General features: G+C 34.6%; 1 protein-coding gene across 4 annotated transcripts; it reads right to left on the reverse strand.

The window, feature by feature from the left end:
* Nucleotides 1-3,776: 3,776 nt before the first annotated feature.
* Nucleotides 3,777-50,807, reverse strand: Flo1 (flotillin-1). 4 transcript variants are annotated; one of them, XM_081764652.1, is made up of 11 exons: nt 50,613-50,807; nt 44,005-44,080; nt 40,686-40,776; nt 28,964-29,107; nt 25,735-25,854; nt 17,016-17,146; nt 16,570-16,654; nt 14,029-14,216; nt 11,004-11,214; nt 9,786-9,950; nt 3,777-7,894 (listed from the first exon to the last, which is right to left on the reverse strand). In XM_081764652.1, exons 1-11 carry the CDS (start codon nt 50,659-50,661, stop codon nt 7,829-7,831), a joined length of 1,326 nt encoding a protein of 441 aa, XP_081620778.1. In that variant the 5' UTR covers nt 50,662-50,807; the 3' UTR covers nt 3,777-7,828. The 4 variants fall into 4 exon arrangements, with proteins under 4 accessions (XP_081620778.1, XP_081620779.1, XP_081620782.1 ...); XM_081764653.1 differs by having other exon boundaries at nt 3,777-8,285; XM_081764656.1 differs by having other exon boundaries at nt 3,777-7,898; nt 50,613-50,806.
* Between the last annotated feature and the right edge of the window lie 3,074 nt (nt 50,808-53,881).

Genomic DNA, 53,881 nt, shown 5'->3' on the forward strand with positions numbered 1-53,881 from the left:
AGCGGAACCATTCCTTTATCACATGCAGCAACCTCTAGATTGCAGCAAGTTAAAGCTTTTGTCAACTTAAATTTCAGTGGTAATCATTCCTTCATTTTTATAACCATTTTCTGCAATATTCTTCGACAATTGTTGTAGAATCTATATCCTTGCTAGTTCTATATTTTCCTGACACCTCTTTATTTACTTTTTTGTGGCAAATCCTACATCAACATTTCGTGAATTCAACAAGTTTTCTTCTTTCTGCACATCAATCTTAAAAGTTTTAACGTGTTCTCGTTTCACAGATCTTTGTATAACTGCACACACACACACACACACACTCCTGTGCAGCTCTGGGTATAGCAAGGGAGCTAAAGGTCATTCACTCTGAAAATCTGTGAGAAATTTTTCAATGTCACTAGCTATGGTTTTACAGAAAGCTAGTTTGGGGCCTAACACTGGGTTTTCAAGACAGTGTTTTACTACTTCACAACTGTTACAAGACTGTTTGCTACCATCTTTCAAAGATGGCACCTGTTTCACAAATTCTCTAAGGCAGGGAAGCATATCAAGAGCTCGCTGTGCCACTTTTCCATTTAATAACCAATGGACAGGGCAATATTTGTATGAAAACATATCAGAACTTGTTAACTCATTATATATGCCTCTACTTGCAGGACAAATTGTACAAAGCCACAAAAACTTCGCAATATCCCAATCTACTGCTAGCATACCAACTTTAAAAACATTATTTAATGTATGCAAGCCACAACTGCCTAAATTTAAAGGACAAGTGTCACATTTTTCTGATTTCAGAAATGTATTAGACTCCTGAAGGAACTTTAAATTCACCGTGGGTTCATCCACAGAAACCTGTACGATATTTCTGACATCAAGGGATTTCATCAAGTCCATGAATGCTCCTAGGAGATCTGACGCTCTACTTCGTCCAAGGAAAGCAGAAGTCAGGTAACGAGTACAAACCTCTCCTCTCCCTTAGTAGTGTCCCAAATTCTGACATTGACGTCCATTTCATTTTTCTGAGATACTTTGCTAAGTGACTCATCGAACCCAATAACAAATTGGCTGTTACCATGCACTGTATGTATTGTGTTAAGAAGTTCCCTTTTAAAATGTGGTGCTAATCCAAATAAAATTATGTAACCTATCTTACTATGTCCCAGTTGCATTTTTGCTACTATTTCACTGACTGGAAATAAGTAGGGAAATAACTGTACAACTTTCTCCGCAGAACGGAAGGATTTGTGTGTGTCAATTACTTAAAACACACTATTTAATTTTTGCACTGGTAACATCACTGTCTAAAAAGTACTTCTTGAAGGCACTTGAGTGAAGATCAGAAGATCCAATATTATTACTATTGCTGTAGATTTATCACAGAAAACGCCTGACGAGAAAGCTGAACACGAAACAGCTGTTTGTTTCTTGGCTTTTCACTCCTGATGAAGAGGCTGAACTTGGTGTTTATGGTCTTCTTATAAATGTGTAAAGGTTGGACGAATCACAGGTTTTCTTCTTTTCTATGTGTTTCTTTCCCTGCACATGGCTAATTAATGCTTGGCGTTCCATAATGGCAACAGAAATAATAGCCTGAGGACAAAATCGGCAAACTGCACTATAAACATTTCTTTCACGTTTGATTAATCAATCCCGAAGAAGCGGGCCCTGGAACAACTTTCTTGAAACCAAATCTTACCATGGCACTGGGAACCCTTAGATGTTCTTCCTGACATAATGAACCTGGATACAGTACAATAATAAGTTCTTGTAATACATACCTACTACAAAATCAATTTACAGACCAATAAAGATATTTTTTTTTTTTCGTCGAAAATAGGAGACGATTTTAAATATTTGCCCTTGTACCTAACAAGGGAATTTACCTCAACCGGAAATGCAGTGTTTGTAAAATATTCTAAAATATTAATAAATGATAATAAAGCCTCAAATTTGTAACTTAACTTATTTTTTAAAAATTCAAGGATGTATAGACAAATTCACGCACTTTTCCAGGTATTTCCAAGGCCTTAAAAATTCTCACACAATTCCAGCTTTTCCCGAAATTCCCGACGCGTGTACACGCTGTTAACTGTTGCTTACTTCAGACCCACCTGGAAGGTAGAGCATATCTGTAAAGTCTCTGTTGGTAGTAAATGTGGGAATTATGTCCTGTAGGGAATCTTTTGCACACATTACATTCCTGAAATCTTTATTTTTTAGATGGCATACTTGTCACTTACTTTACGCTGATAAGGATCACCACTCCACGGTTTCTCGTTTTTGAAATAACGCGTGTAGCAAAGTAGCTCTCCCATGCTTTTGGACAGTGGAGACTACGCACTTTTCTCCATATGTCATATTGACTATTATTATCTTGGTGTCAGGAATCATCTCTCAATCGTTGTCGGTGATGTATGTATAAAATTACACCATAAAACATTCAGAGGTGGATATTTATTGTGATTTCGTATCAATTTTGAGTTAGAAATGTTCTTATTTTATTTCAAAAAGAAACGCACAATATCAATTGGAACTGTATAATAAAAATACTTAATTTATCTCAAAGAAATATTTTTAATTATTCATATCGCCAAGAAAATAATGAATATAGTAAGCAGCGGACAATGTTGCCTCACTGGTAAAGTGCCTGTGTCTCTAGTCAATGGTAAAGGGTCTCTGGTAGGTGGAGTCTCTGGTTCGATTCCAGCTTGCGCCAAGTGAGTTTCGTGGTGAACCATGACTGTGTGTGTGTTGGTTTTCTCGGGGCTCTTCCGTTTCCTCCCACTTTCTTAATTTCATTCATTAAATGTGGAAGAAACTTGACAGAAGTCAATATACTGAAACCGAAATGTTAAACTCTCCACAGTTAACGTAATATTGTAGATTCGTGAGTATTCGCAAAATTTGCAGACCACAACACAGAGCAAAATATACAATAAATACTTATAAATCCAATGCCGATTATCATAAGATAAAACGCAAATTTTACGTTGTGTTGACGCAAAACGGTGCGAAATGAGGCCCTAGATATATAAGGAAATAAATTTTGAATTGTTGGCGTTCCACGACCTATTTTTTTTTCTTTCTTTCTTTAATAATTCAGAAACCAAGTTTCATTTGATATTGTCAAACTACGAAAGAATTCAAAACTGTAAGAACGCGCAATTGAAACCAGGGTTAAACCCACTACTTCCCCTTTTACTACAGAAATAAGAGAGAGGGAAGTCACCCCAGAAACACTGAATCCATATAAATATATATTCTCGCTCGCGCTCACCGTTATTTTATGGGGTCTAATATTGAAACAGAACTGGTTACATCTAACACTTTGGTTTTGACAGAGCAATAAGGGCGAAAATTGAATTTATTCTTCAATATTTTGAATCCATAAAAATATCTCTGAAACGAAAAAAATGAAATCTTTGAGTTTTACGTCCCACGGTTATGCCGGTTAGGCTAAAGGAGACGGTGATGATGAGTAATGAATGAAATGGTGGAATGAAGAAAGTGGAAGAACCCCGAGAAAACCCACGCACACGGTGTTTGTCCACCACAAAGTTCACTTGGCGGAGGCTGGGATCGAACCCGGAACCCCAAGCACCAGAGGTTTGCTCTATTGTGTTCAATGCTGAAATTACCACTTCCGATTTTTTAACAGAAGGATAGGGGCGGGGATGAAACTACAGCGCAGAAAAACTTTCCTTTGGACTCAGTTCGTGATACTCACTCTAATGAAACAACGAAAACAGTAATCGAAATACAGAATACGCTAATTGTAAAAGCAAGTACTTTAATTACAATACAATATACTATCTACAATACATATTGCTAATATACACCAAAATAAGTCGATGCTAACATCATACAAATATATATGTACTTTTAAAAAATGTCAACCAGCGGAAAGTTGTTACCAAACAGCCACTTTAGGTACTTCCACAGTCCGTCTTTTACTTCTCAGCAATAGATGATGAGACTACTGTAATATAAAATCCATAGAATTTATATTCTTTTCCTGAACATTTCAGTGTTTTGTATCTCAGAAAACGGTACACTCATACACTCTCCGTGAAATTTTCTACCTGTAACTTAATTTCTAGTTGAATTAAACCGAAAAATATTCTAAATGACAAGGGCTACATTCTGTAAAATAATGACAGTTGAGCTTATAAAAAAAGAAAAAAACTACCCAACAGACTAAATCGCTGGCGACGAAGGCACAATGAAGAAACACGGACAAACACACACACACACACACCAAGGTTTTGAACAGTACACAATCAATCCATTGTAAGTGGATAAAATAGAAAACAATACTTGGTGAAAAAAAAATAAAACTTGAACTTCATGACTACTATTACAAGTTCTATTTCATGTCCTTCGTTTTCAGCGATTCCACTTTATTTCATTCGGAAAGCATTTTAACTTTTTTCTTTCTCGCCCTTTCGTATAGCCTCCAATAATGGCTGTATGTCCAACACACACCACTAGAGCGTTCACCTTTAGTGCGACGGTCCCTGGTTCGATTTCAGGTATGTGAGTTTGTGGTGGACAACAGCATTTCATAAGTTTTCTCCTACATTTTCATTCCACCATTTCTGCCATAATCATTTACTTTCAGTAATTATCGATCTACTTTAGCCTACAGAATATAAGCTTGAAACGTAGAACTAAAAATGTTATTGAATTCACCAAAAAAGAAAAAAAGTTCATATAATTAGAACATCGTCCGTGCATAACATCATTTTTGAATTTCAAATATTTCAAAGGACAAAAATGACAGTACTGTCCTTATTACAAATATCTAAATTTAAAACGTGTGTTACAACATTAGGAAAATTTTTGTTGGCCGGAATGGATTTACTTCCAGATTTTGTCTTCTGTCACACTAGTTTATAAAAAAAGGTTTTCAGGGAGACACTATATTCTATAAAACCTCTCACAACTACTTGTGTATCTAGGAATGAGAAAGTCAAGTACGTGCTTTCGGCATTATATATTTTTAAAGTTGAGGGCATTTTCCACACAACAGAACAAAAGTACGATTTCTTTTTAAAGAAAAGCAAGGCAGACGACTCTTTTTAACACAAAAATTTCCTCACCATCTAGCAAATAAATGTCAGTTTCTGTTAAAAAGAACAAAGTGATGAAAGAGTATTATACTTAATATATCATTACAGTACAGCTTCATGATAATGAAACACAAATTCTGTTATCCTTTAATATCAATTATCCTTCCTTATGTATGTTTTCAACACTCATCTCCACGTTCTCTGAGGACAGATATTACGCAGATCTGATAGAAGATACACACTAGCAATGAATAAAATATCTAAAATGAAATTTAAATATGTAAAAATTTGCAATCTGTAGCTGACAGAACATGACATGACATTATTTGATATATTGCAGATGATTATTCACATATACATATCTGTTCTCAAGAAACATGGAGACAACATTCAAACAAACAAAATTTAACATGAAACGCGGACTATATTCACACCATAAACTAGGGTCCCAACAGAGAACGCACACTTTATACTCAATAAAGAATGAAATTCATTCCTGTTAAAATTTCACTTCATTACGTATGGAAATGTTCATAAGTAATGCTTTTTTAAAAATAATTACATTGAATATTTTCAGTAATTACAACATTTGAAGAAAGAATAAATGATATTACATTCGACATAAAATATCCTATGTCACTACATGTCAGAGATTTCTTACATTATAGCTTCATTGCATTTGTCCAATATTTCATTAGAAACTTTTTGCTGGTAAATAAAATCACACTAGTCACAATTACGCAACCGACAAAATAATTAACGATAGAATAATATATGATTTGATTTTTTAACAAATACATTTATTTAGGAGTCAAATATATTTTTGAGAGATCATTGTGGGGAAAATATCATACGAGTATCTACCATCGTTTATGATATATCAAAACACTTTCAACAAACTTAAAAAGAACTAAATTCTGTGTTTAAGTTACAGCTGAATTTTATAATAATAATAATTTTTGAATTGGTGAGAAGACTAAGTAAACATTTTTGTAATTGTAGTGTATCGTACAATGTGCCAAGCTAAAGAAAGAACACACTAAACATTACAGAAACATAATATAAGTGACACCAAGTGAACTTCCATCTTCTCAACTTTGGCTTTATACTTCTGAGTTCTCTACTTGAGAATATATACAGACGCTGGAAGCCTGTGCTAAAACATTGTGAAAATTCAATACTTTAGGCAAAATTTTGAAAACAGTGTTTACGTTACTACATTTTTACCAATGTGTATCGAATGATATGGAAATATCAATTGTGTATATAAAGAATGAATATATATATATATTTAAGTTCAATCCAATCGTTTCTAAAGTTACTTTCAGGGCTTCAATTACCCAATACTCTATAGAAAAATCCATACTGATAGAGACCATAGCATCTTGTTAATATTTTATTGTGCTTTTTAAAGTATTCTATAAGTACTCTTTTATATATTCTACTTAATGCTGGTTCACTGCTGTAACATTGTTATCATACAATAAACGCCTTTGTAATACGTCAAACAGAAGAACAGATACAACAGAGATTCAAAGCTTTGGCATATGATCAAGTTACATGGGGAAAAAATTGTCAACATATAAGAATAAAATCAATGCAATATAAAGGAACAAACATATATGAAAACACATTTATATACTATTACAATACATACATTACTTCTTTGTATTTTACGAAAGGAAAAAAAAAAGTAAGTGTAGCTATCTTTGGAAACATTAACAAAACTACGCTATTCTATTACACAGTCATACAAAAATATATTTATAAACACTTGTAAAATAAAACACTGAACAGTATTAAATGGCAGTAGTCACCGGAAAAAACTAGAAATCCCGGTTCATAAGTAGAAATCTAGCTAAGAGGAAGGTACAAGATACAGTTTACATTGGAGTTAAAGGATACTTTAAGGCATAGCATCGCAGCTTTACATGTTATAAGTTTTGTCTTTGCTTTAAGCAAATATCATTATGTACTAAATAAATACATATAAGATTTCCCTAGCTCGAACAATAATCCTTACATTATCTACATACATACATTTTTTTACCCTCTGATCTGACATTTTACACAAAATACTTGTGTTCTAAAATAAATGACCCACGTATAGTTATGATATACATCATTAAAAAAAAATATACAGTCAAGCACAGTTTAACGGAATGCACTGCAAGTTAATTCTCATTGCTTTTATTGTTTTAAATAAAATAAATTAATTTTTGACATATGAAAAATTAATATGCTGAAGATATTGAAGTCTCGCTAATACAACAGATTAAGTAACGCGAGGCAAAGTTTCGTATCACTTATACTATGTAGAGAGATTCCGTGTCCAATGGAAGATGGAGCAGATGATTACGTTAAAACAAGTTTGACTGTATACGTTAAGCCTGACACTGACAGCCACTTCTTTTTTAACTCATCAAATTAGACTTTTTTTTTAAAAAAAAATGCAACGTAACATTAATTAATGACATCATGGCACATTAAAATTTACAATAAAAATTACATTAACAGTGCACTTAGCTCTACGCAACACTGAGTTTCATGTATGTAACAAAACGAAATATTTTTGTTAGGCTGTATGAATCAAAGTACGTCTTTTCATATTACTTACTTCCCTGATATTACTAACAATTAATAGTATTAGTAGTACTATTACTAATACAAAGGGAGAAAATTGTTTGTACTGATTTAAAAAAGAATCAGAGGATACAAGGCAACCTTAGCTGAACCAGAACAAGTCATTGCAATTAAAAAACAACAGCATGCGTGATGGATGATAGTGGTCGAGCTGTAACTTTCTTACACTGCATGGACTGACTGAAAAAATAAACGAATAAAAGTAATTTCAGCAGGACACGTTGCTATAAATTATAATTAAACTTAAACGTAAGACGAAAATGTATGTATAAAAATTTAAAAATATATGTACAAATCATTAATACTAAGAAGTTCCTATCTTAGATATCTTCAGTTTTAACGCTGGCAATAACCGCTTAAGAATTTGGAATGATTTTCCAGTCTATTATAAAATTTCTTACGTACAATTGAGTGAGAGCTTCAGGTACCACTACGAAGTCAAAACTGGAACTTGTCAACTTCCTAATATTCTCATGGAGTAGATTCTTCATTATTACTACTCAAAATGCTAGATATTCAATTTTTTGCAGCAAGTTGGGTCCCATGGTTGCATGAGAGTGCCGTTGACTGTAAATAGTAAAGCCCATTGTTATATTCCCCCAAGAATATGACTACAGTCAACAGTCATGATCACAAGAAATATTTTATCAAATACAACAGCACGATGCTCAAGAATGGAAAACTGCAAAAAGTGTAGGTAGACGACTTAAACAGAAATACAAGACTGTTAATAATTTAAGTCCATTCTATTGCTACAGTATCCCATGTCCAAATTACTCGGATTGAACTTGATTCAATATTATTTTTAAGCAAAGAAAAATCGACAACGGAGGGGAAACGTCTTTATATGCGGTGTAAGTTTAATTACAAGTAAAATACAGACAGCTATAGACAACTACTAACTGAAAAGGTTTACTGAAAGCAGGTCTGGGGTAAGGAAGGGGTCAATGATACAATACCACGAGTTTGTAAGATATCATTCACACTGTGAGAAAATATGCTATCACTATGAGTATATCCGTATGATTTTCCTTAACATCCAAAGTATTTGTTAACAATTTTCTGATTTATTTTACTGCTTCAGTGTACAAAACACCTCTACAATATGCAATACTCTTAGACCTTCCTTCCGTTTAATTTGCATACATTCAATAAAAAGAACACACACGTTCTAGGACCATTTAAATACAAGTACAGGAAAACCTTAATTTTTTCGAATTTGTATTCTAAAATAGTACACTGTTCAAAATATCGGACTTAACATAATTTAGTTCCATGATAACATTCGTCTATACTATCATACGTACATACACTTTTTAATAATTATTAACACAGAGCAGTCGCACATTCCTTTGAGATTTAGTGCGTGTGATGAGACATAAAAAAGGCTGATTTTTTTTTTTTTAAATTATACAACCGCAAATAATAAACTTTGGATAGGACACATCATTCTTGAATTAAGGTGAAAGATAATGAGTTCAAGAACCAAATATAATGTAGATTGGAAAGATTAAGGATGAAAATGTATCCAAAATAGTATTACGCTTTCCGCGAATTAACAAAATAATATAAATTACGATTTTCCTGTATACATATAGTAATAAACCACATTATACTAAAGCAGCAGGATAACACGGAGTTCTTACAAAAATTATTTGTACAGTTGCGACAAAACTTGTTTCCTTTCAACCAAAATTACATTCTTAATTTATGATCACTCGAACAACTGCTATATTCCAGAGAATCTCTTTGAATATCATTTCTTGAATTGCAGCAAAAAGAACTGAATTTTATTTAAGTTTGTTTTCAGGATCTCAACTTTTGGCGCTGACTGTACAATAGTAATGGATGAATGAAGTTGAAACAGTGGTTCACTTTTCTCGTTATCAATCATCATAATAGACCCTTATTCATTGTTTTTAAATACAGTGACCATCTAAAAATGTAGGGAAAGACATCGATAGAACTAACCAATTTATTTCTACAAACGAGTAAAGAATCGTATAACGTATAAATTCACGAAAAATAAACTTATCGAGATTTGCTGTTCAAACCAATCCTACTTGCCTTTACAATATCCACTCCAGTCAAAGTTTTGACCACTTCAGGCACTTTGGTAACTATATCCAGAACTTCCGAAGTCAACTTAGCTGCTCCAACCTCTCCATGGCCACTAGAAACCATTGTGATCTTCTTTGCTTGTGACAAAGGTGCTGCTACCTCAGCTGCAATCTGTGAGTAAAACACAGTGAAGGAAATGTCAAATAATGGAAAAGAAAGACATTCGCGCAATTTAAAACAGGACTTGATCACTTGATCATTTTAATTTTTAATATTCTCCACATACATTCGAATGCAAGTGAAGGATACAATTCAACCACAATTGAAGTTATCACTTAAATGTTATTTCTGATTTGTGTTTAACAGTGATTTTCCCTTATCTGAGAATGTCTAAGAAATAATAATAAAAATTTAATCATTTTTTTGTATCAGTAGTTTTTTAAACCACCTATGTGACTGAATGTTATACTTATCTAAGGAGTTTTTCGAATTAAAACCTTTTGAAGAAAATCAGTCAAAAGCTCTTTTCCTGAAACCCTTTATCCGATACGAAGTGAAAGAAAGAAAGAAAAAAAAAAGAAATTAAGAACATTGCAGCAGTTGTGAAGTGTTCAGGTAGGCGCTATGCTGAATCATACAATATTAGTGGTTGAAAATAGATAGTTTAATGCAAAAGGACAAAACTAATGGAGTAAGTATGTAGGTAAAAATGTTAAGACAGCGAAGGAATAATACAGGAAAAGACAGAAACATAAAAATAAAAAAAATAAAAACTGACAAAAATAAAAAAAATAATGAAAAGTTGTCGGAGAAATAACTGTAAATAATAATAATAATAATAGAAATTGGGGAAAACACAACAACAAAAAAGTAAATAGAAATAGAGGGAGTTAGGTAGGGTAGTAGTACAGCAAAGGGGTATACCGACGATATTATGTCTTCTCAGCTGCTGGAGTTATAACTGAAAGAAGGAAATCCCGAAGCGAAAAGAGAAAATGTATTAACTTACAAGGAAACATTGGAACATAATCGTACATACTAAACAAAATACACTTTTAATCGCTTTCGCAAAGTGTAAATAGTTAAAAACTAGAATCTAATTTCTTTTCTCAATAATAAAAATTTTTTCTCCACTCCTCCTGTCCTTGAATAAAGATAGAGAATTCATATTTTCTAAAACAGCATTAAAAATAACTATATACAATTACATAAAAGGCAAAATACCTTTGGCAGTGTTTCAAGAAGCATATCCACCATAGCAGCCTCCTTATACTCTTTCCAAGCGTCTGCTTTCTTAGCCATTTGTTCAGCTTCTGCGCGTGCCTTTGCCTCAATGGCAAAAGCCTCTGCTTCCCCTCGTACTCTCAAGGCTTCTGATTCCGCCTCAGCCTCCAGAATTACGCGGTTCCTGTTAGCTTCTGCCAGTTTCTCCAATCTACAAACAACAGAACATTACATCTTCGAGGGGCATACACTATTATACATGTCTTGTATTTTCCGTTTTATAATTTCCACTTATAATGTACTAACTGAAATGCTCGTTCTTCGCACGGGAAAAATAGTTTATGGACAATGTTTGGGAAGTATATTTGTACCCCTTTACGATGCATATTTGGATCAAAGTGCATTAAAAATCCAGTTTGACCCAAGTACTATGTTCAAAAATTTATTTTAAACGATTCAAACTTTTCCACCCTTTGGCCATTTTAGGAATACAAAATAGGAAATTAAGTGTTCAGAAATCTCCCTATCCTTAGAAAATTTCCGAAAATGCAGAGTCATGTCAATTTCTATTTAGTAATGAATTTATATACCTAATTACATTTTCTTAACTTTAGGAGTTCGTGTAAACTATATTTTTGGCATAAATTTTAAATCCCCTTCTTTAAGGCACACATTTTAATGAAAGTGTCATGACAAGAATTCGGCTTGAGCCAAGTGCTAACTTATGTTCAGAAGAAAGAATATATGTATAAAATTTCAAATGGTTCAGCCGTTTCTCCATGATGAGATGACAGATAACATTGATATTTTTAAAAAGTGAGAAAAAATATGAAAAAACTAGCGCTCAAGCCATGGGCAAAAAGTCTTCATGCTTAGATAAATTTCTAATTGCGCTTTTTTTCACTAATATGAGAATGTTGAATCCAATGAAACTATTTAACAGTATACCCACCCATAGGGTCACGAGAAAAATGACCTCAGAGTTGGGATATTTAAACTACCGCTTCTGCCAATGGTAAAAGTGTTCACGCTTGGAAACATTTCTAATTGTCCTTTTCATACTAATTTGAAAATGAAATGAAATCTTTTGAGTTTTACGTCCTACGGTTATGCCGGTTAGGCTAAAGGAGACGGCGATGATGAGTAATGAATGAAATGGTGGAATGAAGAAAGTGGGAGGAAACGGGATAATCCCGAGGAAACCCACGAACACGGTGTTTGTCCACAAAGTTCACTTGGCGGGGGCTGGGATCGAACCCGGGACCCCAAGATCCAAAGATGAACGCTCTACCACTGAGCCACCGCGGCCCCCCATACTAATTTGAGGAGGATGAATCCAACAGAAATATTTGTAAACATATGCATCCATACCTACAATGGCGTGCAATATACCGAACACAGCGTACTCAGCATAGCAAGAACTTACAACAGAAATTAATAATTATTAATTAATATATTAATAAGATAATACTAGCTGAACCTGCGCTGTCTGCTCAGCGCATCGTTCTGTTATGACCATGAATCTCCTTCCCACTGTGCAAGTCTCCTTACTCACACAAGTAAAGGATAGGAGACTCACAAAGAAAGTAAATTGCTATGTATAGATGCTGGGGTGAGTTTGTAGCAAATTTGTAGAAGTAACACGATATCAAGTGGAAATATATATATTTTTTCTAATTAATCCATATTAGTTTGAGTACGCCTCATTGTGTCTCTTGAGGTCTTTGAAGCTGCCAGCATGCTATAGGTTTTGCCAATCAGATTTAAGCAAAGCGCCCGCAATATAAATCAACCCACCATACGTAACTTCTTTATTGGTTGCCTAACACCGTAGTTTCAGCCTGCAACAATGTTAATCTTATGGGCTCAAAACAGCCCCTAAAATGTTGAATAGAACAATAACGACACGGTTTTTGAAAATTTGAATGAGAACTGGACAATCTAAACAAAATGTTTCTAGCAGTTGTGGTTTCCGAGATTTTATTGTCGAAAGGATTGGAGACAAACATATAAACCTAGTATTATAATACATAGATATTAATAAGATATGCACATTCCTTGATTATAATCTCCTCGAAAGCCAGCAGAAAAGAAGAGACATCGAGTTGACAAATAAGAATATTAAAGCTAAAGTGAAAACCAACAACACAGATAGGTAGAAGTTTGCTCTTGGTTTCTGAGGAGGTAAATTTGGTTGATCCATCAACTCAGATGGATTCATCATTCAAGAACCTTCCAATGAACGTTAAGTGCTATGATTAAAATTTACATATTTAAGACGCCCATATCAATACACATTCTGGACATGAAAAGTGTATAAGCATTCGGGACTTGTGCACATGTTACACCATCTTTACAATTCCAAGTTTATATAACTTCTTGAACAGATACTTGATTAATCACTTTAATATTATCTTTGTCGGAAAAATACTGAGTTACTAGTTATTTAAATGAGTATGTCTCCTTGCGCGCACGTCAACATATGGATAGCGCCATGTAGTAGCACGAATTTTAGTTAACTTTTTTTTTTTTTTTTTTTATGTCATACGTAACTAATTAAATCAATTCTAACCGCACTAGACGAGTATTTCCATTCTGTAAACTACTGTTTCTTCTCAGCTTGATGTGCATATCGTTTAAGTTGCTCGAATCGCCCACTGCTCCCTTGGGTATTACTCTAAATTTAAGTAATTGAAGTACCTTTTTTTTTTTTTTTTTTTTTTAACTGAATATTTACTGTACCGCTAGCACAAGACTGTGATCTGAGAAGACGTCGGCCCTACAGAGAACCTCCATGTTCTTGAACTAATCCGAAACCTAACCCGTGTACTATCATAAACAAAAAAGAAATGCCCTTTTTAAAACTGTTTTGAGTTCACTTTTAGTATTTTTTCTATGTACAATATAATGCCACAGTAGCAAAATAATTCAATTCCAGTAATAATGCCACGGTATAATTCAACTAATGAAATAGAAGACAAAATGTCTTTTTTTAAATCCTATCTGGTAATTCTTTACAACTCACCTATATTTTTCCGCTTCTGCTGGTCGTCGTACGGTGGCCTCCAATTCTCTTTCCCTACGTTGAATTTCCTGATCTTGTACTGAGATTTCCTGGCTTCTTTCTATAACAAGGATCTGCATCTGCTCCTCTTTTATGCGCTGTTTCGTCTTCGCAGCCTGCAGTTCGTAAGCAAGTTCGGCTTCGGCTTTCTGAAACAAAATGATATTCGTATCCATGGTTAAGAATTCGTATATCTCATTTTAACAGACAAAAAGGGGGCAATAGCGATCCGATGTTGCTAATTGTCTGTACGTTCCGATACTAAGTCTGCAGTGGATAACATCCATAATTACATTACGAAGGGAAGAAGAGTAATACAGTACTGTACTTTTACTCAAGCATACTATCCGAGCTGACAATGTAAAATACCTATTATATACGAGGGCCATTGCAAAAGTCATGGCAACTATTTTTTTCTCGAAAATGGTAACGAATAAAACATTTCTGAAATATGCAAATGGAAGGTTAGTTCATATGTAAACTTACATCGAGGGTGATGGATGAACACACACACAATCATAAAGATACAGCACGAGAAAAATGACGGAAAAAAAAAATTGTCGTTTCAAACGTGTTTTACTGTTAATTGCAATAGAACACAATAGTACAGGGCAGGAATAGTAATCTGTGACATCTTAGAGCATCCACCGTATTTGCCAGACTTATCACCTTGCGATTATGACCTCATACCAAAGCTGAAAGAGCCATTGCGTGGAACACGCTTTCGAACCTGTGAAGACTGTCACAGCAGTCACGCGTGAGACCCGAAGTTTCGCTCAAGGTGAGGTCATAGGTAGCCCTATTCGGCGTCTTCCACAGCGTTGGTAGTGTAGGATAGATTCTTTGGGAGACTACTTCGAGGGACTCTCTCCCTCCATGTAGTGTTTAGATATGAACTAATCTTCCATTTGCATATTTCAGAATTTTTTTATTCGTTACCATTTTCGAGAAAAAAAATAATTGTCATGACTTTTGCAATGCCCCTCGTATATATATATATATATTATAATACAGTAAATTCAACATTTTTAGTTTAAAATCAGGTCTTTGAAACTGAATCGGCTGCTCCGGATTTTATCTGTTGCTTCCGATATCCGTTAAAAGGAAGTCCGCCAAACTGATGTATAAGTGTATTTTCTGTTTGATTTATTATGGTTAAAAGATAATCTTTAATCTTAGCTAAGAAAATGTGAATGTTCCTTGTCATATTTCCATTACTAATATTTTATGATAATGAAATCTTTAAATTAGTGGGAAGTTTATGTCGTTTAGGATATGAAAATAATCCTAAATTGCAATCAATTGATGGTAAATTATCAGATTGATATTAATCTGACAGTGTTTTCAAAGAAAGTCTACAGACGCGATATTTCTCATTTGGGAAAGTATTTCAACTGAAAAGATAACACCGAGGAGGAATGTGAAGAGCATAGAATTAGTCAAGAGCTAAGAACGGTAAATTAAGCCACTCAATAATTAAATTAAAACTAAATACAAACAATAATACCAAATGAATGAGGAAAATTCACTGGTAACTCAACTGGTGTAACATCTACTCGGCAAGCAGTATATTAGCGTTCTAGTTTCTCTCAGTTCACCAATCAGACTTTTATGCTATTTCCAATATCATATTTTAAGTTTCATACTTGGTGTTTGTGTTCTGCTACTCACGATTATATCAGGTTGTCCTATATGAAATTACTGTTTTAGCATGCAGGTTCAATTATACTATAAACACACAATTTTTGAAAATATTTAATCAAAGTATGCTCCATCCGTATCAATACACTTCTAATGACTGCAAAGTATTCTTATGCCAGTTTTAAAGAACAGCACCAGCATCTTTCGTTGGAACGCCAATTGGACTAAACACATCTTACGAAGAAACTGTCTTCTTCATACCGCCATAGAAGGAAAGATGGGGGGAAAGCGAGGACTAGAAAAAAGAACACAACTGATCGAAAATTTGAAAAATAAAAGATAATATTGGGGGTTAAAAGAGGAAGCTGAAGATCGAGAAACTTGGAAAAAACATTTCCAGGCCGGGACCTAAGAGGAGGAGGGAAGAAAAATATTGCCCTGCATCATAATAATATAATAATAATAATAATAATAATAATAATAATAATAATAATAATAATAATAATAATAATAATAATAATAATCCTACCTTTTCTTTTTCATTTCGATTACTGAAGAAAAATACTTACAATACATGAAATACTAAAACGATAGTTTGCCCCCCCCCCTCCCATTCCAAAAAATAAAAATATTCTGCTACCTTTACATACAGTACAATCTGCAACGAAAGTTACGCTTCATTGTATACCCCAGTGTCTGTGTGGTTTCTCTTAGTTTATGTATGAAATTTAAGACAGTGGAAACAAAAATTATCTCAATGCTTTCAACATTAAAAAGTTTTCACAAGCAGAACAGAACTTTTGGTCCATACTGTACACTTCAATATGCAACAGAATATTCTCTCTCCCCCTGAAAACTTACCTTCGTCTGTACTTCCACATCGTAAGCTGCTTTTTTCAACTCAAAGTCTCTTTGAGCTTTGGCAATCTCTGTGTCGTTCAAGAATCTAAAATGCAAAGCAAAAAAATATATATAAAATTAATTCGCACTGCAGTTATCCAATGTTTGTTTTTACTAAATTACAAGTTTCCTGTTAATTCGGTTAAAAGCGTGTCTATCTTACTACAGTTTTTCTTTTCTTGTAAAATGCGAGAGACTGCTGTACCTTGAACTTTGTTATTTAAATGAAAATTCCATTTATCATTACTTTTCGATGTACCCTAATTTTAAATATCCCTGCACCTTTGGCAAGAAACATTCAACTATGCTCATCTCTGAATTGCTTTGAAAAACATCTTATGTAACTTTTGTATGGTTTTGTTACTGGTTACGTATTCTCCAATTAAAGTGAAACTTGAAATCATTACCTTGCAGCCATTCTTTCCTCTTCGGCTATAGCTTCTTTGATCTGTGCATCGCGTCGTGCTTCCGCTTCGCCAATTCTGGCGTCTCGTTTTACTTCAGCTGTTCGTGCCATTCCCAGGCTTTTCAGGTAACCCTAAGCAACAAGAAATTACTTGAAAATACATAAAATCTACCACATAATAATTTCTAAAGCTAACAAGACTTAAGAATCGTGGTTAATGTGAATACAAGAATGTAAGAGAAATATATATATACATACTGTATATAGGAAAGAAAAAAAAAAGACAGTAACTAAATGAAAGTTCAGCTGCATTTTTACTCCCGATATTTATTCACAAAATTCGGTGATCTAGTAACTATCACATTCTTTTTGTCGGTGTAAGAAAAAGAAAAAAAAACTGGTTAAAATCTTACAGTAGAAAACAGTAATATTATGTATTATTAATGTTATTTTTCCAGTAGAAAAAAAACAGTAATATTAACGTCTGTGTAAGTTTTGCAATGTTTCTTCTGTACATATCTCTTAGCTACTGTGATACGCTATTGGGTTGTTACATCAACATAACAGAATCTGGCAAAAAAAAGTGACTACATCAACTTTTCTGAAGTGTATGTATTTAGGTTATGTTTGAATGCATACAAAATAAAACGTCTATATTGTTTAGCTTTTTAAATCTCACCTTTTTAAATTGATCAAAGTCAGAGATCTAATCGAAAATCCGTGGTATTCAGGCTGCTCAAGGTGAAACGGTAAAGTATATATATATATGTGCGAATTTCAACTTGTCTTCGCACTCTATAATAAACATTTTTGCAATATGTAACATTGCTGTTCAAGTATTCCTATTTTTGTTTTATAATCGATAACGACTGCTCGATATAACTGTTATCAAGAGAAAAACTTTTCCTCATTCTGCGAAATTTATTTTTTAATTTAAATTTGGATTATGCCTTTCACTGGCACCTTTTCACATGAAGTGTACCTTTTCAGAAATTACCATTCATTGTTTCTATGTACGTAAAAATAAATCTTAGATCCTTATGTAAAATATAATATTATATTTCACTGTGTTATCAATTAAAACAATTTTTACGAATATCTACACTGCTACGATCCAACAATTACAAAAGACTATGTATTTACCATGCACATAAATAATTACGCATCTACATGCTGCTAACACTAGCAGTGCAACGCTATGCTCATTGTTTAATAATATAAATATGCAGCAAAATGGTATGCGTGATATATATATATGTCCTTATTTCTATCCATAGAAAAAAATCATGTGCAAACAAAAGAAAAAATAGCATTCACATAAAATTACTACAACAGCAACAACACAAAGTACCAACTTCAAAACACGGATAAATAACCATTACATTAGAAATCCAGAAAGTTCTTTAAGAGTATTTTAATGCATTTTTATTTAAGCGTAATCAAGTACTAGAAATATGTCCAAAACAGACATTATTTTAACAGCTTTTGTTCACCACATAAGAATGTCACCACCAAGATTGTATTTACAAAGCATTACAGATTAGTTAAAATATCATTACGGTCTAATTTAAATTACTAGTCTTAAGAAAGTTGAGTTTACGTAAGAAATCCTCTGAAACCTCATTCATAATGGATGACTGACGAATTATGTATCATCTGGAATTCCCAATATTAGATATGCACACAAATTCTACGCCAGAGGTTTTTAACCTCATTACTTGGCCCAACAAACTTTCATCGGGTGAATCACACTTTTTACATATTTGAAATGCTCTTCATGTATCTAAAGTACGGTGACCAGACGTACTGATTTTTCGCACTACAGTACTGTTTTTCAGAGATGTCCTGTGTGTTGCGAAGACGCCTAGAAAATAGAGAAATGTCTTTCTTTTTTAAAATGTCCTGCGAAATGTTCTGAGTTAACATATTTGCAACTTTCATTCTTTATTCACAACATTTTAAATCACAGGCACTCTTTTCCTGAATGATGAGCCGCTGTGTTTTTTAACACTCGTCAAAAGATTAGGGAACGGGAACAATCGACAAACCATTGTTTTGTAATACATTGTTTTTATTGAGAAGGGCTTGTTGAGATATTGTAAGATAGGAAAGGTTTCCTTTCCAATTTATGAGAGTCATGTTAACCAAGTTAAGTAGAAGTTCCCTCGTGCCGATCTACATTTTTTCTCATTCCTTAAAATAATATCACGCTCCGAAAATCGATTTTAAAAAAAATCTTTATCCAGCAAGAAGTTTCACTGTACGTTCATAAAACCACTTTGACATTCATCGAAACATATGGAGTTGTGTTGAATTTCTTCAATACTTTTGTTCAGTATTTTTCTTTTTAGCAAAAATGAATGATTAACTTAAGGTTAACGTTAAATGAACTAAGAACATGCACATTGCGAACACAGTAAACTACCATATACTATTATACGTATTTGTGTCCTACTTTTCGCTGGTCAGAATCTGGTCACCCTAATTTAAAGGTACAATATAATGTGATAATACCGGAAAATCACCACAACTAACTGGCGTGATTCAAGCAGTAATTTTTCATTTGCCTACCGGTTGTTCTATATCTATTTAGCTACCAACAACTATCTTTGCTTTGGCGCTTTATTCCTTCAAACTCTAGTATTGACGAATCATTGGTATTTCATTAGCACTGCGTTGGTCACGCCCTCCACCTTTACGTGAGTGGTCGCGCGTTCTACTATTGTAGAACATAAGTATTTTTCTACAGCGATATGATTTTTAGCGATATTCGGTCTTGGGTATGTTAGTTATAGTATTATACACGTTTTAAAATATTTTAAAATTATTTTATTTGATTAATACAAGAACATTGACAGAAATAAACATTTGGTATATCGTATTTAATATATAACAATGTTGAACTGAAAATCGAACAAGTCTTTCGGTATAAGTGTCCATATAACAGCATAAATATTTTTCTAGTATACATTGTACAGGTAGAATTATTTGATGTACTCTTTTTGAATGACTGCCTACTCCAAGCAATCGTCACACATGCTTTTCTGCTGGTCTGGCCACACCCATCTCTGGTATTTTCCAAAAGTTTTTACTTGTTGACTTGTTGCGAGAATGACATTTTCGAAACCCAGAATCTCCATCTCGTGGTAATGGAACACCTTCACTGAAAGCAAACTGAAGTTTTTCTCTGCGTCGAAGCTCGTTTGGCAAGGATTCCACGGCTAAACGTTGGCTTATTGCTGGTTCTATCAACCTAGATCATGGAGGAAATTCTTTCGTGTGATATTCTCATTATTCTTATTTGCTCTAAATATATTAAGAGCATTAACACCAGCTACGTGTTTTCATCAATTCAACATCAATTAGGCATAAAAAAGATGCCTTGTAAGCCAAGCCTATGAAAAGGCTGGTATTATATTCAAATTGCGAGTTCGTGAGTTTCTTGGCATTATGGGATCTACATACCAGCGAGAAGGTTCTACTTTCTTCTCTCTGCTGATATAAAACACACGTGTATCGAGAGAAGGTGGTGCAGCAAGATTCAGAACTTCAACACTGGCTTGTACTGGTATGTTTTCTTCTATTTATTCTTCCGGTATATTGCCTCGTACATCTTCGGTATCACTGCACTCAACTTTTTCTTCAAAATCTTCCTCGAGCTCCTATATGTCTTCAATCCCAAATGCACTTTCACAGTTACTTTCTGCCTCTTCTAACTAAAGACGCACTTGTTCTCTGTCCTGCACTGACATTTCATATATTACAAACACATATTCCACCAAAGAACGTGAATATGTAAAACGAAATAAATCACTAATACGAAACGAACTTGTACGCCAATAGTCGCGCGATCTACAATAGTAGAACACTAATGAAATCATGTAACAAATCGGAGCAGGTGCAAGAATAAGGACTGAAAATTGACTCGAATGTACAGAAGGTTTTCGGAGAAAGGTACATAACCGCTTAAGGTCGAGCATGTTCCCAATTACTCAGGATTCTAAGAATAAAACACCTGTTCTACAATAGTAGAACGCGCAACCACTGCAGTGTTAAGATTTAGAAAGAAGTTTGAGCTCCTTCCACTTCTGTATCTACATTTTTTGCTGATTATACTGTCTATCTATGAGATGAAATTTTCTGTAACTACTGAACAAAAAGTGTCTGCTTATTTTTACAACTGCGTTCACGATCACTTTAAGATTCTGAGCGTAAAGATATATAGTTTAACACCAGCCTTATATATACAAGGATCGGAACTTAAATAGTGGCAACACTGCTGTGGAGACACTATGCAATGAAATGTACTAGTGGCACTGATAGCGCACGTTGTTGACATACCTACCTAACCTCCGAGCAAATAGACTCGCCCGTCACTGGCAGGCGCACAAGCAAGGGAAGCACAGTCACTTGTGAGCGAGTGGTCTAACGTAAAGGAACCCATCGTGATGCAATTTTGCGCATGCCCAGGCGTTCCTTCAGGATGAGAAGCACAGTCGTATGCGCTAATCCGGTTTCGTGGACGAGCTCACGAATCGTCAGGCGTCAATCACTGTCCATTAACGCGGCAAAACAGCTTGCACTTCTTCTTCAGAGACGTTAGGACGACCTGCCCGATGCATGTCTGCCACATAAAGTTTGCCGACCTTTGTTGAAGGCTTTTACCCACCGTGCCACTGTTCTTACGGCAATGCCGATTCCTCACACGCCTCTTGAAGCCCTTGATGACACTGTCGTGTTGTACGACCTCTGGCACATTCAATCTTGATATAACTCCGTTGTTCCTGTTTCGAAAACATAGTGACACCTTTATGTTAGACCGCTTGCTCACAAGTGACTGTGCTTCCTTCGCCTCTGCGCCTGCCGGTGACGGGCGAGTCTATTTGCTCGGAGGTTAGGTAGGTATGTCAATAACGTGCGCTATCAGCGCCACTCGTACATTTCATTGCATAGTGTCTTCACAGCAGTGTTGCCACTATTTAAGTTCCAACCCTTGTACAAAAATATTTTAAATTAATATTTACGTAATGACATTATCTAGTTTATAGAATATTAAAATCATTCAATTTACTTAGATTCCGTACATATATAGACGCAGTGCACGATGTATAAGCAGCTTGAAAACTAAAGTTATCAATAAACTCAAACTACGTAACAGGATAAAGAGCAAGGCGACACTATAAAAGGTATTATACAGGTTGTGGTGCTTTATACATATATTTTGTAAACATACAAATTAGAAATGTTCCTCATCAATACAGAATTATAATATGAAATAGTAACTGGATAATACTCATTTAAAACTGGAGTAGAAATTTAGAAGTTTAATAAAAACGTTAAGCAGTCCAGTGACTGAACCATTACCTATTGAAGGAAAGTATTCCATTATATTTAAAAATTACTAACAAATCCTACTATTCTACTTGCTTACTTAAATTTAATAAAAATTAACTCATATTTACTAGATTTTACTACTTTGAAAGCAAACAACAAAATATATTTCAAAAAAAGGTCTTTCTGGTCAAGTCACGAGTTCAAGCGATCTCTTTTCTGTTAATCATCGCTACAAATTTAATTTTCATCCTTCAATTCAAAGCACTCACAAGCTTATATAGGCTGATCACGAGCTCAATTTCATATAGGATAACAAACTTCTAACTGAACATACTAGCTGAAGACAATCACAAGTGTGCTAAATTGGGTGAATCTACTGTAAAAATTTGCTTTTAAAAGCCTATTACAAAAAGATGAATGTGTTGATTAAATATCTATGTTGTGTAGACAACTGTGCATACATTTTTACGAAGTTCTCACAATATCTAACTTCTGACAACTTGAAACTGAATGCAAATGAATAATTACATGCTTAATTGGTTGTTGTTCCATTAAAGAAAGAAAGAAAAAAAAATTGTCACTATACATAAACAACAAAATAATGCGGTTGTTAAAAACATGCCTAATTAGGTGTATAAAAATAATTCTGACATACCTTGGCCCCCTTTGATGCACAACATAAAGCCTCTAATTAAAAACTCAATCACAAGAAATGTAATTAAAAGTACACTAACTTATTTATAATTTTATGTAAAGAAAATTAAAATAGAAAATAAAACCACATATGAATAATCTGTCATTACAAATAATTCTCATGCATACTATCATGTAACCTGCTTCTAATTAAACATCTGATCAGATTATGCAACATATTTGTTAGTTGAACTCCTTACTATGAACACTTGCTAACTCTTTCCATGAACATTCGCACACATATGATCTATCACACAAATATGGGAACTCAATTATGTTCTTTTACGTAATTAAATTAATAAAATATAATAATTAATAATTAAATTAATAATAATGAAACTCGAAAGAAAGAAGACGGTCCATGTAAATTTAAAACAGTTTCAAGCAGAAACAATGAAGCAAGTATCGAGGAAATAAGTATATTTGGTTTTTAAATTTCTATTTAGCTGATCTTGTGAATAAAGAGTAGAAATCAAGATAGACTGATGTCATCAATCAATATTCAAAAAGTAACATTTTAGCATTACTGTACTCTAAATCACCCTTCATGAAATAAAGATAGATTACATACTTTTTATGTGTCATAAGTAAGAAGAGTTTAAACGATTTTAAATTATTTATATTTCCGAAGCAAATATTTCTCCCTATAACATTCATTTCACTATGGAAGAGGGATGAAAATTCAACTTTGTTAAATTACCTTCTAAATATATATTTCTATGTGCTTCTAATATAGTGTGAAATAGTATATCAGAATGACTAAGAATTGGAGAATTTGCCTAAGTGGGGAAAAAAAAAAAAGCCACTTGTGAATCAATTGTTAGAGCAGTTAACAACTTAGCATTTGGTCTGAGAGGCATGATATCTGAAGTTCGCACACGTTTGTAAGTATATGAGCTGTATGATTCTTTAATTCTGGAAATATTTCCGCACAAGAATATGGATATCCATATTATATGACATTTTGCGCAAGTTCAGTATAAATGTTGATCGAATCTAAATTTTCAGAGGATTCAAGTAGAATTATTTTCCATCGTGATAAGGGTTAAGAATACAGATAGAAAATGGCATGAGATATACTACTACAGAAGTAAATTCTCACTAATGCTGGATAGCTATTTTCTATTCTTAAACAGATTGAGAATAAATTCTGCCTGCATCCTCCCCCCCCCCCAAAAAAAAAAAAAAAAAAAAAAAAGCGAATGGAACTGAAAATCATTAAATAAATAACTTTATGAATCTTTCATCTTGAATTTCCTGGGGGTGATCCGTACATAAGCCATTGAGCAAAATGTGAACGAAGCAAATTTCCAATTCTTATATTCCAAATAGGGTAAAATCATTACAAATATAACGGAATATCAACTGAAGCTGTACTTACTAAAAGCACCCAGATGGAAGATTTCATCCTGCATGTTTCAGCAAAGAATTATTGCTTTCTTTAGCAAGTATCATTTCAGAAGCTTAAGTTACTAGACGAACCACATTACTGCTGACTATTCTGAACCACATTACTGCTGACTGCTGAAAGTAACTTATGCACTTCCTGAAGTAAAGTTTTCTTATTGCTATTATTATCTATACTTTATTTATAAAAAAATCTTAGTGTGACTACTGCGATCTCCTATATTCTGTGAACGAACCTATTTCCTGTAAAACTGGCAATTAATAATTAAAGAATCATTGATCTGAAGTCTCACTTGTTTTACCCGTCGGTAATTGAACTTACATTAAAACTGACATTTAAAAAAATAAGGCACATATTTAAAATTTGTCCGTTTTCTTAATCCACGTTCAGTTACCAGAGTAACAAAACTGGGGTAGGGTAAAACAAGTAACATTTTAAATTAATATTTCATATTAATCGCTGGTTTTACACAAACATGTTTGTTTGCAGGCTAGACATGGCCACAGTTACACGGGGAATTAAAAAAAATCTGGACGTGTATAATTATTTTTTACATTTAAGGATAATGAACACTGATGTAGTCCATTTAGCAACGTTGTTTGAAAGGATGTGTGCTGAAGCAAGGCAGGAAGGCAATAAATCTGCTGAAGCATCTATGGTGAAATTCGACATCTGGGTGCTTTGGTAAGTACAGTTTAATTTGCATCCTAACAAATCATTACACATCTTTGGATTATTTTCTGATTAATGCACGTGCTTTCTAAATTTTGACTAATTCCCCTTACTATATGGATGACTCACTATCACTAAATTTTGATATATTGAAATAAACGTGTCTTTATTGCACGAAAGTCAATTCATTACGGGCCTACTTTATTTTTATGATTTCCATCTGAATGACTACTGTATGTACTGCTCGATTAATTCTAATAGTTTAAATAAACGTGGGACACAGCAGAGAAAAAGAAAGAATGATGGTTTCTGGTTTATTTCCCTAAGTATCACTTTTATAAAGAGTATCAAAACATACGTTATCTATTTTCTAATGTATCTATACTCTATATATTTGGCATTTCATACATTTCTATCTGCGATAACAAGAAACAAACACACACTCATACAACTAGTCCTAGTCGTCAAATATGCACACACAACGAGCGACCACTTATAATTGAAGTTATTCTCAGCTCTACATTATGCATTACATTCTAATAAAATACACTAAATACATGGGGTTTATCACATATACGATAGGTACTCAGTCCTTATCAAATGCTGCTCTTACCTCTTCATCTCGTATGTCCTTCAATGTATATGATACAACAGTAATACCCATATTGACTAGATCAGATGACGCAACTTCGAAAACTTGCTTGCTAAATTTCTTTCTGTCCTTGTAGATTTCCTGTAAGAATAAGTGCAACGATCACACGTTAGAAAATCTGTTCGGTTGAGTTGATTTTAGTTTATTGTCCCTTTCAGCAGCGAGGCTATATGAGACGTGGACCTACTGATTAACGTGGAATCCGAACCACATGAGCTCCCGCCGGGAATCGAACTCGGGTCTCCCACGCCAAAGGCGCTACGCTATCCACATAGCCACGAAGGAGCTCGAAAATCTGTTCAGTTTCCACTACTGTGCAATATGAAATATTTCTAAACGCAGTTAACTCTATGGTTCACAGAAACACCGAGGTTCATGGAATTATCAAAACAACGCCATTTTCGATACATTCAAAGATCACACTCATACAGGTTCCCAACTAAATTCCAAAATTAAGCAGTATGAGACTAGTGTTTTGAATTATGAGGTCCGTACCAAAAATACTGGTGATGTAGGTCCGAAAACACGTGAGACAATTTAATGAAACTGCAGATGATTGAACTTCAGACTTTAAAGTCAGAACTGTGCCAAATTGCAAATTTCTAATCGCAGTATTTTTTTTTCTTTCTTCAGATGCGTCACTAAGGAAAAGTTCTTTTGAACATAGCATAGACGTTTTCCATGAAAGGGCAACGAGTTGTCATAAAGTTTTTGTCTGCACGAGGTGAAAAGGTTATGGATGTTTACAGGTTGCTGAATTATGTGTATGGGAACAGTACTTGAAGATAATACTGTTCGGAAGTGGGTGCGTGGATTTACGGGGAGAGAGGATCAACGGATGATATGCCACGGATTGGACACCCAAATTGTGTGACAATTCCTTAAAACACTGTCCGTGTTGAGAATCTGATAACAGAGGATAGATGGTAGTTGCAGAAATCTGTAACCTAACAAGGTTCTCACATGGCACAGTGGAAGGCATACTGGCTGACCACCTGAAGCGGAGAAATGTCAGTTCACATTGGGTCCTTAGAGTTGGATGAGTTGAAGAAAGTGTGCAGCTGTCAATAGATAATGCTTTGACTTCGTGATCACTATGGAAGACTGGTTTGCTGTAAGGACTTGTGACACAACACTGATGATGGTAAGGTTAAAGTCATGCTCATAATAAAATGCGTAGAATTTGTGTCTTCATTACAATACACATTAACGCCCTTTCTTAGGGTAGAAGAATTAGCATTATTTATGCGTTATATTGTTATTTTAAGAAAAAAAAAATATACGGATATAGTAAAGATTTGTTCCGATTTACAGATTGTGGTTGAACGGATATATGGAACATATTGGAAATGGCGATTTGCTTAAACATATTATTTCTAGTAGTAGTAGTAGTAGAAGAAGAATCGAAGTTAGAAACAATTCCACAGTTGCTAGGAAACAGTAACGTTTGTTCTTGACCAGTCATATTTATGACCCATACTAAGGATGTGCCTTACGTAATTGTTTGCTAAACACGTCACGTTCCCAGACAGTACGAATAAAGGTTGATACGGCTGACGTCATTTTATAAACATGTAGTTGGCATTTCATCTTTCTGTAGCGTGTGCTGTGAAGAAAGTCATCTCAACTCTAAGACCGAGAGAAAATGAATATTTTTAATGTTATACATCGAAGTATCAATATTGCAAAGGATAAAAAGTTTCTTAATTTACTTAGCCGGAATTGAACCCAGTACCTAAAACTTCTGAAAAATGAAATGAAATCTTTGAGTTTTACGTCCCACGATTATGCCGGCTAGATTAAAGGAGAAGGTGATAATGAGAAATGAATGAAATGGTGAAATGAAGAAAGTGAGAGGAAGCGGGAGAATCCCGAGGAAACCGACACACACGGTGTTTGTCCCCGAAACCGACACACACGGTGTTTGTCCCCCGCGAGTTCACTTGGCGGGGGCTGGGATCGAAACCGGAACCCCACATTAAACTTATGAAACCGACGCTTAAGCCACTACTCGAAGACATTACTCTAAAAGGAAAGAAGACTAAGTGAAACATATTTAGCAAATTGCACACTTTTATGATTTTAATGTTGTAATAACGATGAAAGGCAACAGAAATGATATAAAATAAAAAATGTCAAGGGAAAGCTCTATATATATATATATATATATATATATATATATGTCGATGACTGCTTTGAAATATGGAAAAGTACTAAGAGAACTTACGAAATTCGTGAGAGAAATAGAGGAAGTGGAAAAAGACACTGAGTTGGAATTGGAAAAGTATGCCATTGGATTCCTGGATATGGAGATAAACAGGCAAAAGGCAAGTTGATTACAGAATGGTACCAGAAGAGCTTTTTATGAGGAAACTATTGTGATCAAATGAGTGATGTGACTCGTGCAACGAAGAACTTAGAGGAAAGACTACGCTACCTAACAGTTATAAAAGCAGACAAAAATATATAAGAATTTCACAAGCAACTAGGGATGAATGAATATGACATACAGAAGCTGACGATGGAAAGGAGAAAAGCGGAAGAATAAGGATAAGAGCAAGGAAAGGGAAAGAGAAAGGCATAGTGGGGTATAGAGAGTATGAGAAAGAATGCTGAAATAATAAAGGAAGTACTTACAGAAAATGGGTAATGCCTCAACATATTTGTAAGAGACTTAACAGACGTAATATATGAAAGGAGAAAAAGAGAGCCAAGAGAAGTTGATGGAGAGAAAAGGAATGATTTACATGATACAGTGTAAAGAATGTGACAGTTATATAGGCAAAACACAAAGAAAGCTAAAAGAGCATGTAAAGCAGCATAAGGACGATATGAGGTTAGGAGGAAAAATGAATGCCATTTCTAAACATGTAAGGGATACGAGGCATTACATAAATTGGTTTGAAGACAAAGTATTAGGCCGACAAAGTAAATTAGTAAGGAAATGGAAGGAGGCCATATTATAAGTGTTGGTGAAATTGTTATACATCGCTATTTTAATAAAAACATTACGTTTTGGTTAGAGGCTGTGTGTTATTTCTGTTTTGAATTACTAAAGAAAAGTTAACATGAACCAGATATAAAAATAGTAACCAATGTTTCTAGCCATTATCGTTTTTATTTATCATAGTTACATTTTTCAAAGCACATTGACGACGTATAAATAGCTACCAAAAATATGAATACTTACTTCCACAGTCATGCTACCCATAATAGCTCTCTGATGGCCTTCCAACGTGACGAGGGCAACCTGCTGAATTTCATGTTCATTCTTGCCTAAAAATTGTTCACACGCTGCAATTAACATTTCTTCATTCTGGCCCTGGATTTTAACCTATTTTTGACAAGTAATTAAAAAGAAAATTATTTTACCATCAAAGAAAGTTCACGCAAAGAATAATAGAAAACCACTCTTTTGGAGACGACATTATCAAGCAATTAGTTAATAATACATATATATCGCCCAACTTTTGTGTGTACAAATATATTACAATTACACACATTTTATATTTCCCCCCCTGGTAATCCAGTAGTTTGTAACGGATCGTTCTGATCACGTGGCACTGATTCTTACAGTTTTGAATCGTGCGCATTGTTTAATATTGCACGATGAAAAAAAAAAAAAAAGCTTTTGTTTGTATACATTATTAGTATTTACTATTTCACAGTGTACAACTATATTCTACTGTAACTGCTGTATCTGGTACTCACCCGTTCGTATATTTTGTTGGATTGTATTTCTCAGTTAAATCTTGTAAGCAAGTTAGTACGATGCCTTTTATTGATGTACTTACTGCTACAGATTGATAAGCTATGCATGCAAATGGCGGCATCCAAATAACGAGATCTCAGACAATTTGACTATAAATAAGGGAAATTGTGAGAAAATTTAAAATATTATATATATATATATATATATATATATATATATATATATATATATATATATATATTGCTTTTCAAGGACTATGAATGACTAGACGTTTTTCTTTTCTTCAATATCTATGGAATTTTAATCAGAATTTAGGTACTGTTAAGAATATTACTCTATTAGTATAGCAAATGGTGTCGAACAGTGCATGAGCGTTGATGGCTATAATTGTTTTTTGTTTTTTAATTGGTGCTTGTCGTTTATAAGTATGGGCAGCGGAAATTAATACCAACAAACAACTGACGAGCGAAATCCGGAAGATGAAGCAAAGAAATAGTGATGTGTAAAATAAATATTTTATAAACTTTGGGATTAAATAACTTGGTATCAATATTTATTTAGGAATTACAGGAGTAAATTTTGAATGTTAAATATGACTCAGAGAAATAATATTCTTACAGAGATGAAAATTCTAGTTTGTTGATAGTGCGGCATTAGTTGTTAGGTGTGACGTAGGTGTAAACATTTTGAAAAATATCTCTGACGTGTTGGGACGAATCCTGCTATTATTTGATTTGAGCTAAAATTATATTGGGGTTATTTAATCTATGCAAAATTATTGATTGGAAATCTTGATAATGACAATAGAAAAAATAAAATAATCTGAGTGGTAGTGTTGGCTGGTTTAAATCAAGATGGTTTAAACAAACAAACAAACAAACAAACAAAAAAAAATGTTCATAAAAGTGTAAGTTTTCGTAAAATCTTGATGAACACACATTTGTGGGTTATCACGTTTCACTCCCGCATATTATTCGTATTATATTCAGACCTAAATTTCCCATTCATTACTCGAAGAGATTATACACAAAAGCAACTTTTGTTTTTTTAATAAGTTTATAAATATTCCTTTTGTAATTTTTTGTAGTTTGTTATTTGTTATACAATTGCAATCAAAGAAATTCTAAATATTGTTTCGTTTTAATAATGTTTACTATTGATGCAATACATAGAAATGCCGTACCTTTTTTTGGGGAGGGGGAGGGAGATGATCATTCAGACCCCACGAGAGGTATTTATTGAAATCAGAAGTATCTTTTGTAACTATTTATGTATATATGGTTCAGAGCCAGTGGCGGAGCCAAGAGAGGGTTTGGGGGGCACGCTCCTTTGCTCAAATTCTTGCCCCCCCATACAGAGTGATACTGTTATAGGTCGACAAACGGTGAGTTGACAGTGTCCACAAGTGAAACTACTACCGAAACATCTCTCGACAATAGAGTTACCAACTGCAGAATACCATATGTTGCAATAGTCTCCGAGTAAAAAGCTGAAGGATCGTTTTTTGTTTGTAGTATAGCAAGATCTAATTCATCGAAATCTGTAATGTGTATGCATTGACCTCACTATCTGAACGTTCCTTTTAACCTCTGTCCCTTATCTGGTTATTATCTTTGTTTTCGACAAAGATTCAATAAATAAATAAATAAATAAATAAAAAGCAAAATCAGTCGGCATTCTCATTCGCTTGCTTACTTACAAATAGCATGCACTGCAGTAAAACACTGCACTTATGTTGGACGAAAGAAGTTTTCGTACACTAAGTAATCAACTTCCATTGATTATGGCGACATAGAGCAAATGCATAACATCCATTAAATAATTTGGTAATATTATTATTATCAAATAATATCGAGCTGTCTTGTTTATGATACAGTAAAAAAAATAGAGCAGAAGTTTTTTATTATTATTTCTGTAATTCTTTCTGTTCGTATCCCAATCGTTCGAAAAAAATAAGCTACTGAATACTACCAACACTTCCTAGCCCTATTTGCTACTGATACTGGTTCTTCTTCTTGACTACCTTCTGGTCTTGTCTCTAGTACGTCTAATTTCCTAACGCTCATGGCCGTTGGCAACTCTATAGAAACTTTCTGCTGCAATGTTAACAAGCGATACTAGCGATCTTCAAGGAAAACGGAGTCAGCGCTTGGTGAACCTATACTACTAACTAAAGCCTGGGGAAATGGGGTTAACAAAAATCGGTGATTCTTTATAAATAAATCGTTCAGAACTATTTTCTTTTAAACGGTTTTAACTAGCTTAATCCCAAAACTGTTACTACTAGAGAAATTCCAAATTTTATCACAGAGCCAATGCTACAATCTCCTGATTACTAACCATCAGGTAAGATACCGAGATGATACAACTTGGTCGCGGCAATAATGCTATTTTGTGTAAAAGTGGTAGTTACTCCCGTGACCAGGTTGTATCATCCCGTTATATGATGTTTAGTAATCAGAGATATATCAGGAGTTTGTGGAACTGGTCCCCAGATATTCCTTCAGTAAGTTCAGCCGGTGAATACCCATTTTTATCACAGATTTATATTTGTTCATCATCAAAATATGCATTTCTGAGAAAATTAAGCATTAAGCATTTCTGAGAAAATTACATTGTAGGAATTATGCAGAACAGTAAATCAATGACATGAATTTTCAACAGGATATACTAATTAATTCCCCTCCTTCAAATCTAATCTCAGAACTAGAGATGAAAAAAAGCAGGCTTTTTTGAATTGATGTTTTTTTGCACATAAAAAGCCGCTTTTTTTGGAGGGGGGGGGGCGAGAATTTTGGAAATTTTGACTTTTTTCATGATTTTTCTATTTGAATAGCTTTCTTATAGTATACTCTAAAGTTAAATAAAATTTCATGACGTAAATACCATATTTCGCTCTGGAATTCACCATCATGATGGATGGAACACATGTTTTATGAATTAAAGCAAACATACAGTACGTAGTGTTTGAGGGCAATTGCAGAGGATATTTAACTTTATTTTAACTTCTGAGTTATCGACATTTTTTTCTTCTCTACCTCATTTCCTTTTCTGTCATCCGTGTTTCATTTTTTAGAGATTAGCAGGCCTATTCTAGCTTCTAGTACGTAAGTTAAACTTATGTTTTTCAATATATCCGTCAGAGCGTACGTTTGTCAGTATATCTGTCAGAGCGTACTTCCACATTTTTGTTATACTGTAGCTGTGCAATGATTTAGCAATAATATTCCGGATACAACCTTGAATACAGTTTTATAGAAATAATCAGCAGCGGATTCAGAAAAGTATTTTGGGAGGGTTTTTTCCATATTAACTACGATCATACGACGACACGTTCGACATCTGTACTTGTTCGTGTTATGACAAAGGTATTAGTAGAATGAATTGCAGATGTGAGATCAGAATTCCTGTTCTAGAGTGGGATTCATTCGTCGGACAGAAAGGAAGAATAAATCAGCTAAGCTCTGTTGATAAATGCGCAACTGCCGCACGAAGGAGAACAGCAGATAGGAAAGAGGCACTTGAAAGAAGACAGAGATGTTTAATTGCAGCCTCAAGTACTGACAGTGATACGATATGAAGCAATATTGTTGAGCCTGAAATGTGCAATGACAGTGACTATGTTCCTAATAATGAACCCATGGAAAATCAGCAGATCCGATTCCCTTACGAAAATTTGGCAATTACAACAGACAGATATCGAGTCAGTTCCAGGGCTGCGGCTGCTATTGTAAATGTTGCTTTGAAAGACATGGGAATCCTAGATCAGTCTAACATGTTAGATAAGAAGAAAGTGGAAAGGGAAAGAAAACGAATTGGAGAACAGCATACTTTACAATTAAATCAAAAAATGCTCAACTTGAATGTATTGGATTTGACGGGAGAAAGAATGAAACGAAAACTGCAAATGGGATGGAGCATGAAGAGCATTATGTTATAGTAAAGAAACCTGGAGATGTTTACATGGACCACGTAACTCCAGACAACGGAACTGCTCACTGCATTTCTGAAGAAATCATCACTTTCCTAGCAGATTCTGAGAGCAAAGAAACAAAGCGATATTATGTGATGGTACTCCGGTAAATACAGGGCGACGTGCAGGTGGAGTTATCCAGTTGATTAAACTACATCTCAACAAAGCACTTCAATGGATCATTTGCCTTTTACACACAAATAAGCTTCCCTTTATGCATGTTTTTGAAGTAATAGATGGTAAAAGCTCAGGGTCGCACACTTTTAAAGAGAAAATCGGGCAACAAATTAGCAAGGATTTGACTCAGTTGACAATAGTCAAGTTTGACGTAATAGAAAGCAGTGTTCAAGAAATTCCAGCAGAGGTTGTTGTCACTTTAAGCTCAGATCAAAAATACCTTTATAAAATGTGTTACAGTACTCATCGCGGCAATGTTTCAGACCAGTTAGCTAAGAGATCGCCAGGGAAAATGCATCATGCAAGATGGCTTACAAAGGCCAATAGAATACTTCGACTATATGTTTCTCTAAGTGAACCATCAGAAAACGTAAAATACCTAGTGACATTAATTATGAGAGTGTATGCGCCTGGTTGGTTTCGGATTAAATCGCATCCAAATGTATAGGAAGGAGCAAGAAACTTCTAGTATATTAGCAAATTATTAAGAGATGCTGATGATATAAAAGAACAACACAAGGAAGTTATGAAAAAGGTACTGAAAAATAATTGTTATTTTGCTCATCCAGAAAATATTCTTCTTTCAATGTTGACTGACCCAAAGAAGTATTGTAGAGAAAAGGCAATTCAGCAAATCACTGAAGCAAGACAACCTCTGGCGAACGAACAGACTTCCAGTTGCCAAAAACTTAAATTTAGAAGGAGACGATTACTTAAATATGATTAATGGGAATGTGGACCGATTATACCTCCTCCAATTCTGGGAAATGTAACCAATGAGGATCTTCAAGCTCTTGATGGACCACCTCTAATGGAGCCTATACCGTGCCATAGTCAAGGCATGGAACATGCTGTGAATTTGGTGACCCAAGCTGCTCAATTGAGAATAGGTTATATTAATAGACACAAATACATCTTAAATGTTCAAGAATCAAGAAAAACACTTCCTACATTTGACTGGAAAGGCCAGTGGTGTTAATGCATGAAGTGTTTCTGTACGTATGTTTCTTGTGTTTGGTTTGTTCTGTTGCCAAGGTGCCTCGTAAACACCGAAACGAAAAAATATAGAAATGTTTAGTTTAACATCACATTCCACTACCCTAAGCTGTATTCTATATTTTCTTACAATTAAGACTGCGGTTGTCCATTGTAACCCTCACAATCTAACTCGTAATTATGTGCTATTAAATATGAAAGAATTCTATTTTATATAATTGTATTATAGGCAATAAAATTTAACACAATACAGCCGGGTTTAAATCCATATGTCAATTAAGCTACATTTTTGGAGAGTTGTCAATTTGGTAACACTGTAATTTCTACGGATGGCAATTCTGACAATGCTTCTGTCATCTCTTCCGGTATAGAACATGGTTGTGGTAATTAGTTACAATTCATTATCTGCTTTCATTTACGAAAGACGGGTAAACGGGGAATGATCACTTTGGTAAGACATTTGGTATCCTTGAGTCCTAGGGGAATATGCTGTGCGAGGGGTAGGGGGCGTCGCACAGCTGTTCTTTTGCATTCCCTCATTCAGGGTAGCATTATTAAGTCCAGGCAATATGTGGAATACAAATGTAGAATTTCGACCCCCCCCCCCCCCTAATGTGTGTGTGAATAAGATAACTGAATGGGCATGCTGTACTATCGTATTCCAGAAATGCGATCTGGACATTTGATTGGCCAATAATAACGGGAGTTGTAGTACACTCCATGTGGTCTAAGTTGTTGAATACATGTGGTCTAAGTTGTTGAATACTGACCTCAGGAGTGACGGAGACGGAATATATGGCTATTTAGGAAGTGTTGTACTAAACACATCGGCACGATAAGATGTAGATCCAAGATTGATTCTCGGTCCAGTCGTGCATCTGGTTTCATATATACTTGAGACATATGTTACGAGGATTTGGTTGGTAATCAAGATTTTAGCCCTCTAATCAGTGCGTTTCTAAATTAATTCATTGTTAGTAGTATTTTACCCTCTTTCGGTTTCGGAAGGGGAAACACTTCTTTCTCTATCTTTGTCCATTTGTGATTTCCTAATACAGTATGCAAAACTGGATCTATCAACTTTTATTCCCATATACATATTGTCCAATGATTTTTTTTTTATCTCCCTCGCTATTTTGCTTTATTGGAAAATTTACAAATAGTAATACGAGTTGTTAACACTTGAAAGGTTTCTCATAAGTGAACTTATATGCACGTGTTTTCTGTTGTCAAATTTTCTCAAATATCAATTCGATTACACCAAACTTTATTCCTGACAGTAACTTGTTGTAGCGGATATACAATACGTAAATATAATATGGGAATTACTGTGAGTAATTAGGATGAATAATGACATTTAGTGGAATAATTAGCTATTTAATTAAAGGGGATGTACGTCTTTGTGGTCAAAATTTTCGATTTTTTGATTTATATTTTCTTAATATATGATACCTCTAGAATATTTTCCGTAAGTTTGAAGTGTATGTCTCCGGTAACCTTCTCAAAACCTACTTTAAAGGCAGATATGTGTTAAAATTTATCTGTCTCTTTTTGATATACGTCATATATTTCAATCCAATTTACTTAGAGCTTGAATGTTTTTTATCTACATTACCCAACTGTGTGCGTCATTTTTCATTGTTTATTATAGCCACGATTTGCCTCCGAAAGTTTTCATCATTAGTATATCTTTCTGCCGTTAGGAATAATTAATATTATGTACGGTAATACATAAAGTTGCACATTGAGTTCACTAACAAACAAGGAAATTAATTCTTTACAAGTATATTATGTCAAGGCAATAAGAGAATGTAAATGACTCACAAAGTACGAAAAAGGCAGTGTGGGCTATATTTTTCCATAAGTCTTCAACTGACGAAAATTGGACAAGAAATTGGAGAAGTGTATAGTCACAGACACTCTCTAGCAGCTGCAGTGATGAATACGATAAAGACTACTTTTAAAGCACTTGCAGACCCAAAATTTCCTGAAAAATTTCTACATGGCAAAACACAAATCCAAACGAAAGCTTTAATTCCTTGATCTGGCAACACTGTTTCCAAACAGCTTTAGCAGGTTCAAACGTTCTATAAACAGCGGTGTACGATGCTGCTTTATGTTTCAACAGTGGTTATTCATTGCGAATTAATGTACTGGAACAATTAGGGATAACGCCGGGAAAATTCACAATGCAAACTTTAAAGGATAGCTAAGAAACTAGCCAAAGCTGAGATGTCAATGAATGAGCTCTTAAAGGAAGCAAGAATTGAGGAAAGGAGACTTAAAAGAGCAGAAGGGGATACACAAGATGACGAAGAGTAAGGATATGGAGCATTGAGAAACATAGAAATGTTCCTGAATGCAGACCGCGTTGTGAATTTTCGTTTTGAATTTTCTCAAAATTACATTTTCCAACTTTGATGTACCTTTTTCTGAAAAAACTATTCTATTTGTTCTAGGAATTAATTCGTGCGGTTTTACAAAAGATGGCGTAACTAGCTTATTGTCCCATAGTTTCGTTGATCCAAACATGCGTTGAAAACTACTGTCATTGAGCATCTTGTTGAGTATATGTCAGTTGCTTGAAGCGGAAACAACATTTTTTCTTCAACTGAAAATGGCGCATTTTGTGCCTGATAAAGTGTTTTTGCGGGGAGTTATTCTTCATTGCTTTAACATGAAGAAAAGTGCTACCGCAAGTCATCATATTTTAGTGGAAGTGTTTGGTGACCATGCTCTAGCTGAGCGAACGTGTCAGAAGTGGTTTGCACGGTTTAAAGGTGGTGATTTCAGCTTGGAAGACCAAAAGCAATTTGGACAGCCAAAAGAATTTGAAGATGAAGAATTGAGAGCATTGCTTGATCAGGATTCGTGTCAAACGCAGGACGAACTTGCAGAAGCATTTGGAGTTGAGCAAACAACAGTTTCCAAACGTCTCAAAGCCATAGGAATGATTCAAAAGATGTCTTATTGGGTTTCACATGAATTGAAAAGAAAGACGTTGAAAGAAGAAAAACCGTTTGCGAATTGCTGCTTCAAAGACAGAAAAGGAAGGGATTTTTGCATCGAATTGTAACTGGTGATGAGAAGTGGATTCATTACGAGAATCCTAAACGAAAAAAGGCCTGGGTGAAGCAAGGTGAACCAGGTCCTTCACAACCGAAACGAGATATTCATTGTGCAAAGGTTATGCTGTATATATGGTGGGATTTGAAACGTGTGGTGTACTATGAACTTCTGAAACTTGGTGAAACTATTAATGGACACCGCTATCGACAACAATTAATGCGTTTGAAGCAAGCTCTGGCCTGAAAACGACCAGAATGGAATAACAGGCATAATAAACTTATTTATCAAGATGATAACGCTCGACCACATGTCGCAAAACCGGTCAAAACCTATTTGGAAAATGTCGGATGGAAAGTGTTACTCCACCCGCCATATTCACCAGACACTGCTCCGTCTGACTACTACTTGATCGATTGCATGAATAACGATTTGATTGGACAGCGGTTCACTTCTTCAGAAAATATCGAAAAATGGATCTTTGATTAGATTGCGTCAAAAGATGAGGAATTCTTTCGACACGGAATCCGTAAATTGCCTGAAAGATGGGAGAAAGTAGTGGCTAGCGATGGACAATATTTTTGTTAACGTATTCATTTACTTTGTTTTTGAAATAAAGCTTCAATTTTTATTAAAAACCGCACGAATTAATTCCTAGACCAAATATGTAATACAACGAAACTTGGCCCAAATGTTGCTTATATTTAGTTGTATTTTGTGAACCAGAATTATTATATTACTCCTGTAATTGTTTATTATAGAGTCGGATCTACCATAAATAAAAGATGTAGGAAAAACAACAAAATTTCATAAATCTGTCACAAGCAAACTATTTAAAGTAAATTAATAATTTTGGTTCACAACAATCACATTAGCAACTAAAATAAGTGGTCCAAATTTCCAGAAAATACAATCTATAGTTTCCGAGAAAAAGGTGCATACATACTTTTCCGTTGTCGCAATTTAACTAGCCTGTCATACGCACAGTAGGGAAGCATATGATCAAAAAACGTGTACAGATGTAGTATATCCCACTATGTATGTATACACTACAATTTGGATGCGTAACGTGAAACCAATGCAGAATATGGCTACTAGAGTGCGACAATACCAACAGCCGTACATCCCTCCTTAAAATGACGCGATATGATAAAAGAACGAATAAAATATACGTATATCAATGCTGTAAATAAAGTATAAATAATTAATTACCTTCGCTATAACACTCTTTTCATGAAAGTAGGTTATATGTTAATGTACGTTACACAGAGTATAATTATGACGGAACTTATACGGCTCAATTATTATATAGATGTAATTGTGTCACTATGAGAACAGTGATAAAGTGACAAAACTGTATTCGAGATTATGATCTGATGCTCGTGCTATTGTTAACCCTTTTAAGATATATCGTAGTTTTTACTACCAAATGATAGTGTCTTCAAAATTCAATTAAAAGAGAACTAAGAAAGCTATTTAGTTCGGTTGTTTTAATTTTACAAGAGAGGAGGCTTTAAAGAAAGCCTTGGAAGGGTCTATACGCTTCCGAGCGTCGGAACATAGGGGTGTATGACGTCATAATTTTACAAATTCCCTTTTCTTAGTGAGGTTTAACTTCAACATTGTTTAGTGAGCTTCTCTTTAATCCTAGATTTCTGACGTTTTACACAAACAATCAGTGGACCTTTAGCTTTTATCTGAATTTTTTCGGATCTCTTTGTCAACACAGAAGGCGGGTTCAGGGGGGTTAAAATGGTAAAAAAAAAAGGGACCAAAAATCCCACTTTCTTGACCAAAAATCCCACTTTCGATATTATTGCTCCGCTCGGGTTCATGATAGGGACATCCGAGTAGTACTTTCTGAAAGCCTACTCGATTCTGAACAAAACGACGTATGAATCATCATCCTACAATAATTAGGGACGAGTCAGGAAATTTTTAAAGTTTCTATAGGATCTTTAGGAAATTCTGGGGATATTCACAGAAGAGGGAAATATTTTTTCCCGCCCTTAGTGTTGAAGATAGGAGATTGGTACTTGTCACAAGTAATTAGTATCACAAGTACTATTTTTGCAAGTGATTTCCAGATCTGTATGTTTATCCAGGGCCGCGCCAGAGACTCAAATTGGGGAAAAAGAGATTTTTCACAAAACTCCCTATTTTCCTCAACTTTTCCCTCCTTAGGAACGTCCGAGGGACATGTGAGTGGTACTGTCTGAAAGCCTACACTATTCTGAAGAGAACGGCGTATGAGTCGTGATCCTACAATAATTAGGGACGTGTCAAGAAATTTTTAAATTTTGTATGGTGCATTTTAGGGAAATTTTGGGCATTTTTTGATGCTCTCCCAACATAAGTAAAAATTTTTCCCGCCCTTACTATTGAAGACAGGAAATTCTAATTTGTCACAAGTAATTAGTACACTACGTAGTATATTTCAAGATTGTTTTCAGGTTTGTGCGCAGACCCGGGGGTCTCAAGGGGCCCCAAACTTTGAAGGTTTTTTTTTTTTTTTTTTTTGTAAAAAAAATCCCGATTTTCTTTCAAAAAAGTCGCCTCAGGGACATGTGAGTGGTACTGTCTGAAAGCCTACTCTATTCTGAACAAAACGACGTATGATCCATAATCCTACGATAATTAGGGATGATGCTGTACCTTCTTGACTGAAAGTCAACAAAACACACACACACATAAAAAAAACATATCTTAAAAGGGTTAACCAAAGACTGTACAAACTTTATAAACGAAAAATAAAACTACTGATAATATTGAATTTCACATTTCATCCTAAACCTCTGCATATTTAATTAGTGAGTTTAATAAATCATGCTATTATGGAATATCGTTTCAACTTACGTAGTTGTATTCTCATTCTGGGAAATGTCTGTTTTATGAGATTGTATTTAATTTTACAATCAATAATTCCTTGTATTATTACTATTGTTAGCTTTATTCTATCCATTACAATATATGAAACAAAGTAGATACCTGTGCAATTCCTGTTACCGATATAGGAACACCCTGGCTTGTATAGACGGTAGGACTTTCAACCTGGAGAGTCATTGTATTCAACGATATTCTGCAAACATAAAAGTAGAAAAATGAACTAAGAAAATATATCTGAATTAAAAAGTATAAAAGAATGATTGTAAAAAAGAACGTCTACAATAAATTCCCGTACTACAGTCTACAATATTGTAAAGAGAATATAAATATGAGAAAATTATAGTACTATAACCAATTCGGAGTTTAATTATATGTCAACAAAAAAGACTGTGGCAACTAGGACTCAGGAACATATAAGAGACTGAAAAGACTACGATCCTGCTGTATCAGGCCTATCCATACATCTATTCATATCAAAGCATATTATCAAACAACTTCAAAAGAAATAAAGAACCTAACTTAATCAGGATAGTGTTTCACTTCGCAAAAATTGGGATATATTAACGAGCTTAGGAACACATGGATAAATTACTAATCAATAATTTGGATCTGAAAATAACCGTACAAACACATTCTTCATACCGAACTTGTAAAAACGTTTTTACAGCAATTTTTGATACTAGTCAAAATTTACGAACATAGATGGTTGGAAACGGTTTCGTTATGAAAATTACATTTTTGTTCTTTTATTTTAATTACTGCATTATTACTTGCGTTATTCTCAGAAATTTAATTAGTAAACTTCAATGTTTGGGCAGATTTGGAAGTTTTTCACTTTTGGCAGAATTTTTCAAAACTTTGGAGAAAGTGTAAAATTAATACGTAAATACATAGCAATTTGATTTCATAGGTAGTTTGACCTGGACGGAGATGTCAGCAAACAAGTACAGACGTTGAAATTAATCGGTGTATAATTAAACTCCAAATATGCTACGGTAAAGCACTACAATTTTCTCATAATTATATACACAAGTCTGCATGTAAACCTTAACATTTGTTGTAAAGACTCTTTCGTATCAATTTTACTCTATTGAAGAATGTAATTTGTTTCTCATTTCTTACTATATACAAGCATTATTTGTATGAAAAAATTTACGATTACTGACTTGATAAATGTAAATAATTAAAAACAAACGTCAGGAAATTAATAAAAAGTACATTTTTCCAGTAATACTCACTTGACTACTTAACTCTCTTGTAATATACAAATATTTCTCAATTTAATGAAAATATTCCACGTCTCAGTTGGCAAAGCTTAGGCGGTGACTGCAACGGAAGCCTGCTGCGATGGTGTGTTAGGACAAACTCCGTACTGCATGAGGATCAGTACAACGGCACTATACAGTGGACTGAACACACGGTGATAATGTAACATGGGCGAAATCCCTTATTACCAAAGAGGGCAACGTGTTGTCACTCGTTTATGTGGTGAGAGAATGACGAAAGTGACAAACGTATTAGGTGCGCCGCGAGGGATACTGTCCAGGGTGATGACTTACAAAACTCACCGTAAAACTACATCGGCGAAAAGGAACAGTCGTTAAAGAAAACCCTCAATAACGATTTCGCCGAGCAATAAAGCGGATTATCATTCAGAACCGTCGTGTGACTATGGTGCAAGTGACAGGAACCCAAGCAGCACCTCTCTGAGCCTGTGTCAACAATCACAGTCTACCGCGAATTCTACGACATGGACATAGGGATCGGGTAATACGAGCGAAACCGCTGATAAAGGACCATAACGTTTTCCCACGACGCGAACTTGCAGCATGGACCGTTGTTGACTGGAAACGTGAGATATAATAGGGTGAGTTAAGGCGGTTCTGTTATGCTATGGGTCACAATATTCTAGTTTTCACTGCGCCCTGTGCTGATGCTGATCGGTCAGGTCACTGCCCGTGATTATGTCGCCATTTTAAAGGAATTGTACATTCTACGGTTGAGATATTTCCGGGCAAAGACACCATATTCCATTTGACAATACGCCCATTTATTCAGCTGGAAAAACGTGGTTTGAGGAACACTAGGATGAAATTTAACATCTCCCCTGACCCACTCAATTCCAGGATCTGAACATAATTGAACTCTTTTGGATACAAACCCAGTGTAGATTTTCGCCTCCATCCTCTCACTCAGAAGCGAGTAATACACTGCACGCAGAATGGTGCAATATTTCACTTGCTGCCACTGCGACCTCTTTGACTCGATTCTACATCGCATCACAGCTGTACTTTGGGCGCAAGGTGGTCCAATGCCATATAAATCTGTTAAGATGCACATTTGTGTGTGTGGGGGGGGGGGGGGAACATTAAATTGTCAAGTATCGTCTCCATTATATGAATACAATTTCAAAGTCAAAACCAGTTTTTCGTAACACATACAGACTCAAGGTTTCTCAGTATATATATATATATTGTTCGTATATATGAGTTAGGTGCTCAAAAGGAGTTAGGCTGATGAGGTTTTCAAACAGGAAAGATATGTCAATGAAGAAGTTACCGGCCACAAATATTGGACGAGAAGTACAGATAAGTTATTTACGAAGACCCAAGGAAAGTGTTAGGAGTTAATTGCCTCTCCGGGGACTCAGGTTTCTTGCTAGCATTCATTTTGAATTGTACACACACACAGTATTTCAACATGCAGTTTTCGTTGTATATGTTTTTTATTATTATTATTATTTTAATTTTGTATATTTTAAGTAAACATTCCTTTTTTTTCAGTTCCAGTTCCAGTTTTTCGGGTAACATTCCTTTTTCATTCCAATTTGATTTAAATATTCTTTACTTGTTTAAAATTTTATTTAACATTTTTTGCTGAATTTTAAAGTAATATTGAAATAAAAAATATGATATGAAATGAAATTAAATCTTACGTTGCATGGTTATGCCGGCTGGGCTAAAGGAGATAGTGATGAGAAATGAATAAAATGAAAATGGGAGGAAACACGAGGACCCCGAGAAAACCCACCCACACGCTGTTGAAAAAAATATGTCTATCAAAATAAGATATTCGAAACATTTCTAAAAATATCTTTCCATTATTAGGTTCTAATTATTTTTTTCCACCTGCTTTCGAGACCCCATGTAGGGGACCCGACCCCAGGTTGAGAAAACCCGCACTACACTATTTACAGTTCTAAGGTTTCAGACGACCGTTTACCTTATGTCTAAAAATATATTTTCTTCGGAAATCGTTTTTTCCTAGTCTTGAACAAGTTTAGCACATTCGTGTTAAAACAGTTCGATTATATTATTAGTAACCTAATTACAAAATCAGTGAAGGTTGACCTTTTTCTAATCGGAATTCACATGCCCAAATATTTAATCGTTTACAATAAATATATCTAAACAAGTTTTACCTCTGAACACTTTGAATCATAGGCCAAACAAACGCTCTTCCACCAGGCACTAAAAGTGGCTTGTTGTAGCAACATCCTGAAAAACAAATTGCACTAAAATTAGATAAAACAGTATAAATAATATTACTCCATGATATTAAAAAGTTTATTCGATACAACTAAATTAATATAGCCTTTAATCTTATCATACACCTCTGACAAATGCTTTAATCATGCCTTCTAAAAGTCTTTCCTTTCAAAGTTGTTTTATTATTATTTAGTTTAACGTTTCAATGTTTATGCTTCTAGTTTAAGGAAGACGCTGATGATGATGATAACCGAAGTAATGGAATGAAGAAAGAGAGAGGAAACGGGAGAACCCGAGTAATACCTTCTACATGCAAAGGAAACTTGGCAGGAACTGAGAACGAATCAGGAATCATGCACCAGGGGTGATCGCTCTAGCACTGACCTACCGCGACCTCCCCATAACTGACTTGACTTATTTATTCTTCCCCTTCCCCTTAAATAAATGATTCAAGCCCGACGCCTGGTCAAATGGCCAGGGCTTTCTTTTTCCTGGGGAACACAAGGAAATCTTCCTGATTAGCAACATTTTCTCTTCCTCATATAGAAGATTAGTTCTTAAGGAAGGACATGATACTGCGGGAGGAGAGGCTTGTCTAGTTTCTCAAAATGGGCGATTAACACCTGCTACTGGGTTTGGAAGTGAATGTGGTACCTCAGCTCCGAATTTTAAAGTAACTGAGAAGGCAAGGCTGAGATTTAGCCTCTCCTTCCTTCCAGAAGTTCCTAGAAATGGGTTGGACTCTGCCGACTTATGATCATACTATGGAACTAGCTACTTTGTGATGTATCACAAAACGGAAGAGGTAAGCTTGCCTTAATGTTTCAGTGCCGAAACTGGAGAAGCCGGTAAACTTCTACTAGGCCAGCTTTCACCATCAGTAGGGTTTGACTGGAAGATAAACTTTGGCTAATCGCGCTAGTACGTGTCTTCCAAAATGAAATGAAATGAAATTTTTGAGTTTTACGTCCCACGGTTATGCCGGTTAAGCTAAAGGAGACGGTGATTATGGGAAATGAAGGAAATGGTGGAATGAAAAAAGTGGGAGGAAACGGGAGAACCCCGAGAAAACCCACGCACACGGTGTTTGTCCACCACAAAGTTCACTTGGCGGGGGCTGGGATCAAACACGGAACCCCGAGCACCAGAGGTGAACGCTCTACCACTGAGCCACCGCGGCCCCAGTACGTGTCTTCCAATTCAATTACCTTTCCTCAGAAGGGTTTCTTGTGCGAAGCAAGTTAGCACTATTATAACTCACATAGTATGCATGATTTTGGTTTTCTTACAAGTTAGCTGTTCTTGTTGAAGCTATTAAATACGCTCCTTATAGAGTTCCAGATCTGGATCCAATTCCCGGTGAAAACCCATGTTAACCTGTAGGTGCATGTTCCATATAACCTCGATGCTGAAAGGACGTTTCAGTTTAACCCAAGCAAATCAATCAAATATTCCTCATAAGTTATTAGAGAATTTGCTTCCTGTAACTTGCACAAATACTGGAAAACAGTTGATATTTGTTACAGTAGTATGTTATTCCTCCTTTTCCCAATAAATGTAAAACAATTTGGTCCAGGTAATAATATAGAAATATCAACCATTTTTTTTTTTTTTTTTTTTTTTTTTTTTAATTTTCGAGACAAAATGTCATTTGGTACTATTTCTATGTTCGTTTAAAGTTCCTTTAAATTTTATTCTTTCTTGCATATCTAAAAAAGTGTTACAAAATCATTATCTGCTGAAAGTCTAAAAATCATTAAAATCATCAATGAAAATATCTACGATGTTTAGAAACAAATTGATAGTTAGTGAAGGGAATTTATCAAATCATGATAAATTGTATTCCTGTTAATACAAAGAAATTTCAAGTGGACTTCTATTTTAATCAGGGTGGGAAAAAATCATGATTTTTTTCAAAAAAATCACTTTTGTTGATTTTTTTGATTTAAATCGATTTTTTTGATTTAAATCAAATCTTTTTCTTCGTATTATACAAGTCGCGAACTGAAGAAAAAACATTAGGAATTAGTGTTAAATGTTAATTATGCCATTTAAGTGAAAGTATTGGGTTTTAATTTTGAGTTAATTCCCAATCGTTAACCTATTTCAATCCCAAACAATGTTTCTTAAGCATTAAGGAAAAAGTACAGCAATGTATATCAACATGACACTTTTCTTTTCACGAAAGTTACTGATATTTGGCAGGGGCATATTTTTAAACAATTGGAACTAGCTAGCGGCACGAAATACATATAAAGTACATAAATTTTGCCTGAAATTAACTAACTAACTCTATGACCTATGGAACCCGGAGGTTCAATGCCATGTTCACAAAAGCTTCCTGACTTGTATCCTTAGTCAACTGAATCCAGTTTCTATTTTGTACTCTTATATCTGCGAGATCCATCTTAATATTTTCCTCTCATCTGTGCCTACGTCTTCCTAATGGTCGTTTTCCGATTGGACTTCCAGTGAAAACTTTGAAAGCGTTCCTACTTTCTTCCATTCTCGCTACATGTCCTGCCCGCCTGAGCCTCCAAGATTTGATGACCCTAACAATGTTTGGTGAACGATATAAATTATGCAGTTCCTCATCATGAAGTTTTCGCCATTCCTCATTTCCGTTCCTTTTGGTTCCGAATATTCGTTTCAGGATTTTATTCTCAAATACTTTCAGTCTGCGTTCTTCCCTCAGCGTAAGCGACCATGTTTCACAACCATACATCACAACAGGCATAATTATCGTTTTATATATTTTAAAGCTTCAAATTCTTCGACAGAATTCGCGACGACAAGAGATTTTGAACTGAATAATAACACGAATTCCCTGCTTTTAGTCGATATTTAATTTCTTCGTGAATATCGTTTTCTGATCCAATGTATTAGCCGATGGCAGAACTTTGTCTTTATGCAATGAGCTTTTGTAAGTCAAAAATTTTCTGCAGGAATTCCAAAATAAAAACAAATCAAGATGATCAGTTCTAGCAGGAGAAACACTTGTGATTGTTAAAAATACGCTTTATGTGACGTGAAAAATAGTTCAAATGCGAGTTGTCCGTGCATTTAAGACATCTATACATAGCAGGCACGTTTTTACACTTTTCTGTTGGCTATTTTATTTCCTGACAATTTTTCCTGCACAGGCGCGGCAAATTTTCTGCGATCACATCGCAGATCGCTGCATGTTCTGCAATGAGGTCAAGTGTCCACTTTATCAAAAGTATTATTCGATATTTTAACGCATCCAAAATTTGTCGTATTACGATCCCGAGGAACTTTTATGTATTTATTACATAAATTTCGCCCAAAATTTTAAAATCTTTTTTTTTTTCGCAGAGGGGATCGGGCTCCTCTAAATACGCCCCTATTATCTGGAAACAAACAAATAGACGTAGACACAAAAGAGTTTTCATCTTAAATGTTCATGGTGATTTCCCCGTTGGAATAGAAATTTTAAAATCCTGTGTTACAAAGAGAAGAAAGCAGGGTTCACTCGTTACCCGTTGAAATGGGATTTTCCCTGATCGTTCTCTACGTGATACTTGTTTTCATACTGTGCTTACATACATTTGAGTCTCATTGTATTATGATCATTATCTTCCATTATTGAAATAACAGAAGAGAAACGGGATTTTACTTACTTTCACTTTAAATTAATTCATTTCGGAATTTGATTTAAATCAACGATTTTTATTAAAAAGATCAAGTGATTTAAATCTTGATTAAAATCGTGATTTAAATCTTGATTAAAATCGTGATTTAAATCAGACTGATTTAAATCAATCCACCCTGATTTTAATACTGCATTACTTAAAGAAAAATAATGAGATTGTACCACAATAAAATCCCTTTTGAGTATTGGTCAAGATTCTATTGCTGGAAATATTAATTCATTGAACCCGTCTCTGTTACCCTAAAGGTAAAAATGCAGGGAAAATCTACTGATATAAACTTAACTAAAATTCACTCCTTTTATAATAAGCTAGCGAATAATAATACGTCACTAGCAGCAAATAATTATTGTGTGCGCAGATCAGTTGCAGCCATACACATTTATAGTTGGATATATGTAAGGGGAGTGTTGTTCACTACACAATAGGGTGGACCGAAAAAACCAATTTTCGAAAGTTGCGTATTTGCGTGCTAATCAGAGGAAAAATAACGAAAAAAAATTCACACTTTAGATATTCAGTTTGCGCAAACAGCCTAAAGTTTGAAAAAAATATTAAAATTTACCTTTACGCAATAAATATACAGACTACTTTCTTTTTTTCATTTCAATACCGTCCAAGTGTTTTATTTCAGTTGTATGAGATTATGTTTGTTAATAATCAGTTAATGTGAGTAATTTTATACAGTTTATTTGCATGATTTTACAGCTCTTCGCCCATTTTTCAACGTCTTTTTTTCCTTGAAATGGCCCAGAACTCACCACGAGGAGGTGGCTGCAATTCGAGTTCCACCCACACCCTATCCAACCATCTTATCAATTACAATGTGCTAAATTATGTTGATTTAATCAATGACGTTGCCTTAATTTAAGATTTTTAAATCAAAGTTTAGCATTGTGAGTTTTTGGAGCAAAGTTGCTCTATTGTAGTCATCTCTGTTTTCTTGTCTGCACACTTTTCTTGCAGACTCTGTTACAAGTTTGACACATCTTACAACTTCCTGAGTATAGCATGAAAATTTTAGAGATCAAACCCATGAGCAGATAAATGTGGCCTCTCAAAAGCACAAATGCTATCTAACCGAGTCAGAGTAGGCGGAGCTGGAGGGTGAGTATACGCGCAAGCGAAGTTAGTGGAAAGAAATGGTTTTTGGCAGTGATACGAGCTTCAACAGCACTTGTCATGATTTCATACTACTAACGCTTCACTTGTAAACATAAAATATATCTCCGGGGAAAATAGCATCTAATAGAGCCATCCTTCATATGCACTCACTTATTTCATCCGTCGTAAAGCACTTGTAATGATTTTACACCAGTAACCCTACACCTAATACCTAAAATACAGCTGTATTACTTTGTATTTAATTCTGTCGCATGCAGAAATTTGTTCCTTATAAACATGCCTTTCCATACCAAGTATTGAATTTTATCTGTAAATCTTCCAAAATGTTTTGTAGATGTACCAAAACTACACCTGCAGCGAACTTATACGTACATCCCGATGTTTTCATTGGTTGCACATTTGACCTCCAAAGTAAAACACTAGGTAAATTTCACAAATACGCGAATCCTACAACTCTCGCGAAGACTTCTTGCACGACACAAGTTAGCACATTGACTTCAGCTACTTGACTTCACGTTGTTTACTATGGTTATGACTATCTTATGGGGAGAATCCATGCTTATCAGGTTTGACTTTCATTAATGTATTTCTACGTAGATATGCATCTCACAGGAAAGAACACAACATATTTGGATTATTTACACACCAGTCCATTAATTTATTATTACAAATTTGGGGTTATGTTTAGCAGAAGGGGTCCAGAAGCACTAAAAAGCAAAATTTACAGAAGAAATGGATGATGCAAGTATTTAGACATAATGTTAAAAAAATCTCACCTAAGATATCTGAACTGACCTAATATTAGTAGAAGCAAGCTAATTTCTATAATTTTTATGGAAAATTTGCGGAACCCTAACATAATGTAACAAACTAATCTCACCTAACCTAAATTGAACAGAAATCACCGAAATTGTCATATTTTTTAGAAACAATTGCTGGACCCCTTCTTCTAAACATTAGCCCAAATTTGTTCTGTAAATTTTGCCGAACGAGCGTTAGCGAGTGAAGGCGGGTTAGAACCCCGCAGGGCACGTTGTTTTCAGTCTTTCCTTCTTGGGAACTTTAACTATAATTGCGGGAACCGGTTCAGATGACTTGGTTATTGTAGCTGCCTTGCCTAAAGTAAAGACTTTCCATTTTACAAATACGTGGATCCTTAAAGAAAATCTGGAACCCTTCTTCTAAACATTAACCCAAATTTGTTCTGTAAATTTTACAGGTAACTCTTTACTTTGGTGACGAACTATTATGTACCAATCTTTTACATTTTCAACTATTATGCATACTCTTACATTAAAATGATTAGCCGGCATATTGAAACGAAAACGTACATGAATACTCTTTTAAATCGGTCACTGCATATGCATTATTCGTCCCCTTAGTTCTATAATGAAAGTGAAAAAGAAAACACAAGCTCACAAACTAAAAGATACGTGTTCAGCATATTTTCCAACAGGCATAAATTTTCCACAATTTTCCTTCAAAATATCCTAATTATTGAAATCTGAAGTATTGATCACAGTTTGTTTTTTTCTTTGACTCGATACAAAAAGTTATTATAAACAAAATATAAAACAACATCTTCTGTAATTGAAATTAAAATATATTTGGTTCTTACACATGTAAATATGTTGATTTTGACATTTTACATGCCATTAAGAACGCCCACTGCCCAACCCACTCTTGTTGACAGTTTTTCTACACAATACAAACAGAAAAGGAACTTAAGCGAAATTAAACTTAACCTGAAACGACTAAGGCCTCGTTCGGGCCACAAGTCACAAAACCCCACATTTCGTTCCGCTTCACGTCCAGATAATAATGTCAATGTTTTCAAACTATCAACACTTCAAATCACATCCTTAAAATGGCGAAGCACGGCGGAGCCAATATTAATGGCGCCGTTCCGGCGGCTAGCGTTGATTGGGAAAGACAATATTCACAGCAATTTCTAAACATCAATGAGTCCTGAGTCCTTCTTCAATTTAACGAATCACTCACCAAATTCACCAGTACGATAAAACACCTTCAATTATTTTACAATAACAACTTTTGAGGGGCTTTTTTCACAATAACAACTATACTTTGATATTATAAACCAATAAAATTAGTATACAATTTGTTATTTTATTTTACGTTAACTAGATTTCTTTTTTAAATATATTTTATCACAAAAAAACTTTTATAATGAAATAAAAACTGATTCTGAAAAATCGCAAATTGTTAACGGAGCCAATCCCACATGAAAAAATCAATAATTACTTATAAATAATAGATTATTTATATAGATTAGTAATATTAATATCAAAAAAACACTGGTAAAAGTAAATTTTCTTGTGAAATGCACTAGTGTTAAATAAAAACATTGAAATTGAAAACCCTTGGTGAAGAACAAGACTTCATGCCAAGATTTTTTGGTGGAGGGGGATTCATACAAACACTTTTCCGTGTTTATGCTTTTTAAGGATTTTTACACTCTAAATCATAGGCGTGCGCAACGTGGGTGCCATGGGTGCCTTGGCACCCCCATTAGACAAACTTTTTTATGTAGAATTATTACAAACTGAGAAGAGATTACGTGTAAATTATTTCCCCTCTGCATGTGTGCCGTGCGTCGCCGACGCAGCGTCGGGTGTAATGACGCTATCTTTTCATAGGGGAAAGGGGGGAGGACAACATTCTATATGGTGGTACTTTAGATCTGGCATCCACATTCCCAATGTCCTGCGCACGCTAGTGCTCTTACTGGAGGACAAAAAAGTATGATAAAAAAAAAAGTAATTTCTACTAGCGTATCCATGTCAAATTGGCATTCTGAATGAACATACATCATTTTCTTTGCATACTTATACAGATAATATAGTTAAAAGCCACTAAAACGACAGTTAATGACTTTCCATTACGGGAGGAAGGTGAGTCCTTTTCTGCGTTGTTCGCCGGCTATGTGATCGCTGTCAAGCTGAGGTAGTCCAGCCACTTATCTTCAAGCCGTTTGGATGGCTAGTAGAATCATTATGGTAAGGATTTGAATTAATCGTAGTTTTCGATAATCACCGATTCCCATACACCTGTGATCATCTGAATTCAACTCTCTCCCACTAGTGAAATAAATATTAGTGTATTGAAGTGATTCAAAGTGTAAGAATACCAGGAAAAGAGCATAATAATTGCGATAAAACCTTAAGCGTTTTAATCATCCATGTTCCGATTCATGCTTGCAAGTGTTCATTTATATTTTCATATATAGATTTTTCTGGAATATTCAGTATCCAAGTAACGATTTCGAATTTATTTTAGATGGTTATTGCCATTTCATACACTTCCTAATAGTTGCATGTACATTTACCAGTTCGGAGAGAAGAGAATCTTAGCCTATCCATATTTAAGATTTACACTTACAGTCTTTTCCTATATGTATTACGAGTATCAAAAATGTCCAATTCTCCAACCACTCAGAGCAATCTTTGAAATTTGTCTTTCCTTTTAACATACTAAGTTCCCGAAAAGAGATTACCTTGACTATGTAATAATTATTACTGTTCCAGGCCAGTTCTCAATTTTAAGGTTACCAGGAGTAACTGAATTAGACGCTTCTTAACCATTTTTTTTTTTTGCAAGAACTGGAAAAAATTAATGGAATACATTGTCTTTATTTTATCACATATATAATTTCGTTTACGTTAAGTTGTTATACAATAATCAATATCTAAAAACCCCTCAGTAAGAAAAAGCCCTCCAAACTGAAAATGTTGGGAAAACTCGAGTAGTGAGTAAACTACGATTTATAATGTGGCCAAAGTGCACAACAGTGGGGTGCCTTTTTTTATGCATAGCATCATGAGATGTACAGTGCCTCTGTCATAGTGATCGGCTCAATATGACTGGTTTAATTTTGAGTATAACTTCGTTCCCAGATCTATCTTGGAAGTTATTTAATAAATGTATATAGTTCCATTTTACCGATTAATTTGCTTATTGAACCTCTTCCTGGAGCGCCAAAACAGAGGGACAGACAGAGAGGGGGGGGGGAGTTCAACGTGGATGTTTGTGCGAAGGGTGTTCTGCTTGGATTCAATTCTGCTTTTATATCCACTTTTTAAATGCAACTTTCTTCTACATTTTGACAATTCTTTTACTAGTGCATTCCTTTTTTTTTTTTTGTAATTTATAACAAGTTATCTTTGTCAGCCCACCTCCTTATTTAATCAATATTTTGTAATGATGATAAACTGTTCAGAATCACATCGTTTTGGTTTGTCTGTGCCATACATTTTTCTTAGTTTCGGAGTTTTACTGCACATTTTTAATTATAGTTTTATAATTAATTTCTACATAAAACAATGTCAGTGATGGTTTAGCTTTAAAACGTCTACAGTAGTTAGTGTTTGACTTATTAATTAGGTACTTAAAGAAAGAATGAAAGATTAGTGTTCAACGTGGGTGCTGGTGCGAAGATGTTCTACTTGGAGTCTTTTCTCTTTTATATCCTCTGTTTTAAGTGCAATCATTTTCTACATTTTGACAATTTTTTAAGCAGTGCCTTCGTTTTTTATGTGATTTATAACCATTCATCTTTTAGCTAGCCCTACCATCTTATTTAAACAATATTTTATAATTGTAATAAACTGTTCGGAATCAAGCGATCCGGTTCATCCGTGCCATCCATTTTTCTTGCTTTAGCAGTTTTACTGCGTATTTTTAATCAATTATCGTTTTATAATCAATTTCTACACAAAGCAAATTTGGTAATTTGGTCGATATAGCTTGAAAATTGCGACCGTAGTTAATATTGTTTATTGAATTGTATAAATAAGATTAAAAAAAAAAAAGAGAGAGAGAGAGAGAAATATTAATGTGGAAGTTCGGCACTTTGGCAGTCCCGCCGTAGTGATCACCTCGTGTGTGGCTATAGTACGAGAAAAGGAAGAGAGTTGAGTGGGACTACCTATACACTTACAGTACATTTACACCTTCCTTTTATATTTACACGTACATACATTCCTTTTTTTTTACT

Source organism: Thermobia domestica, chromosome 7, assembly GCF_964235325.1.
Source record: "Thermobia domestica chromosome 7, izTheDome1.hap1.1, whole genome shotgun sequence".
Taxonomy (NCBI): Eukaryota; Metazoa; Arthropoda; class Insecta; order Zygentoma; family Lepismatidae; genus Thermobia; species Thermobia domestica.

What these genes read in the sequence shown, in the direction of transcription:
- Flo1 (XM_081764652.1), bottom strand. Translation starts at nt 50,661, where the DNA reads ATGTGGGGTTTTGTGACTTGTGGCCCGAACGAGGCCTTAGTCGTTTCA. An exon ending in CGAGGCCTTAGTCGTTTCAG is followed by an intron (nt 44,081 to 50,612) that starts GTTAAGTTTAAT and finishes TTTGTTTTTCAG; the next exon opens with GATGTTGCTACAACAAGCCA. An exon ending in TGGGTAGCATGACTGTGGAA is followed by an intron (nt 25,855 to 28,963) that starts GTAAGTATTCAT and finishes TTATTCTTACAG; the next exon opens with GAAATCTACAAGGACAGAAA.